The sequence below is a fragment of the Peromyscus leucopus genome, unplaced genomic scaffold (assembly GCF_004664715.2).
Source record: "Peromyscus leucopus breed LL Stock unplaced genomic scaffold, UCI_PerLeu_2.1 scaffold_1057, whole genome shotgun sequence".
Classification (NCBI taxonomy): domain Eukaryota; kingdom Metazoa; phylum Chordata; class Mammalia; order Rodentia; family Cricetidae; genus Peromyscus; species Peromyscus leucopus.
The window spans coordinates 90,638-161,240 of NW_023504179.1; the positions used below are offsets into that span (position 1 = coordinate 90,638).

Consider the following 70,603-nt stretch of genomic DNA (forward strand, 5'->3'; position numbering starts at 1 on the left):
CAGGATGGAGAAACAGCGCCACCCAGGAGGCAGAGGCAGGTGGAGCTCTGTGAGCTCCAGGACAGCCTAGTCTACTAAGTGAATTCCTGGCCACCCAGGGCTACACAGTGAGATCCTTCAAGTGGTCCTGGGAGATGGCGCTACAGGTAAAGGTGAGAGCCAACAAACCCGATGACCTGAGTTTGACCCCAGGTCCAACGTCGTGCAAGGAGAGGATTGACCTCTGGACGTTATCCTCTGACCACCACACATACCCCTTAGGACATGTGCACTCACACAAACACACACAAAATAAATGAATAAAAACATGATTTAAAATATTTAAAGTCGCCGGGTGGTGGTGGCGCACACCTTTAATCCCAGCACTCGGGAGGCAGAGGCAGGTGGATCTCTGTGAGTTTGAGGATGTGTATGGATGTTTTTCCCTGCATGTATGTCTGTGTGCCACTTGCATATCTGGTGCTCAAAAAGCCTAGAAGAGTTATCAGATGTCATAGAACTAGAGTTCAAGATGGCTGTGAGCCACCGTGGGAGTGTCGGGACTCAAAACTAGGTCTGGAAGAGCGGCCAGTGCCATCCTCCACCCCCACCCCATACAGGGCTTCTCTGCATAGCCTTGGCTGTCCTGGAACTCACTCTGTAGACCAGGCTGGCCTCGAACTCACAGAGTGTGCCTGTCTCTCTGCCCCGAGTTCTGGGATTAAAGGCACATGCCACCACAGCCAGGGGCAGCCAGTGTTCTTAACTGCTAAGCCATCTCTCCAGCCTCTGAGATATTCCTTTTTAATATAAAAATTTGTTGTTTGTTTTTGTATTTTGAGACAGGGTCTCATAATCCAGGCTAGCCTTGAACAGACCTGTGTAGCTGTTATGGAGTTCAAGACTCCTGGGAAAAGACCAGAAGCTCAAGCTGGATTATAATTGGTTAAATTTCTTGAAGCTCAAAGCAAAACAGCCATCTCTGAATCAAACTAGAGATTGCCACTCGAAGTAGTGCGAGGGAAGGATTTTTAAGGCAGAAACCACAAGAAGACTTTGAGTATCTGCACAAGCAAGCCAAGAGCTGCTCTGCCAAGATTCAAGGTGACCTCAAAATAGTCCTTGACTGTCTGCCTAGGCAGGTTACAGAAGCCAAACAAACAGTTGTACAAGAAGATGGTCACGGCTGTACACTGCTGGGGGGGGGACTGGGTACCAAGATGGATGCCTAGCATGAATGGAGTATGATTTTTTGGTTTTTGTTGTTGTTGTTGTTGTTGTTTTCCCCTGGGTAGCCCTGGCTGTCCTGGAACTCACTCTGTGGTCCAAGCTGGCCTTGAACTCAGAGATCTACCTGCCTCTGCCTCCCGAGTGCTGGAATTAAAGGCGTGCGCCGCCGCCGCCGCCGCCGCCGCCGCCACCCAGCAAAAAATGAATCTTTTAATAAATTAAACATAATTTTTTTTCCCGAGACAGGGTTTCTCTTGTGTAGCTTTTGCACCTTTCCTGGAACTCACTTGGTAGCCCAGGCTGGCCTCGAACTCACAGAGACCCACCTGCCTCTGCCTCCCGAGTGCTGGGATTAAAGGCGTGCCACCACCACCGCCCGGCCATAAAATTTTGAGATCACTATAATCCTATGCTGTTAAATAATTCTATATTGTTAAAGACAATAAAGGGCAGGGTTTTGTTGAGAAGCCCCTGCCCACGCGTGAGTATGTTTTATCTTTTCTGTGTGCCTCTTTCTCCTAACTCTTGTGCTTAAATTCTGTTATCAGCAGGGCATGGTGGCATGTGACCGGGATTCTGTTCCTGTCATCCACAAAGTGGCTCTCAACCAGGCATAACTCCAGTTCCTGGGGATATGACGCCCTCTCCTGCCCTTCTCTGGCACCAGGCACACACCTGGAGCACACACCTACATCCAGGCAAAACACTCATACACCCCTTTAATCCCAGCATTGGGAGGCAGAGGCAGGGGGATCGATGAGTTCCAGGACAGCCTGGGCTCACAGAGAAAGCCTGTCTGGGGAAAAAAAAAAACACAAAGCAAAACAAACAAACAAAAAACATATATACAAAGTAAAATCAATAAATCTTTCTTAAAATTTGGGGGGGCTGGGCGGTGGTGGCGCACGCCTTTAATCCCAGCACTCGGAGGCAGAGCCAGGTGGATCTCTGTGAGTTCGAGGCCAGCCTGGGCTACCAAGTGAGTTCCAGTAAAGGCGCAAAGCTACACAGAGAAACCCTGTCTCAAAAAAAACAAAAAAAAAAATTGGGGGGGGAATGAACAGTCTTTTAACATTGAGACTCTGGAAAAGGCTGATGTTGTAACCCACAGAGAAAGACAAATTCCAAGCTGAGGAAGGGGTGTTGGAGACTAAGGACGTAAGTTATTACTATGTGGATCACGGTCTCTCTCTCTCTCTCTCTCTCTCTCCCTTGAACACACCTTTTTGTTGTTGTTATTTGAGTTCAGCAAAAGCACATGATTTTTTATTGTCTTCATACCAAAATCAGCTTAGAAACTGGATCACATGGCCCTTTCTCTCCTTATCTCCTCCCAGTTCAAACTGTTTGCATCTCTTAACAGCCAGCATTCTCTTGAATGCCGTGAATTTCAGAGAGGATTTCAAAATATGAAAATAACACCAGCACTAGTTCTCACGTGCTGCATGCTGTCTGTAAAGGGTATCTTGCTCTGTATGTGGTTTCATTTCATTGCTCTGAGTGGTAACAGAGAATCTGTCCTGCTCAGAAACATTATCCCCCCCCCTTTTTTTTCTTTGTAGTCCAGGCTGGCCTCGAACTCAGAGATCTGCCTGCCTCTGCCTCCCCAGTGCTGGGATTAAAGGCGCTTCTGCCACCAGCGCCGCCACCACAACCACCACCAGAAAACCTTATCTAAAAGCTGGGCTTGGGGATGGCCCAGGGTGTGGGAGCATTGGCTGTTCTTCCAGAGAACCACAATTTGAGCCCCAGCTCCTACATGGTGGTTCACAACACCCTGAAATTGCAGCTCTAGGGAATCTGACACCCTCTTCTGGTCTCTACAGGCACCTACACACACACACACACACACACACACACAGACATGCGCACACACACACACACACACACAGACATACACACATACACACACAGACATGCACACATACACATGCATACACATACACACACACAGAGACATGCACACACATACACAGACACACACACACACACACCTAGACACACACACACACAATTAAAAATAAAATAAGATTTAAAACCCGAAACAAAACTGGGAGGTGCCGGCCCAGCTAGTAAGGGTGCTTGTCAACAAGGCTCACGGCCTGAAATTCATCCCTGGGCCTCCCACGGCATCAGGAAGAACTGCACCTGTGACCTCCAAATGTGCCTCTTGGCACATGGGTGCCTCCTGCAGTAAGCAAACAAATGTATACATAAATACATTAAAAACGAGCCTGATTAAGCTGTAGATGCCATTTAAAATAGGAAAATGCATGTATGAGTCTTGCAACTTTTGTTTGACATTATTTTTTAATCTTCAAAATATTTACTTCTTTCATTTTATGCATATGAATGTTTTGCCTGCATGTGTGCCTGTGAGCCACATGCATGCCTTGTGCCTGAGGCAGTCAGAAGAGGATGTTACAGTTACAGTGGTTCTGAGCGACCACATGGGTGCTGGGAAGTGAACCCAGGTCTTCTGGATAAGTGGCCAGTGCTCTTAAATGGCTGATCCATCGCCTAAGTCCCCTTAGTTCAATTTTTTTAAAATAAAATATTGGTGTCAGGGAGCCTGTAGACAATTTTTTAAATCTGACATACATACAGGCATACATGCAAGCAAAACACTTATACACACAAAATAAAAATAGTACAATTAAAAATAACATTAAGGCCAGGAAGTGGTGGTGCACGCCTTTAATCCCAGCACTTGGGAGCCAGGTGGATCTCTGTGAGTTCGAGGCCAGCCTGGTCTACAGAGCGAGCTCCAGGACAGGTACCAAAACTACACAGAGAAACACTGTCTCAAAAACCAAAAAAAAAAAAAAATTAAATAATTGGACATGATAATCATATTTTTATTCCCAGCACTCAGGAGTCAGAGGGAGTAAGATCTGTCTAAGTTTGAGGTCAATGTGGCCTACATAGTAAGTTTCAAGAGAACCAGGATCATGTAGTAAGACCATTGCTCAAAAATAAAAGATTTACTGTTGAAGGTATTGTTAGGATACCTTTTTTTTTTTTTTTTTTTTTGCTTTCATTTTCTTATCTACTATTTGTCCTGGTTTGTTCTGTCTCTCTGTCTGTCTGTGTTTTCTCTATGTCTCTGTATCTCTCTGTCTCTCACCTTCTCCATCTGTGCTGGGGAGAGAATCTAGCACCTTGCCCATACCAGGCAAGCACTCTGCCACACAGCTGCATTCCCAGCCTGATACACTGTTTCTACAGAAAACAGCTAGTGCTCATAACCTCTGAGCTATCTATCTCTCCAGTTTATTTAAAAACAGAAAAATACCGCAGTTCTAAGAACCCGGGGTCAAGTGCCCATGCAGTACCTGGCTCACCTGACTACCATTTGGCTGCTGGATGACTAGTTTTGAGATGCAAGCATTATGGCCGGGCGGTGGTGGCCCACATCTTTTTTGTTGTTGTTGTTGTTTTTTGTTTTTTGTTTTTGTTTTTCGAGACAGGGTTTCTCTGTGTAGCTTTGTGCTTTTCCTGGAACTCACTTGGTAGCCCAGGCTGGCCTCGAACTCACAGAGATCCGCCTGCCTCTGCCTCCCGAGTGCTGGGATTAAAGGCGTGCGCCACCACCGCCCGGCTCGGTGGCCCACATCTTTAAACCCAGCACTTGGGAGGCAGAACCAGGAGTATCTCTGTGAGTTCTTGAAGAAAAAAAAAATAGATGCAAGCATTTTGAACTGGGAGGAGATAAGAAGAGAAAAGCCAAGTGACCCAGTTCTGACTAAGCTGATTTTGTTATGAAGATGATAAAATCATGAGCTTTTGCTTCTGGCCTCTGTGAGTACTGGCATGTATCTAAAGTCGTGTGTCAGCACACCTGCTCAAACTCGGGTCCTGTGGAAGAGCAGGAAGATTCTGGCCAAGCAGAGTGTAGTGGCACATGACTTTAGTCCAAGCACTTGGAGGGCAAAGGTAGGTGGATCTCTGAATTTGAGGCAGCCTGGTCCACAAAGTGAGTTCCAGGACAGCCAGGGCTGCACAGAGAAACGTTGTCTTGAAAAAAAAAAAAAAAAGACCTGAGTTTGATTCTCAGCACCCACATTACATGGTTCAATAATTCATGGAACTCCAGCTCCAGAGAATACATCTCCATCTTCTGGCCTCTGCAGGCGCCCATACACATATATGCATAAATTAAATAAAATAAAAATTGGTGGTGATATTTTATTTGTGCACTCCAATAAAGCTTATCTGAGGATCAGAGGAAAAAGCCAGTCACGATATTAAACATAGAGGTCAGGCAATGGTAGCACAAGCCCTAATCCTAGCATTCAGGAGGCAGAGATCTGATTTCTGTGAGTTCAAGGCCACACTGGGAACAGAGCCAGGTGTGGTAACACGGCTTTAATCTCAGCAGTAGTTAACCATAGAGGTCTGGAGGTCTGTACAGACAGACAGGAAGTGATGTAGCTGGGCAGAGAGAGAAGTGAGACCGCAGGGCACAGAAAGGTATATAGGCATGAGAATACAGGAAGTAGCTCTCTCTGGAGGCTGAGGAGTTGGTAAGGTGAGGTCGGTTGTGGCTTGTCCTATCTCTCTGACCTTTCAGCTTTCACCCCAATACCTGGCTCTGGATTTTTTTTTTTATTAATAAGAACTTTCAAGATGTGTGTTACAAAAATTAAAGATAGTTTTATTTTTAATTATATGTTTTTATGTGTGCCTGCACATATATATGTGCATCATGTGCACGCTAGCACTCATAGAGACCAGAAGATAGCATCAGATACCCTGGAATTGGAATTACAGGCAGTTGTGAGCTAGCTGATGTCGATGCTGGGAATCAAAACCCTGGTCCTGTGCAAGAATAGCCAGTGGTCTGTCCACACCACCTTCCCCCATGACCTGGCTCTTACATTCCTTTCGTCCCCTTGTGGTGGTTTGAATAGGAATGGCCCCGTAGATTAATGTGTTTGAATGATTGGTCCATAGGGAGGGGCACTATTAGGAGGTGTGGCCTTGTTGGAGTGGGTGTGGCCTTGTTGGAGTGGGTGTGGCCTTGGAGGAGGTGTGTCACTGTGGACGCAGGTTTTAGGTCTCAGACACGCTCAGGCTATGCCCAGTGTGGAATATGCCCAGTATGCCCTTCTGCTGCCTGTGGATCGAGGTGTAGGACTCTCAGCTCCTTCTCCAGCACCATGTCTGCCTACATGCCACCATGCTTCTCGACATGACAACAGTGGACTAAACCTTAAACTGTAAGCCAGCCCCAGTTAAATGTTTTCCTTTATAAGAGTTGCCGCGGTCATGGTGTCTCCTCACAGCAACAGAAGCCCTGACTAAGACACCAGCCAGGGGCTTTTGACAGGTTGCTGGTTATTTGTTGGGTTTGGGTGGTGGTGGTGGTCACCTTGACGCAAGCTAGGGTCATCTGGGAAGAGGGAACCTCAACTGGGGTCAGGAAATAGATACAAAGGCTAGAAAATGGTGGCACTCACCTTTAATCCTAGCATTCCAGAGATAGAAATCCCTCTGGATCTCTGTGAGTTCAAGGCCACATTGGAAATAGCCAAGCATGGTGACACACGCTTTAATCCCAGGGAGTGGTGGTAGAAAGCCCAGAAACTAGACTGGTTAAGCATTCAGGCTTTTGAGCACAGCTGACCCATTCTGAGGACTCAGAGGCCTCAGTCTGATGAGGATCAGGTGAGATAGCAGGACCCAGAACTCTTTCAATGTGCTTAGGTTAGACTTGATCCATGAACTGTGATTGGCAATGTGCTTTTGGTAGAACGGTTTACCATTGCATTAATCCCCTAACTGAAAGTGATTTGGCGTCTCCTCACCTAACTAACACAGTTACCGCATGGGTTTAACTAACCTCCTGGGCAGTGGGCTGATCAGAACGTGGTTTCTTACCCGTTACAGAACTACCCCTATTGTCCTGCACATCATGTCTGCACATCAACATCAGCACTGTTGCACACAAGTCCAGAAAGTTTATTTTAAAGGCTACATACATATCCAGGGCTGGAATAATCCGTCTAAGTGCACATACTCAGCATTCTTTTTTTAATTTTTTTTATATTTTATGTATGAGTGCTCTGCATATATACCTGCACACCAGAAGAGGGCATCAGATCCTATAATAGATGGTTGTGAGCCACCATGTGGTTGCTGGGAACTGAACTCAGGACCTCTGGAAGAGCAGCCAGTGCTCTTAACTGCTAAGCCATCTCTCCAGTCCTGATTAGCATTCTTTTAAAAAAATGATTTTTTTTTTTGGTTTGTTTTTTCAAGACAGGGTTTCTCTGTGTAGCTTTGGAGCCTTTCCTGGATCTCACTCTGTAGCCCAGGCTGGCCCTGAACTCACAGAGATCTGCCTGGCTCTGCCTCCCGAGTGCTGGGATTAAAGGCGTGCGCCGCCACCACCCCGCCCATGGCTTAAAAATGGTTTTGAAAGTATACTTTACTTCTCTGTGCCAGATCACATGTGCCAGGACAGGTGCGTGGAGGTCAGAGGACAACTTGCAAGAGTCAGTTCTCTCCTTCTACCACATGGGTCACAGGTACGGAACTCAAGTAGTCGGACTTAACAGCAGGCACCTGGACCCTCTCACCCGCCCCCCCACGAGCAGGAAGCTGGCCTGCTGGAGCAATCACAGAGCTCAGTGGCTAGTACAGCAGATGTTTCCTTGAAATGTGACGTATCCAAGGTTTCAGCACCACGCTTGTGCTGACTACCGTCACTCTGAATTCAGCCGAAGGAAATTTCACTTCCACCAACCATTCCCTACCAAAGAACAGGAGGGAGAGAAGGCTGTGTGGGTGTCTCTGAGGCTTGTCATGTCTGCCAAGTGGGACAAAAGACTATTATTTATATGTCATTACCCAAAGAAATCACACGGCCACATGTAACTTCAAGAAGAAATGCCACCATACCCCCTAGAAGAACAGCAATATTAGCTGTGGTGATAAATGTTCAGGGTCTCCTGCTCTACCCAAGTAAACAGTGTTTCAAAGCTCCTCCCCTCATCTCTGTCTTGTTTTGTTTTGTTGGTTTTTTTTGACACAGGGTTTCTCTGTGTAGCCCTGGCTGTAGCCTAGCTCTCTGGAACTCACAGAGATCTACCTGCCTCTGCCTCCAAGAGGTGGGATGAAAAGGCATGCACCACCGCCGCCGCCACACTTTTCTGGCTGTTTCCACTTCTACAGGTCTGTACAGAAGAGAGAGGGATGGAGTTGGACATGGGGATGAATGCCTGTAATCACAGTACCAGAAAGATCAAGAGTTCAAGGCGAGGGCTGGAGAGGTAACTCAGCAGTTGGAGCATCTGTTGCTCTTGCAGAGGACCCCCAGTTTGGTTTCCAGCACCCACAACAACAACCATCTGTAACTTCCAGAGGCTATGACAACCTCTCTGGCCTCCGTGGGCACTGCAGACATGTGGTGCGCAGACATACATGCAAGCAGATCACCCATACCCATTTAAAAAAAAAAAAGTGAATCCTAAAAAATCAAAATAGAGTTCAAGGCCAGCCTCAACTACATAGTAAGTTTGAGGCTAGCTCTCACGGTATGCGGTCTTGTCAGTAGGAGGGGAACAGGATGAGCGGGAAGAAAAGAAGGAGAAGGAGGAGGAGTTGGCCATAAAAATGTCGTGACTTATCTAAAGTCACAAAGTCAGGCCCCGGACTGAGTGCTGTCCTTGGTGCTGCTGAAAACCATTTGACCTCTTTTCTCCTAAACATCACAGCAACTAGCAGGGATTTGCTTCCTCCTGGAAGCTGCTGCACTGCCTCACCGAGCCTCTTTCTTGACACAGACTTTTGCAAAACCTTCCATTCATAAACTGCGCCGCTCTGTCTCCTGAACCATAAATTGATAGTAACCTCAGAAACGTTTTCTGTAACATACAAACAAGCTTCTTCCGTGCCTTGAGGTTCAGATAAGCAAACTTCGGGCTCGGCCAGTTAGGGTTTTTAAAAAAGGGACTCGTAGGGCCGAGCATAATGGCTCAGAGGCGAGCGGATCTCTGTGAGTTCGAGGCTAGCTTGGTCTACAAAGAGAGTTCGAGGCCAGCTCGGTCTACACAGTGAGACCCTGCCTAAACAATAATTTTTAAAAGGAAAGGGGAACGACGTCGGAATCGGTCTCCAGGACCTGGCCGACCTCCCAGCTAGGAGCTCTGTCTGTCCTGGTGGAGGACTGACAGACTTTCTGCCGCGCCCCGCCGCGGCCCCACCATCTACCCACTACGGCCCCGCCCCCTCGCCGCCCTGCCGCGCGCTTGCGCAGCACGGCCAGCCGGGGCCCCGCCCCTCGCGGAGCGATCCCTGGCCTCAGGGACGGGTTTAGCTACAAGATGGCCGCCGCGCGCCCGGACCCCTGATTCCGAGCTCACCGACCCGGGAGTCGCCATCCCCGGAGCCGTCGGACCTGGTGCGGGCGACGAAGGGGTCTGGGCCGGGTGTTCACGGCGAAGGAGGTCGCAGGACAGGGGGCGGGGCCTAGCGGGACTGGGCGGGGCATGGGCACACTCCGGGGCGGGGCTTAGGGAGGAGCCTATGGGGAGCGAGGGGCGGGGCCTGGCGGGGCGGGGCCTGAGACAGGTTGCGTTGAGGGTAGGGTTAGGTCCCGTGGAGGACCAGGGAGCTGATTTGCATAGAGAGGGGTGGAGTCTTAGGAGGAGCGGCCGTCTGGGAAATTCTAGGGCCAGGGGATGGTGGGGAAGGTGACCCCAAAGGGGAGTTCTAATCCGGTCACCATGTTGGGGTGGCATGTGACAATACAAGGACTGCCTTGTGAATGCCCAAGGGAGGATTCTGGCGGAGAAATGGCTGTGCCAGTGGCTTTGGAACCTCCAACCCGTGACTGGAGAGTAACTCGGAATATTCAACAAACACGTACAGAGTTTCGGGGGACCAAAGCAGACAGAGGTTGCGTCCTCTTGCAGCTTGCTGTCTTGTGAGGAGGAGTGATAAAACATAATTCACTGTAATATCTTCTATAAGGGAAATAAAAAGTAAACGACAGAGCGGGGGTGGGGTGAGCTAAATTTAGACGGCAGAAGTCAGCTGGTGACGGCTTATATTTCCACGGCTGTCAGTGAGATAAGCGGGATCCAGATCGTGGTGGATATTATAGGGACGACACAGGGTTTCAAGTGGAGCGGCAAAATGCATGACCTCGTTTACATTTTGCAAAGTCCATTCGGGGTGCTCTAGAGAGGTGGGTAATGAGGGGGCAGAAGCAGGAACAGGGATTCCCTTGGAGTGGTGGTTTCCAGTTGTAAGGGCAAGAAACGATGAGGCTTTTAACTAGCATAGAGGAGAGGCACGTCTGTGTCTGTGGTATATTTGGGGCAGGAAAAGGAAATGCCAACTGGATACAGCAAGAATTCTGGATTGTGGATAACAGGGTCAAGAAACCAATGCCGGGCCTGGGGAGATGGCTTAGCAGTTAAGAGCACTAGCTGCTCTTTTAGAGGTTCAGTTCCCAGCATCCACATGGAGGCTCACAACCAACTTCACTTCTAGAGGATCTGGCCCTCACTTCGGCACGCCATAGGCATTGTACACGTGTAGTGAACGCAGGCACTCACACATACACATAAAAACTCAGGCCTGATGGTACATGCCTTTAGTCTCAGCACTTGGGAGGCAGAGGCAGGCGATCTCTGTGCGTTCTAGACCAGCCTGGTCTACACAGCAAGTACCAGGCCAGTTAAGGCTAAATAGTGAAAATCTTGTCTCAAATTAAGTAAATAATAAATCATTAAAAAACAAGGATCCAGTGGACTTCAGAGGATCAACTATTTAAAAATTTATTCAGGTATTTGAGGAGTGTGCATGTGTGCCATAGCGCAGACATGTGGAGGTCAGAGGGCAACTTGGGGGAGTCAGTTCTGTCTTTCTACCCTTCAGGTCGCAGGGATCCTACTCAGTTAGCTTTGGCAAGTGTCTACCCAGTGAGCCGTCTCCCCAGCCGGGCAAGTGTTTTAGCAAGTGGAGGCATTTTGAAGAATGCTCTCCCAGCAGGACCTCCACACAGCCTCCTGTTTCCTCTGCTCTCCAGGTCCTGGTGCCTGATGGTGGCTACTCTGCCACTCCCCCAAGTGACCTCATCGAGATCCAGGTGGTAAAAGTTACAGATACTACATCGGTACCTGAGCCCCCAGAGCCGGGATCTTTCCACTGTGCCCTGTGTCCCGCGGCCTTCCACCTGGTCTCAGAGCTGCTGTTTCACGAACATGGCCACCTGGCAGCCGTGGAGGGGCTTGGGCAGGGAGGGGACCCAAGCCGTTGTCACGTGTGTGGCCACAGCTGTCCGGGTCCTGCTAGCTTGCGTGCCCACTACAGCTTGCACACGGGAGAGCGGCCTTACCGCTGCCCACTGTGCCCACGGGCGTTTAAGGCCTTGGCACCCCTGCTCCGGCACCAGCACCGACACGGGGTGGAGCCGGGCAACTCTCAGAGGCTTCCACCCACAGCATCAACTGGACAGCCAAACCCAAGGGTGGCCCAGGAGAGGTCGGAGGTGGTGACGGCCGCGGCAGCTGCGGGGGCCGCGGTAGGCAAGCCTTTCGCCTGCAGGTTCTGTACCAAGCCCTTCCGGCGCTCCTCGGACATGCGAGACCACGAGCGTGTGCACACGGGGGAGCGGCCCTACCACTGCGGCATCTGCGGCAAGGGCTTCACACAGTCGTCTGTGCTGAGCGGTCACGCCCGTATCCACACTGGCGAGCGCCCCTTCCGCTGCACGCTCTGCGACCGCACTTTCAATAACTCCTCGAACTTTCGCAAACACCAGCGCACCCACTTCCACGGGCCAGGGCCTGGGGTGGGAGAGTCTGGAGGCCAACTGAGACCAACTTCGGTGGCCCAGGAATCGGGGCGCAAGCGTGGGACAGAGAACACTACTCAAAGAAGGGCTTGGAGAGACTGTGAAGGTGAATGTGGAGGTTGACCAGTAGGCTGGGGAGTAGGAAGCATGCCATAGGGGATGGACTAATAGAGGCAAAAGCCAAGGAGAAATAATGAGCAGCTGGGATTGGAGAGCTGAGAAGCCAGCAGGTTCTGGTCTCCAAGAAGCCCGCACTACACTTGAGACTCAGGAAAGAGGTACCTGCAATTCTATAGATGTCCAGCTACATGTGAAAATACAGAGACAGCTGAGCATGGCCCATTCCTGTAAGACCAGTATTCTGGATGCTGAGGCAGGAGGATTGTGAGGTCCAGACAACCCAGGCTGCAAAGCAAGACTTTATCCACCACCACCTCTGGACTACCTCTGGACCATGTAGGGGCTGCCCTAAGGTGAACTAATATGAAATTTTTGCCTACCTCAACAGGATTGCACTGGTCCTGGGATGTCTACCCTCCTGGGCCGAAGATGCCCACCAGGCCATCTCTAAAGAAATACTGGGATGCCTTCTCCCTCAAAACCAGAGTACCTAAACCACAGTTGGGAATCCATGAATCTCTAGGATGTGAGCCTGCCCATGGAGATTAATGCTAAGCTCTGTTCACCTCTCCATCCTACCCATAGTGGTCTCTCCTTAGCCTACCAGACCCTTCTGGAAGCAACTGAGAGCACACACTGCAGGCAAGCAATCACCTGGTACACCTTTAAGCTTTAGGCACAGAGCCTGTGGTTTCCCATGGCTACAAAGAAGTTTCGATTTCTCTGTTTTCCTCCACGGTGAGGTAGATAGCTTCCTGCTTAGTCCTGGGCAATTCAGAGGAAGGGCTGGCTGATGATAACCTTGGTGTAGAGTAAGAGAAGACACTGATGTAAGGGCTAAAAGGACTCCGGAGCTGGAGTTTGGGGTGGGATGGGGGCTTCCAGTCTGTTCCTATTAAAAGACTTTCTGAAGTGCTTCTCTGTCCGTCTTGTATTCCAGTTCTCTGGGTACCTCCTCTGCCTCGGTTTTCCTCTATCTGGAATGGGGAGGGACTAGGCTTTGGCTGTGCGGCTGTGTTGTAAGAAGTTTTGTGCCATGAAGGAATGTTGGAGGTTGGTGCACTTACTCAGATGAGTCCTTGATTTTCTCATGGAGAAAATGTGTTGCTAGTTCAGTCCTTGTTCATCCAGCATCCCCAAGAGATGACCCTGAGATGATGCATAATAAACTCACCACCATTTCCTCTAAAGAAAGGAACCTGCTTCCTGTCTCCCTGGCCCCTAGCTGAAGCTAGAAACATACACGGGTTTCTTAAGCCCCCTTCTTCCCTAGCCTTATTTCTGATCAGTCTCCCATCATGAGCAGTTAAGCACTTCTTTTCATCGTCTGTTCTTGTAGACCCTGCCAACAAAGGCCTCATGTCTGGATGCCCACAGCAGCGCGTGTCAGGTCCTGTCTTCTTCCTGTCTCACATGGAGTCTTGCCACTGACAGAAACTCCCTGTTGCTTTCACAAGGGACCACCGGGCTGGAGAGATGGCTCAGTGTTAAGAGCACTGAATGCCTTACAGTAGGACCCGAGTTCAATCCCAGCACCCACATGGCAGCTCATGACGTCTGTAACCCAGTTCTATGGCAAAACACCAACGCACATAAAGAATTTTAAAAAAAATTAAAATTAAAAAACAACAGAAGGGACCACAACACATGGGCAGTGTGGATAAGTGGCCAGTCAGGAAAAGGGGAAATACAGCAACTGATACTCAGGCTCGGTGTTCTGATTCAACAAGATGGGGGTGGGGGGCCTGGGCGCTAATGAAGTCTGTATGCTCCATCAAAAGAGGGGCAGTGGAGCTGGGGTGCAGTTCAGCTGCTAAAGTGCTGGCCTAGCATGCAGGATAACCTGGGTTCAATCTCCAGCACCACAGAAACCAGGCCTAACAGCACATGCCCATCTTCCCAGCACTCCGGAAGTGGAAGCAGGCAGATCAGAAGTTTGTGGTCACAGGGAAGAGTGTCATGAGGCCCTATTCTTCGCTGAGGAGCTATAGACAGCTAATGGTTGCCTAGGGAAGGGGGGTCATATTCCTCAATGGTGTAGCTATTGGCAAGCTGCCCTTGCTTGGGTAAATAAGCCATCCAACCCATGTTTATGCAAGCAACCGTGACTAAACACAATGGGTCACCAAGAGAATAAAAGGCAAGTAGAGGAGCCTATTGAAAGAAAGGGTTCATCGGGAGGTTGAGGGGGTAAGAGCATAGTGGCAACTTTAGGTACAACCAAAGTTGTGTGTGTGTGTGTGTGTGTGTGTGTGTGTGTGTGTACACACACACATAGATGTATAAAATTGAGAATAAAAAAAATTATAAAGTTTGGGCCAAAGGGATGGTTCAGCAGTTAAGCGGACTAACTGCTCTTCCAGAGGATCAGGGTTTGAATCCCAGGACCCACATGGCTGCTCACAACCACCTGTGACTCTAGGGCCAGAGGATCCCAAGGCCTCTGTTGGCCTCCATGGGCGCCAGACGCCAAGCGGTGCACAAACATACTTTCGGGCAGAATCACCATACACATACTTTTTAAAATAAAAATAAAAGGCTAAATGCAGAAAGTTCAAGATTAGCCAGCTGTAGTGGTATACACTTTTAATGTCAGTCCCAGGGAGGTAGAGGCAGGGAGATTTCTGTGAGTTCAAGGCCAGCCTGGTCTACGCAAAAGAGTCTCAGCCAAACAAGAGAGAGAGAGAAAAAAAAATCAAGGCTAGTCTTACCTCAGCAGCAAAGTCCATAGCCAGCCTAGACTACATGAGATCCTGTCTCCAGAAAGTCTGCAGACTGTGCTAAGTTCCACAGGTGTGCTCTCTCAGCCTACTGGAGTGTGAATGTCATGTCCAATCAATTCGTGTTTCCCTAGTACCCAGGTCAGGACCTAGCAGACAGAAGGCTTCAGGTCACAGTGGTTGAGAGCATGGTGAGGGGAGTCTTGAAATCTCAAGTCCGTTCCTGAGAGATCGACTTACCTGTCTCACGGCTCTCCACTTGCCCAGTTCAGAGGCCAATGCCGGGGACATGGCAAATCCTCACTCAACCCAGGTGAAGAGACTGTGAGGTGCTGTGTGTCCATCCAGTCATCAGAATCCCCCAGGAACAGCAAGGACAGACCCCAGCGGCCCTGTTGATACGATTTATTGTTCTCTGCTCTGTACAAGCCGCGTCTTCCCCCCCATCCCACCCCAATCCAAGAGCACCCAGACCCCCACCTGTGCCCTCCCAACTCTGTTCATAGTCCACTGTCCAGCAGATCCCAAAGGAAGTGGAGGCGGTGAGTAGTTCAGACCCGTCTCCACCACAGAGTTCACTGGAGCCAAAATGCTGCTAGGTAGCCGATGAGGTTTACAAAAGAAGGCTGGACGGAGGATCAAGTTCAGTGTGTGACGGACGAGGAAGGAAGGGCCAGAATGGCCTGGGATTGGAGCAATTTAATCTTCAGTTTATAGGGCACGGGATGGGGAGGAAGCTAGACCGTCTGTCGTTTTTTAGAATGGGTAACAGTGAGGAGGGTGGGGAGAGTCTGACCAGCAGTCCCAGAAGGGGAGAGTCCAGAAGGTTCGGAACGTCTGATTGTAGTGGCCCACTGAAACCTCCGGGTCAGGGATCCTTCCCGGCCAAGGCGTTTCCCCCTGTTCCGGGTCCCCCAAGACCCTCAGCCTTGTGCACCAGGCGGTGTTTTTTCAGACCGTAGGTGTTGGCGAAGCCCTCACCGCAGGAGGAGCAGCGGAAGGGCCTGCCGCCCTGATGGGCGGCCAAGTGCTTCCGGAAGTAGCCAGGATCCTTGAAGGCCTTGAGACAGGCGGGGCAGCGCAGCTCGGGCCGGGGGGGCTCGTGGGCGCGCTGGTGGCGCAGTACGGAGCTCAGGTAGAAGAAGCCCTTGCCGCAGTGCTCGCAACGGTAGGCGCGCTCGCCCAGGTGCAGCCGCTGATGCTCCAGCAGGTTGGAGCGGTAGCGGAAGGTCTTGCCGCAGGCGCCGCAGCGCTGCGGCCGGGCCACGGCGTGCAGACGCCGGTGCTCGGCCAGGCTGGAGGACTGCGCAAAGCGCTTGGCGCACACCCCGCACTTGAAAGCGCGCTCGCCGGTGTGCACCACCCGGTGCTGCCGCAGGTACCAGGAACGCAGGAAGCCTCTGCCGCACACGCCGCACCGGTAGGGCCGCTGCTCCGTGTGACAGCGCTGGTGGCGCATCAGCAGGGCCGCCTCCCAGAAGCGCTTCCCGCACACCGGGCAGCGGAAGCCCCGCTTCTGCCGGTGGCTTCGGCGGTGCAGGAGCAGGTCGTACGCGCCCGCAAAGCTCTGGCCGCAGAGGCCGCAACCCAGGGTCCGGCGCACCAGGTGCACATACTTGTGAGTCACCAGGCCCAGGAAATGCTTGAAGCTTTGGCCGCACGTGGCACAGCTGAAGCGCTCGGCGCCTGAAGTGGTCCCGCCACCCCCTCCGGTCACCGTCGTCCCACCCGAATCCTCGCTGCCCCCAGACACGCCGGCCAGCGCTGCCACAGCCGCCCCCACCCCCGGCCAGGCCGTTGTCCAGCACGCTGGACGCGTCGGTGCCGCCGCCGCTGGAGCCGTCGGCGGCCTGGGGGCCACTGGGCGTTGGCGGGAGAAGACGCTCCGGGGCGGCCTGGTGGACCAGCTTGTGCCACATGAGGTTCTCGATGAAGCCGAAGGTCTTGCCGCAGGCGTCACAGCCGTATGGCTTCTCGGACATGTGGGCTTCCTTGTGGCTCATGACATGAAAGAGATCCGGGAAGTGCTCCCCACAGTCCGAGCAGGCGTAGCTCAGGCCGTCGGCGGGCCCACCCGAAGTGCCCGCAGCCCCGGGACCACAGGCCCCCGGGCCCCCCTGGCCCGTGGCGAGGCCCGTGGCTCCGGCCAGGGCGCAGGGCAGCTGGAGCCGGTGCACTTGGCGATGGCGCGTGAGGCTCTGCGGGTAGCCGAAGACCTTGCCGCACAGCTCGCACTTGTAGGGCCGCTCCCGGGTGTGCACCACGTGGTGCTTGCTCAAGTGGAAGGATTCACGGAAGCGCTTCCCGCACACTGGGCACTGGTGGGGCTTCTCCCCGGTGTGGATGCGCTCGTGGCTTCAGGGTCTCCCGGCGCCCGAAGGCCCGCCCACAGATGCCGCAGCAGAACGTCTTGCCTGGGACGCCGGTGCCCGCGCCGCCGGGGCCGCCGTTCCCGGCCCACCGAGCAGCAGCGGATGCGCGCTGAGAAGGGGGACAGGCACCGCACCGTACACCACAGCCGCTGCGGCAGCCGTGGCCTTCTCGTCGGGGTGGTCGGGTCCGCGGGCAGAAGGTAGGGGCCCGGGGGGAAGGTGGGAGGCGGCTGCGGGACCGAGGCCGCCCCGTCCTTGGCCGGCTCGGCGGCCACGGGTGGCGCGTGGGCAGCCTTGTGCCGCAGCAGGCTCTGCGGGGCCGAGTAGGTCTTCCCGCACAGGTCGCACGGGTACACCGGGCGCGGGGCCCCCGCCCCTGCGTGGGCCGCCTGGTGCTTGAGGAGGTAGGAGGCGTCGCGGAAGGCCTTGCCGCAGATGCCGCAGGGCAGGCGCAGCAGGTCGGCCGAGTGCGTTTTCACGTGCCGCTTGAGGCTCTCCCTGCGGTTGAAGCTTTTGCTGCACACGGAGCAGGAGAAGGGCTTCTCACCCGTGTGGATGATCTGGTGCTGGTGGAGGTGGCTGGGCTTCTTGAAGACCTTCCAGCAGAGGGGGCAGGCAAACGGGCCCTCCCCGCCAGCAGTGGTCGGGGGAGGCATGGCCACCCCGGGTGGGGCGGCCGGGGTGGCATTCCCATCCGCGGAGGCGGCAGGCGCTGCAGGTGTGGCTGGGGGGCCCGAGGACACCGCGGCAGGGGCGGAGGTGGCTGTGGCACTGGCTGTGGGTCCGGGAGGCCCAGGAAGGAAGCGGGGGCCCAGGCTGTGGCGGCCCCCCAGCAGTTGGTGGCACGTCCTTGTGGCAGCGTCGGTGGCGTATGAGACTGGAGACGTGGTTGTAGGTGCGGCCACAGACACCGCACTCGTACGGCCGCTCCCCGGAGTGCACCAGCATGTGCTGGACCAGATGCGAGGACTGTTTGAAGGACTTCTGGCACACGCCGCACGGGAAGCGGCGCTCCATCAGGTACTTGAGCCTTCGGAAGTAACCCTTGTCGTCCTTGGTTGGGTCGCAGGCCGCCCCCACGGTGGGCCCAGGTGGGGTCTGCGTGGGCGTGGGCAGTGGCCCAGGGGTCCCGGTGGGAGTGCCCAGACCCGATGCCACCCCCGGCCCAGGCGTGGGCCCTCCTCGTTTCAGGTTTCCGAACAGGTGCTGGTGCCCAGAGAGGTCGACAATTCCCCATTGCGGGGCAGGGAAGGCAGCATCAAAGAGCGGAGGGGGTGGCGCCCCGAAGGTGGGCGGCAATGGCGGATCCAGCTTCTTGGCTTGGGAAGAGGATGAAGAAGATGAAGATGAGGAAGATGAGGAGGAAGATGATGACGAGGATGAGGAAGGAGCCTCCGCCTTGGGTTTGAAACTGGACTGGGGTGGGTAGTCATACTGGGCGGAGGAGGCTGGGGCGGGGGCTGGGGCGGGGGCCCCGGGGTGCAGGGCAGGGCCGCCACTGCTTTGGCATGCTCCCCGTACAGCTCCATGGGCTCAAAGCGCTGGTGGTTGAGGAATTCCAGGAAGTCAAAGGGGTAACTCTGGAAGTGGACCCCGTCCTCGCCCCCGATGCCGCTGCTCCCGCCACCCCGGCACCGCTGCCTGCCTGGTTTGCCTCCATCTCTGGCCGGTGGAGAGAAGGGAGACCCTGTGAAGAAGAGGATGGGGACTGAGCAAGGGGAGCCGGCGAGGAGCAGGCCAAGGGAACTACATCCATGCTCCTGCACCAGCGCCCTTCTCTTGGCTCACCTGACATTCGGTCCGTACATGAGTTTCCCTCTTACCTGTGTGGACCCGGGGTCATTCCTAGCCTCCTCCAACCATATCTCCATCTTTTCCTGGATCTTCACACACCTCCCTCTCCACCCTCAGACTGTCTTCTCCACGCGCCTGTAGGCACCTGCTTTCTCCCGGAACCTTGGTGGTGGCGGCGTGGGGGGGAAGGGGGGTTCAAACCCTCTCCTGCTCTAGCCTGAGCCTCCCTGCACCCCATCTGCATACGTTCCTCTGGTCTCGGTCCTCTCAGGTTTTGCCACTATAACGTGAGGATAAGAACAGCACCCAGCTGAGTGGTTAAAGCAGTGCCTTTGGGAACCAAAATGGCAGCTTCAGACCTAAGCCCTTTCCTTCTTTTTCTTTTTGGCTTTTTTGAGACAGGGTTTCTCTGTGTAGCCCTGGCTGTCCTGGAACTCACTCTGTAGACCAGGCTGGCCTTAAACTCAGAGATCCGCCCGCCTCTGCCTCCGTAGTGCTGGGATTAAAGGTGTGTGCCACCACTGCCTTTCCCCCTTTCTAGCTGTGTGACCATGGCAAATGACTGGCCCTCTGCCTCCACGACCACCGTGACTAAGGGCAATCCAAGCTCTCAGGAGGCTGAGTGCTCCAAGTTTGAGGTAACCTTGTGGTGAGGAAGGAAGGGAAGGGGGAGGGTAGGCGAGGCTAGGGCAAGCAGGATTTGTCAAGCACAGGGCTGTTGTCAAGATTCAACATTTTAATATTAACATGGGGAAGGCTCCTCCAGGCACCTGGTAAGCCCTCAGTATATGGGACTGCCTTCTGTGAATCGATAGCATCTAGTCCAGTAGCGGAAATGGGAAGTCAAGAAACTGGGGGAACTCACCACTGGGAGAGAGGGGATAGTCTTTGACTGCAACGTAGGAAGGAAAACCCACTAGCCTAGGACAAGTCAGTTACGACAGAGTGCCTGCATTCCTGGAGGCAGATAGCTCAAAGCCGTGGGACACACGCACAGACCTGGGTTCTGATCGGATCTCTGCTAGGATCCATGCTTTCTCCACATTAAAATGGGCCGGACCTCTACACGGGAATCTGAGAGTGAAATGCAACATCCATCAGCAGTGTGCGTTCCAGCCCAGGGTTGTGTGCGCCAACGATGATGACATCACACACCTGGGCAGACCTAGACGCCTGTCCTTGACTAGGGTTTCTCTTAGCCCCTCTGGCCGCCAGGCAGGCCGGCCGGCAGGCACTTTCTTGCACCACCTTTGCAGTGTTTCCCATTCCTGCTGTTGATCTGCCCTCTCTGCTCACTGGAACCTCAACCTCCCGAGTTCACTTCTGTGTTCAGACACGGCAGCCCCACTGAGCTTTTGAAGAGAGGTGGGAGAAAGGCAGGTTTCTGCCCACCATCCCGCGCCCCTATAGTTCTGGCTCTGCGCCCGTCCTCACCTTCCTCACCATACTATAGTAAAAAGCTAAGGAGCCGTGGAGGAGAGGACGTCCACCCAAGGCCCAGGACCTTTATTCAGTCTGCCTGGTTGGCTCTCGGCACCCACAGGTGAAAGGTGAGTATCTCCACCCCTCCCCACGCTACACAGAATTAGATATTTTTAGTATCCGGCTCTGAGTGTTCTTGGACATGATTCAACATCCCATGCCCTTTACACCCCCTCCATTTCATCTAAGCTCCAGAAGGACCAAAGGCATAGCAACCAGAAGAGCGCATGCAGAACCCAAGTGAGGGACTCGGCCACCAAGGAGGAGGGCACGGAGCAGAAGGATGCAGGAAGGAGATTGAGAGGGAGGGGGCAGGGACATGTGCTGGGAAAACACCCCGGCTTTGCTTGCCTCCATGAGGATCTTAGTGACAGCCGCTGTGGCGTCTCACATAGGCTGGTCTAGCCTAGGCACTTCCACCTCTTAGCTCATCAGGCCCTTGTTACAGCCTTAGGTGGAGACACCTTTTCTCTCCACTGGACAGATGAGAACACTGAAGCACAGAGATCTAGAAACCCCTCAAGAACAAGTCTGCAGGAGAGCAATTGGTGTGACAGCCAGGAGAAAATTCCAACCCCCGTGAGAGAGGTCTTCCCAGGAGTTGTACCCTGAACATGGAGGAAGAAGCAGGGTAGAATCATGGAGACAGGAGTCTTCTTTAGGGATGCTCTCTGGGACCTAGCAGGTGGTGGAGGGGTTACTAGTCAATAGATTCTGCCAGGCATGGTGGTGCACCTCTATACGCCCAGCACTTGGGAAACTGAAGCAGGAGTCAAGGCTAGCCTCGCCTACATAGTGAGTTTGAGGCCAGCCTGAGATACAGGAGACTCTGTCTCAAAGAGCAACAACCCGCATGGATTCTTCGTCTGTCTTGGGACATCCTTCCCCAGAAGTCAATGATACACCCCCGGCCCCCATCCCATTCAGGTTTCTATACTCATACTGTCACCACCCCTGCCCATTCCCCCGGCTGTATTCTCCTCACCACAGGTAGTGCCACCATATGCCATGCAGTTTTACTGTCTGACCTCTCACCTAAGGGACAGGGACCAAACAGCCTGTTCCCTTTCCACTGTGCCCTAGCACCTAGCGCAGTGTATATGTGGACAAGCTGTGGGTACTTAACAAATACTTGCTGAGGATGAGATGAAGCAACACCTAGAGCTCTCTCCTCCTCCTCTGGGAGATCCATGAAGAGACCACGAGGGAAACTAGAGAATGTGTTGCAATGAATGAAAATGAAAACACAGCCAGGTGCCGTGGCACATGCTTGCAATCTCAGCACTTAGGAGGTAAGAGGTAGGGAGACCAGGGGTTCAAGACTAGCCTCGGCTATATAGCACTCTGTCTCAGAAAATGAAAATAAAAAGAGAATGAAAATACAACATACCAACGCTAGAGAGGGGCAGGTGAGGCAGTGCTCAAAGGGAAATGCAGTGCGGTAGGTGTCTACATTGATAACCACTGGCCTGATAGTAAATGAGGGCAAGAAAGAGGCTTCAGCGGGTGTCTGCAGAGGAAGCCGGACTGGTCTTCAACCACTCCCTCTTTTAGAAATATTTTAGTTTGTGTGTGCGTGCTCCCTGCCGTCTGTCTGTGCACAGCCTACACACCTGAGTGGAAGCCAGAAAAGGGTGTCAGATCCCCTAGATTTGGGTTACAGGTGTTCTGAGCCACCATGTGGGGGTTGGGTTCTCTGCAAGAGCAGCAAGGACTCCTCCTAATTGCAGGCCATCTCTCCGGCCCCAAACTGCCTCTTTTCTGAGGTGGCACATGTCAAGTTTATGAGATTATAATGGGAGAGCCCACACACACACACACACACACACACACACACCAAACAGAGTTCTACATAAACACAGCCAGTTTTAACAGGGGTGAGGAGATGGTCCAGTGGACAGAGCACTTGCCATGTAAGACTCAAGACCAGAGTTCGGATCCCCATAACCCATGTAAAAGTAAAAGTTAGGTGGGCAAAACAACTCCCTGCAATCCAGCACTCAAGAAGGCAGAGAGGGGGATCCCCATGGCAAGATGCTTAGTTACACTAGCCCAACTTGTGTGCTTCAGATCCAGTGAGAGCCCTTGCTGCGATAGAGAAAGTGGAGCGGAACCAGGGAAGACACTCACCATCAACCTCTGGCCCCTACACAAGTATGGACATGTGCACATGCCACACATACATGGGAACAGCTTTTAACAAGTCACATCTAGTATTTTGACTCTTCTAAGTCCTCCTCCAAACAACGAGAAAGGATGGGTAGAATTACTGAGTCAGAAACACTGAGGCCCAGCCAGGCGTGGTAGCGCACGCCTTTAATCCCAGCACTCTGGAGGCAGGCGCAGGCTGACCTGAGTTCGAGGCCAGCCTGATTTACAGAGTGAGTTTCAGGACAGCCAGGGATACACAGAGAACCCTGTCTCAGAAACAGACTCCACACACTCTTCCCTTTCAGTATTTCACTTTCCAAAATGGAAGTAGGGCCCCTCCACCACTGTACACTGACGACAGGACCTGTCCCATCCTCTCCCTTCCTCCTGCCTCCTAGTCACATCTCTGGTTGGCCAGCCACTGGTATTCACTGTATTCTAGAGTATGGCGATTGGTGCTTTATACAGTACGTCCCATTCACTATTCCCAACACTCAGAAGGATTGCTCTCCCACTTAGCCGGGAGGATGAAGGCCAAACCATGACCCTCCTGTTGAAAACTAGTGACCCCGTCTCACTCAGGAAAACCCAAAGTCCTTCCAGTGACCCACACAGGCCCCCACAAGCTTGCAGCTGTTCCTCCAACATGCTGGCTCCATTTCTGCTCCAGGGTCTGTGTTTCAGGACTGTTGCTTTCGCAGGCAAAGTTAACTCCCCCACACTCTCCTTCCCTCGTCTCCTTCCTGTCTCTGTCCAATTCCTGTCTTCTCAGTGGGGCTCTGCGTGGCCAGTGCCACCTGTCCCCAACACCTACACTCCCCAGCTAGCTCCATTTCCTCTAGATCATTCACCAGCACTGAATGCACCGTATGGTCTGCTTTCCGTGTTTTCCCTGGTCTCCCTCTCTGATGCCATGTGCATGGAGAGAGTTGATGCTAGGAATCATCCTCCATCTCTCTTCCACATTATTCACTGAGCAGGGTGTCTCAATCGAATGCAGAGCTCACAGATATGGCTCGTCTCATTAGCCAGGCTGCTCTGGGGCTCCTATGTCTGCCTTCAGAGACTGAAATGACAGGTGGACCTCCCAGCACACTGGCATTCAGATGGGTTCCTGGGAATCTGAACTCTGATCCTCATGCTTTTATGGCCAGTCCTTTAACCACTAAGCTGTCTCCACAGCCCCAGAAACAAGCCTTTAAACGTTTCGTTCTTAACTCTGTCCTCAGGACCTAGGACAGTACCTAGCTTGCTAGTCAACTTTAAACAAACTTTTGGTTCCATTGATTGATTGTTTGTGTACCCATGTAGAGTCAGCAACTTAGGGGAGTCAGTTCTCTCCTTCCACCACACGGATCTTGGAGACTACACTCAGGTCATCAGGCTTGGGAGCAAGAGATGTGACCTGCTGAGCCATCTCACTGGCCACTCAATATTCCTGAATAAGCGAAGGGACGAGGGCAGGCAAATAGGGTGAGGGGAAAAAATACACCACAAGTCTAGCAAAACCCACAGCTCACACTCTTATCACTCCACCTGCAGGGTGAGGAAGCTGTCAGAGCAGCCCCATGGTGGGTCACGGCAGTCTAGGACCAACCTTTCTGTTCCTTGGCTTAGCTGAGGAGCAAGATGGCATGGGATAGCCCGTATGTGGTTTTAGGAATATCCCAGCCCCTGCAACTCTGTCCTCTTCTGTATTTTTATTTTGTGTGTGCTGTACGTTTGCATGTGAGGGTGTGGAGGCGGGGGCCAATGTGTGTGGCCTCCTCAACTGCTCCCTTTCTTTCTTTCTTTGAGAGTCTTGCGTTAAATCTGGAGCTAGCCATTAAGCTCCAGGAATCCTCCTGTTCCATCTCCCAGTGCCAGGATTACAGGCATAGTGCCACTATGCCAGCCTTTTTTTTTTAGTGCTGGGATTCTGAATTCAGGACCAACACTTTACCGGTTGAACTATGTCCCCGACCCCCCCAACCCCATGTAGCTTGATTTCTAATGTTCCCCTTCTCAACTAGCATAGCTACTCTATGTGGACAGGAAGTTTTGCTCATTTTATTCTGTGTGAAGTAGATGCTCATTAAACAGGTGTTCAAAGTGTTTATGAGTGAATAAGGAATGAGTGGATGCAGAAAGACTCTTAGGAGCTTGGTAGGGCTGACAAAAGCCAGGCAACTTATCCCAAGGCTCTTTGGGATCAAGCCTTCTCTTTCGATTCTGCTCCAAACTCACGGCTGCTCTTCCACACACCACTGTTACCTCTGGAATTTTGCACCAGCTATTCCCCAGATCTTTGAATGGCACGATTAAATCTTGTGTTTCAGCATTCACCTCTGGGAATAGCTCACCAGACTCTCTCAGAAAACTCACAGAGCAGCACTGTTTTCTGGTCTGCCTCTCAACTAGGCTGCAAACCCCTGTAAAATGAGGGTTAGTGGGGGTCTCTCCCCTTCACCTCCTATGGGAAAGGATGTAAGCAGCGCCAGGGTCTTTCCTAAGAAATTTGGACAATGTCATGAGACCTGGCTAAAGATGGGGGGGGGGGGGACAAGAGCTACTGATGTTCATAAAGAAACATTCTCTGCTAACTTGCATTGTTCTGGACAGCAGAGGCCGGGATGAGGGGAGGGGGGAAGTGGGGCGGGAGTGTTTCATGATAACCTGATGCTAAGAGGCAGATGTTTTCTCCCGAATGGGGGAAAAGGGAGCTGTTCCACGGCGGGGTGGATCTGGAGAGGTCTTTTTGAGGGGGCTGCTGGAAGGAGTTTTAAGAAGCGCTCTTGGCATAGGCGAGAACAGAAAATATTTTTTGCCACCCGCAAGGAAGGCACCGGGGATGGCTGTGTGTGGTCCGGCATGGTGGGGGGGCAACTCTTGTCACAAAGTACGAATGCAACACCCCCTGGAGGCGATCCTACAGGAGATCGGGGCGGAGGGCTCGTGAGCAGCTGCCCCGTGAGCAGCGCGATGCTGCTGGCAGGGGCAGGCTCTCCTGGAGGAAGCCGCCGAGGCGGTGGGGAAGGGATCCGTGGGGGGCCCTGGCACTGGAGAGGGCCGTTCGAATGAAAACGCGTTGGCAGCCCCCCCCCGGTGCCGGGGGCGTCCACGGGGGAGCTCTGGAGTGATCTTGTAGGGGACTAGTGATCGGGGATCCCCTGCCTCGGGCCGGCAGTGAAGCACTGACGTTCTGGGGGGGAGGGGGGTGCGTCCTGGGGACTGCGGCAGCCAGGGCGAGACCCCCCGCCCCTGAGGAACCCGGGGCCCCGGGCCGCACCCCCAGTCACTCACCGGCGCTGGGGTCTCCGCCGGGAGGAGGCTGAGGAGGCGAGGAGGTACCGCCGCTCCGGGGAGACCCGAGGGCCCAACCGGAAGTGCCGCCCCTTTGCCGCCCCCCCCCACGCTCCCCACCAGCCCGCGCCTCCTGCCCGGAAGCGGAAGTCGCGCCCCGTTCCCCCCGAAGCGCCGGCGTGGAGGATGGCGGCGAGGGAACGGGGAAGGGAAATTACGCCGGCACAGTGTCTCTACGACACGGGAGGGGGGCCGGCCCAGGCCGCTTCCGGTGGGCGAGCGGAGCCTGTGCCCTGCGCCCCCGCGCCCGCTTCTTCTCAGGGCACCACCCACAGCGCGGACATCCGGTTCGGACACACCCTGGGGGCGCGGGTCCACGCTTGAGCCCCGCCCCGGGCTGGCCCGCCCCGGCCGGGCCCCGCCCATCCCCGAACGTCCCGTTAGAGGCTGGTTCGATTCCTGTGGCTGCTCCTCCACTTGGGTTGTTCTTCCTTCCCTCCAAACCCTACTTTTGGAATTCCACCCTCCCGCCCAGGCCACACCACAGACCACGCCCCTCTTAAATCCTGTCTCTCGCACAAAAAGCTGTACACCGCCTTGCCTTTCAGAGACATCACTTTTTTTTTTTTTTAACTTTTTAATTTCTTCTTTTGAGACTTGGTCTCACACGGTGGCTCAGCGTGGCCTTGAACTCCAGTGTAGGCCATACTGGCCTCAGCTTTGCAGCAATCCTCCTGTCAGCTTTCGGGAACTAACTCTGGGATTATGGGGATAGCTCTCTAATAATTTGTAGGTCCTTTGCACCTTGAAAGCACGCCTTTAAGTCAGTCATTACCAACCATTGGCATCAGTCAGCATGATGCTCCTTAACCCAGACTGACTGAACAGAAAGCTTTGGGTGGATTTTAGAAACCCGAGTTGAACCGTTTTTGATGCACGCCTCTCTTAACTCAGCCCCATTACGGACAGCCAAGCCTAATTCTATTCAGCCAGCCTCTCCCTTTCTGGTAACCTTGTCTTCCTCCATGGCCTGAATGGCAATCATGTCCATCCCTAAGCATCTTCTCCTAACGGTTAAGTCCTAATGCCCCACTTTGGAAAGTACTTCCACGTAGCTGTTTTTGAGATTCCCCTACCAATGCTGGCGGTGTCCTTATCTTCTCGTAAGCCTATCTTAGAAGATCTTTAACAACAGCAATCTTGAACTCTGCTTCACTCTAAAAAGTACTTCTTTTAGCCCCACCTTCAGTTAAATGCCGTCCATTCTGCCAGTCAATCCTAAAGTTCTTTGATCCTCAGCCCAGCTTTTTAGCCTCCTTTCCTAAGATGCGACCTAGTTTGTACTGCCCAAGTACTGCGCCTCATCTTAGTCCCGCCCTCCCCTGGAGCTCACATTCTTCTAAATCCTACCGAATGGGTCAGTTCTGCTCACCCCCTCACCCCACTCCCTGGAGCTGGCCATCACTCAACCCAGGCCCTTGTGCATTCAAGGTACATTACCGTTGAGTTATAGTTCAAGCCCTCAACTTAGTTTTCTCTTCCTAACAGCAAGTCCTCTGGAAAAGAAATCGGAGCCAGAAAGTGTCCTATGCAGAATCCCTGGGGATCCAGTGGGGGCGGGGCCAGAGTCATGTTTGCATGGCCCAGTAAATGCTTCACAGCACTTGTCTGCTGGCGACCAGACCGGGCAAGGCTTCTGCACGCCATTGGTTCTTTGGCACCATGCTAAGGAGATGTGTTGCCATGGGCTTCTCTCTAACCACACACACCACAGTCAGGCAAGGTAGTCGAGGAACCCTGAAAGGGACAGGCACCATGACTGAACACACCGGAAGTCAGTAGGCAGGGATTTATTTCCACAGCCCATACCTCCAGGGCCTGTCAGTCCGAAGGAGGGTGCTCGTGGTATCAGGACCCAGAGGTTTAGGTCCCTGCTTTTGACCCCCTTCCGTAACGGGAGTACCACCGGAAACAAGGGTGTCTTGACCTCCTTGCCCCTGCCCAGCCCCGTCTGGACTCCCCTCTGTAAACCCAGACAGGGGAGAAGCGGTGGAGGATGGGGGCCAAGCAGGCTCCTTGCCTTCAGGACTCTCCTCCTGCACCCTTTCTGGAACAGGGACACCCTCGTCGGCATCCCACAGCGGTTGGGGTCTCGGGTTTGGGGGGCACAGGCGCACGGGCATGCCCACGAGCTCTGGGTGCTTGCGTTTGTAATGGCGCCGGAGAGTGTTGGCCTCGGTGAAGCGCACCCTGCAGGAGGGGCACTGGTAGGGGCGCTCGCCGGAGTGGATGCGGTGGTGATGGGCCAGCTCCCCCGCCTCGCGGAAGCGGCGAGGGCAGAGCACACAGCGGAAGGGCCGGTGGCCAGCATGGATGTTGCAGTGCCGCCGCAAGTGGCTGGACCGTTTGAAGGTCTTGCCGCAATCCTTGCACACGTGTGGCTTTAACTCCGAGTGGGAGATGCTGTGGCGTTCCAGGTCGGAGAGGTAGGGGAAGGCTCTCAGGCACACGGGACAGAAGTGTGGAGCCCTCTTGGGGCCAGAGCCCTGGGGCCCATCTGCTGCTGATCCTTCGGGGACTGTGTAAGGGACGCCCTGATCATCGATCAGCAGAAGATCGTGGCTGCCTCCACTGTCCACTGGTGCTGTCAACGGGGCTTCCTGCAGCGATTTGGGGGGCGGCCCCGCTTTCGAGGGAGGGAGGACTTGAGAGTCCGATGGGAGGTGGCGGCTCCCCCTGGTGGCCGGCCTCGGCGGCCCCGGGGAACAGGAGGAAGTAAGGCCAGAGGTTTTTCTTCCTCCCCAGACAAAGCTGAAGGCAACGGGTCTGAGCTGGGGTTGTCCATTGAGCGGTGGGGAGCTTGAGTCTGGGTGCCCGAGCCGGCTGAGAGAAGAGAGGGGGGTGGCGTCAGTGCGGTGAGGGCCTAAGCCCCAAGTGCCCCAATAATTCATCTATCTATCCCTTCTAAGTCTTCTGAGACCCATATAACAAGAAGGTGATAAGACATACTTACTGCCCTCCTCCGAAGTGTATCCTGTGACCCCCTAACCCACCCTTTGAATCTAGGCTTTCTGTCATGACAGTTTGAATGAGAATGACCACACTCACACTCCCCAGTCAGCACCACCCCCACAGGCGCCGATGTTTGAATGTCTGGTTCCATTAGTGGAATTGTTTGGGAAGGATTAGGAGGTGTGGTGTTGCAGGAGATTTGTACACAGTGTGAAGATGCGTCATTGTGATTGGCTTAATAGAACGCTGAACAGCCAATAGCTAGGCAGGAGAGGTTAAGGCGGGACTTCTGGGCAGAGAGGAACTCGGGGTTAGAAGCTGCTGGGCAGGAGACCCAGTGAGATGCTAAAGAAGTTGGGAAGGAGCAGGCGGGTGGCGGCGCACTTTAATCCCAGCACTCGGGAGGCAGAGGCAGGCAGATCTCTGTGAGTTCGAGGGCAGCCTGGTCTACAAAGCGAGTTCCACAGCGCAAAGCTACACAGAGAAACAAAACAAAACAAAAAAGGAGTTGGGAATGCAGTACAGAGGAGAGGTAACAGAGCCACATAGCAGAATGTAGATTAATAGAAACAGTTTAAGTTATAAGAGCTAGTTGGGGCGGGCAGTGGTGGCGCACACCTTTAATCCCAGCACTGGGAGGCAGAGGCAGGCGGATCTCTGTGAGTTTGAGGCCAACCTGGGCTACCAAGTGAGTTCCAGGAAAGGCGCAAAGCTACACAGAGAAACCCTGTCTCGAACCCCCCCCGCCCCCCCCAAAAAAAAGAGCTAGTTGGGAAAAAGCCTATGCCAAGCTTTCCTAATTAATAGTAAGTCTCTGTGTCGTTATTTGTGAGCTGGCAGCCCAAAGTAAAGTCGGAATACAGTGTGGCCTTGATGGAGTAGGTGTGGCCTTGTTAGAGGAGGTGTTTTGAGATTTGAGATTTCAAAATCCTACGCCAGGCCAGTCTCCCTCTACCTGAAACTTATGGATCAGATGTGAGCTCTTGGCTACTGTTTGGCACCATATCAGCCTGTTGGCCACCATGCTCCTGACCAAGATAATCATGGACTCGCCCTCTGAAAATGTAGGCAAGCCCCCAATTAAATGCTTTCTTCATAAGTTGCTGTGGTTATGGTTTTTCATCATATCAGTAACTACTATAGCCTTTAAGGTCAAAACGAGCCAGAAAGGAAAAAAAAAAAATCCAGCTAAGAGTGTGGGCCTTGAAACAGTCCAGAGTGGGCCACAAAGGCCTCAAAAAGCCCTCACCCCTGCAGAGATGGGAAGGTCTGATAAGGGGCAGGTCCTACGCAAAACCCATTGAAATGTGAAGGACATATATCCAAGTTGCTGAGAGTCTGGGCTTTGGAGTCAGATAAACCAGAAATCAAATGCAGAATCTGTCCCTTCCTCTCTGTGTGGCATTAGCCAAGGTCCTTACTTCTCTGGGCTCATTTATGTCCTTTGCAAGATGGCACTCGGGGTTTGTCTGTTTGCTTTTCTTCCTTATTTATTTTGTTGTTGTTAACCTATTAACCCAGACAGGCTGTGAACGTAATGTACAAAAGCCAGCAGAGCAGCATGGGTAGCTAAGCTTCACGCCAGCCCTTTGAGGCAACACATTCTCTGTTTTGCAAACAGGGAAACCAAGCACGGGAAAACCAAGTGAGTTCCTTAAGTTCTCTCTGCCAGTCTAACTGATCTCAGTGGCCCGGGAAATGAGAAAGACTAGGAAGACTAGTGTGTGTGTGTGTGTGTGTGTGTGTGTGTGTGTGTGTGGTGTGTGTGTGGCGCGCGCGGCCTGCGCGCAGGGGACATCTCGCGGTCTCCCAGTCCTGGGTTTGGATCCCATTCTGCACGTGACTGCAAGTGTCTTTGCCTCTGAGTCAGTTTTCCTTCTCTGTAAAATCAATATACCGAGGTAGTGGGGAGAATCGCCAGGAATAAGGAAGTTTCAGAAATGTCCTCAGTACACTACCTGAAATACAGAAAGCCTCCAAAACAATATGGCCCTCACTTGTCAGTGCCCAGAAGGTCTCGGGACTGTGGGGAGAGACTGCACTTGGGGGACAAGGGAGCTACAGGTGCGGCTGTAAGCCAGGGGACCCCTCTTTCGACTGTTTTGTGGCTTGGTTGGTGTCTAGGTTTTCTTTGTGTGTGCTGCCGGTTCACCGACTCAGGGGCCTCACTCACACTAGGCCTGTGCTACAACCCCACGCCTTGCACCCCCTTCTAATAGGCACACCGCATGAGGTCCACGCGGGAGTAACTTTTTTTCCAGGATCACGTGGTTTTTGCACCTGCAGTAGCCTGGGCAAAGCAGCTGAATTTCTCGAACATACCTAGGAAGTGAGAGAGGGATCCCTCCCCCCTCGACCCTCTCCCACCCACGGTCGGGGGGGGGGGGGGACGACGACGACATGTCTGCCTGTCGCCCGAGTGGCCCAGCCCGCAAGCGGGGCGGGCCCTCAGGGTGCGGTGGCCAATAAGCGGCGCGGGACACTGGCGGCCGGGGGGCTGCCAGGAGGGGGGTCTGCGCGCACACGCGCACACGCGCGCGCGAGCCCGGAGCGCTCGGCGGGGCGCGGGGTCGGCAGGCGCGCGCGCGCGTGCGTGCAGACAGGGAACAGGTGCCGGGGAGGGGTGGGCGCGCGCGCTCGGCGGGCGCGCGCACCGGGACCACCCCCTCCCCCCCCCCCGGCCTTCCCCCCCTACCCCACTCCGGGGGACTCCCGGGGGACACCCCCCCTCCCCGCCTCTGGGTACCTCATTTGCATGCTGCCCGGGCTCGCGTTTGCGCGTGTGTGCGCGCGCGCGCGCGCGCCGGGGGGCGACGGGCCGAAGGCGTGGGAAGGGGCGGGGGAGAGGGGGGCCCTGCCCCTGGGCGGCGGCGGCGGCGGCGGCGGCGGTGGGGCGGGGGCGCCGAGCGCGGGCCCCGCCCCTGGCCCGGACGCCGGTGGCCCCTCCTCCTCCTCCTCCCTCCCGCCGCCGCCCGCCCGCGGGAACAAAGGGGACGCGCGCTCTGGGTCCCCAGGCCCCGGCGCGCCTGCAGCCCGGGGCGCCCCCGTTTGTCCCCGGGAGAAGTAGAGCACAAGCTAATCCCCCGGCCTCCTCAAATGCCTTTCCTCCCGCAAAGCACTCCGACCCGGTGACCCAATCACACACAGGTACCGGGTAGATGAGACGCGGGACATGGCCGCTAAGTGCCCCTAATTAACATGGCGCCCGGGAGCTTCAAAGAAAGCCCCATGGAGTTAAAAAAAAAGCAGGAACAATGGTGCTTGGTGTTTCCCAACTCCGGATGAGTGGGACCACTTGGGTCGCTTTCTCCTCCTTCCGGGTGCAGCTCGACAACCTCCCCGGCAGGCGCCCGAGTTTGGGGGAAAGGCGCCCTAGCTGCGCCCATCGGTGCCAACTTCTAAGTAAAAACCACCGCGGGCTTCGGGGAGCCGCGCGCAGGGCGCCGGGGCAGCCCAAGCCCCGCCCCTCCCGCTGCCCTCAACCAAGATGGCGCCATCCTGGCTTCTTTAACCTCCTGGGCCGGGAAAAGGAAGGGAATGTGGAAAGGCCGGGTGGGGGAGGGAAAGGGGAGCCAAGGGGGAAGGAGAAAGGGGGGCTGCGGGACGGGGGGGGGGCCGCTGGCTGGGGAGAAAGGGAGCCGGGCGGAAGTCGAGGGGCCCCTCAGGTGGAAGTGACGCTGACCCCGCTGCCCAAAATGTCGGCGCCCAGAGGGAGGTGTAAGTAATTAGAGAGGGGAGCCGGCCGACTCCCCGGCCCCCCGGGTCCCGCCGGGTCTCGGGGACCCCCGCCACCAAGAGCAAGGCGGCCCCGCCTGGCCCCCGGGCCGCCGGGCCCCGCCCCCGCCCCGCCGCGCCTCCCGGGGCCGGGAGAGGGTTACAAAGGGCCGGCTTCCCGGGCCTGGCTTAAAATGGAGCAGGGTCGGGGGCCCCCCCCCCCCGCAGCCCCGCGCGCAGCGGGGTGCAGGAGGAGGCGGGCTTGCGGCGGTTGGGGCGGGGCCGCACGGGGGGGAGCCTGCTGGGGCGGGGCCTCCAGCGGAGGGGCGGGGTCTTCGTGGAAGGGCGGAGACTGGTTAGGAAATGGGAGAGAGAGGTCTAGGCAGAGGGTGGGGCCTGGGAAAGAGGCGCGGGTCCTCAGCAAGGGTGAGGGGGCCTAGGTTGGAAAATATGGAAGGAGCTTGTTGGCCGGGCGGTGGTGGTGGTGGCGCACGCCTTAATCCCAGCACTCGGGAGGCAGAGGCAGGCGGATCTCTGTGAGTTGGAGGCCAGCCTGGTCTCCAAAGCGAGTTCCGGGAAATGCGCAAAGCTACACAGAAAAACCCTGTCTCAAAAAAACAAAACAAAAAAAAAACAAAATGGAAGGAACTTGTTATGGTTAGTGGAAAAGTGGGGTCCAGAGAGACAAGAGAGGCTCAGAGTGCGGTGTGGAGTTTGACTAAGTGTGGCTTAGAGAAAAGGCCGCCATGGCAACCCCCCCACACACACACACACCTTGTAGGTATGCAGTTTGGGGAGTTTTAGTGGAACTATCAGGTCTTTAACATGAGAAAATGATAGGGAAAGGAAATGATAGGAAAAAAAATGGGACTTCTTTGGAGGAGAAGTTGGGTGGGATCTGGAGGCAGGTCTCAGTGAAGATCTAACTTAGAAAAGTCAAATTAGCTTGGAAGTGCATGGGAATAAAGGAACTGAGAGGAACTTACATATCCAAGCTGCTCGGTTAATTCTTTGCAGTGCCTCGGCCCTCCCTAAGTACATTGACCGTGTTGCTGCAATTTTACGTAACTGCAGCCCTCGCTGTGTGAGGTGGGCGCTAGTGTACCCATTTCATAGGTGAAGAGCAGAACCAGTGTGCGCTCCCTACAAGCATGAGGCGAACGTGCGCAGCCCCAAATCAATGACCTGTCTTTGAAGAAGAGTTAGGAGAAGTCTGTCGAGGAATACTGAATGCTCAGGGAGCAGAGGGAGGGGCTCGGGAGGAGGCAGCCCAGACCCGAGCAAGAGTAGGAAGGCCTTAACTTGTAGTGGGCAGGGCTTGGAGAGGATTGAGAGAGAGCCTTCAAAAGCCTTGCGAGGAAGAAGCGAATGGAAGTGGCCGGGAAGATGGAGGAGGAGGGGGTTAGAGAGCGGGAGGGATGTAAAGCGCAGTGCTCTGGCTTGGTGGTTAGGTGTGTCTTAGCATCGGGAGGGTCTCCGGAGGACAAGCGTGTTTCTGAGCCCAGAGAGCTAAGGGAGAGAACGGCCAGTGCGGAGGTGACCCTGACCTGCTTCTGTGCCTCCTCTATACTCCAGAGAAAGCCCCCAGCCACCCCTGGACCCGCCGCCATGGACGAGTCCGCGCTGCTGGGGTTCCTGCCCCTCTTTGCTGCCCCAGGGCCAGCCCCGTCGGCCACGGCTCCCCGGGTGCCCTTTCACTGCAGCGAATGTGGCAAGAGCTTCCGGTACCGCTCGGACCTGAGGCGCCACTTCGCTCGGCACACCGCGCTCAAGCCCCACGCGTGCCCTCGCTGTGGCAAGGGCTTCAAGCACAGCTTCAACCTGGCTAACCACCTGCGCTCCCACACCGGGCGAGCGGCCCTACCGATGCTCCGCCTGCCCCAAGGGATTCCGAGACTCCACTGGCCTGCTGCACCACCAGGTGAGTCCTGGGAGCCGCCCGGGGCGGGGCCGAGACGGTGGGGCTCCGATCCACTGGGGCAAGGCAGCAGGAGATGGGAGCAACTCCTTCTCCAGCTTCCCTCCTACCAAAGCCTGAGCTCCAGGGAAGGCCTGCGGAGTACATCTGCCCACATAATTGTTCTCCACCCCTGCAGCCTTGTGCTGACCATTCCTGACCATCTTGAAAATAGGTTTATCCATGCACACCCAACTCCTTTATTCTAAAGTGACCACAGGACTTTCCCCCACAGGACACGGGCCTTCAGGGAACTCAACAGGCCCTTCAGGAAACTTACTGTTCCTTCCAATGATCAGGAACTAGGTAGCGGGTAAAGAAAGCAGTTTCTGAGAAAAGAGTTCTCTAAGGGAGAAGTTGGGAAGCAAATTTAAAAAGAAAAAAAATCAGGGTACGGTCATGCATTCTTACAATCCCAGCGAATGGGAGGTGGAGGCAGGAGGATCAGGAGTTCAAGAGCCTCGCTGCACAGGGTTTGGAGCCAGCTCAGGCTATATGGGACCCTGTCACAAACAACAAAGCCAAAGTAATGTGTAGGAGTAAATCGGGGGAGCCGCGGGTCACTGTAGACAAGAGGGCGCAGTGACGTCTGATTGAGACTTGAAGCAGGAGAAGTCCCCGTGGGAAAAGCATTTGCAGATGGGAACGGCAGCAAGTGCAAAGGCCCGAGGTGGGAAGGGCCTTGGTGAGTTCACGGGTGTTGCTTTAACTTCTCCTGGGGAGAAACGACTAACACATTCACCCAGGCAGGACACCAGAGGAAGACCAAAGTCCAGTTTGGCAAGTCGGAGTTTAATTGGGGTTACTCAGAGAGCACATGGGCTGGAGAGATGGCCGGTTAAGAGCACTGGCTGTTCTTCCAGAGGTCCTGAGTTCAATTCCCAGCAACCACATGGGCTCACAACCATCTGTAATGAGATCTGGCGCCCTCTTCTGACCTGCAGGGATACACACAGACAGAACACTGTACACATGATAAATAATTAAATCTTAAACAAACAAACAGCATCTCAGAGAGCACAGGCGAGGTTTTGCAGTGTGTGACCCACGCAGGTCATTACCACAAGGCCCGTGCCACCAGGGGTGATGGTCTGGTGGGAGGCTGCACAATGGGGACCCACGTTCAGTTACCTTCTACTTCCTAAAACCTCACAAGGCCCCTGGCAGCCGGGGAGAGATAGCCAGAGTCCCAGGAGCAGCCTTGGCTTCCTGGCTCAGGTGTTCTCCAAGATAGACAACAAACGAAAACAACCAGCATCTTAACACATGTGCTGTTGGGGAAGCACCTGGTTGGGACACTGTTCAGCGCACTGTGGTCCATTTGGCAAAGGGAAAAAGCGGAGTGTTCACAGAGAAGAGAGAGAGGTGGGATTTGAACTCAGGCCTGTGGATGCCTGGAGCCCTGGCCATAGCTATGTTCTGTGGGAATCAGTTCCTAGATGAGCGGGTTGGAAGGGAACAGTGACAGGTGGCCGGTGTAAGGGACTAGGTCCTCACAGAGAGAATGCCAGCTGGCCTGCAGCTGGGCTGGACTGGGACTTTGGGGTCCCCTTGTGAGGCTCCCACTGTCTTGGACAAAAGAATTTAAAAGCAGTTAGAAGCTTAAGAATCATTTTATTAGAATTTATTAGAATTTGAAAGAAAAATAGGAAAGGGCAGCTGTAAATCTGGCAGCTCTGGGGCTGGCTGGGGGCTGGAGAGGCAGAAGGGGGGCGAGAAAGACATCCCTTCCTAGTTAGTCCAGGAGAGAAGGCAGCAGGTTCATCACTGAAGGTCTGCAAGCAGCCACGTGGGGATGCCTCTTCAGACAGTGGAGTAGTCCAGAGTGTCAGGACAGGCGTGCTGAGGATCTGGGCTGGTATCCAGAGAAGAGACAGAAAGTCGAAAAGGAGCTGGCGGTGGTGGCACAGCCCTTAATCCCAGCACTCGGGAGGCAGAGGCAGGCAGATCTCTGAGTTCAAGGCCAGCCTGGTCTACAGAGCAATCCAGGATAGCCAGGGCTACCCAGAGAAACCTGTCTCAAAAAGCCAAGAAAAGCACACAGCCCAGGGAGGGCTTCTGAAGAGGGTGAGTATGTTACCTCATTAAGGAGATAATTATTCCTCCCATCTCCTTAGCTGTTTCTTGGCCGGGTATTTGACAGGCCCAGTTGGATGAACTCTTAGAGAGAAGACAGTAGTACGTAGTGTAGAGGGAATTAGAATGTAGTGTCTCCACCCAGGCCCAAAGTAGAATTTAGAAATTTAGATCCTATCATTTTTTTTTTTTTTTTTTAGATTTATGTATTTATTGTGCATATGGGTGTTTTTGCTGGCATGTATGTCTGTGGGCTACATTCACTCCTGGTACTCCAGTGGGTCAGAAGAGAGCATCAGATCCCCAGAGCTGGAGCTACAGACAGCTGTGAGCTGCCATGTGGGTGCTGGGGATCGAACCCAGGTCCTCTGCAGGAGCAGCAAGTGCTCTTAACTGCTAAACCATCTCTCTAGCATCTCTGTTCTTTCTTTAAAATATTTTTATTTCATTATTTGTTGTTTGATTGATTGTTTTATGACTGGGTTTCATGATGTAGCCCCGACGGGCTTCCAACTCACAGGATTGGCTTGCCTCTGCCTCCTGCCTCTCAAGTGCGGGAAGGAAAGGCTTGTACCAACGTGCCCCGCTCCGTTATTTTTATACAGGGTAGGATGTGCCACATCTCACCTTACAGGAGTTGGTCCTCTCTCTTTCCACCACATGGATCCCAGGGACCAAACTCAGGTCACCAGGCTCCATGCAAGTATCTTTACCCGCTGGACCGTGTTGCTAACCCAGATTCAATCCTTTTGGCTAGGAGGAGGTAGCTTTCATGTAAACGACCTCGGTGAAGCCCTCCTACTTCTTCTTCATGGTATTTTAACTTTTCATGAGGGGCACTTTGAAGCTTTCCTTAACAAGGAAGTGGGGTCCCTTCCCGGTGGCCTCCACGCCTGCTGAGCCTGTCTGGTGACCTAACGGAGGACAGCGGGTGAAGCCAGCCCATCCTGGGAACCTGCTGCCGGGCCTGGACGCTCAGCCCTGCCTCTCTGCTCTTGCTCCCAGGTCGTCCACCGGTGAGAAGCCCTACTGCTGTTTGGTCTGCGAGCTCCGCTTCTCCTCCCGCTCCAGCCTGGGCCGCCACCTCAAGCGGCAGCACCGGGGCGTGCTTCCCTCCCCGCTGCAGCCGAGCCCCGGCCTGCCTCCCCTGAACTCCCCCTGCTCAGTGTGTTGCAACGTGGGTCCCTGTTCGGTGTGTGGAGGCGGAGGGGCCGGCGGAGGAGAGGGCCTGGAGGGAGCAGGAGCGACCAGCTGGGGACTGGCCGAGGCGGCAGCCGCCGCGGCGGCCTCGCTGCCCCCGTTTGCATGCGGCGCCTGTGCCCGGCGCTTCGACCACGGCCGGGAGCTGGCTGCCACTGGGCCGCGCACACCGACGTGAAGCCCTTCAAGTGCCCGCGCTGCGAGCGCGACTTCAACGCGCCGGCGCTGCTGGAACGCCACAAGCTGACGCACGACCTGCAGGGGAGCAGTGCACCCCCAGCGCAGGTCTGGGCCTCGGGTGGGGGTCCGGAGGAGGTGGCAGGAGATGTCGAGGCAGTGGAGGTGGGGGATGCCCCGCCGACCTGGGACGCCGGGCTGCTCCTGAGCCCACTGGCGCAAGCATGCCTAAGCTGGAGGCACTGCTCCCCGAGGGCGAGGGCGAGGGCGCGGAGAATGCCCGGGCTCCGGCCTCAGCAGCCGAGGCGTCCTCGGAAGACACGCTGTACCAGTGCGACTGCGGGACCTTCTTCGCGTCTGCCCCGGCCTTGGCCAGCCACCTCGAAGCGCACTCGGGCCCAGCCACCTACGGCTGCGGCCACTGCGGGGCGCTGTACGCCGCGCTGGCCGCCCTGGAGGAGCATCGGCGCGCCAGCCACGGGGAGGGCAGTGGGGAGGCGGCCCCTGATGGCGAGGGCGAGCAGGCGGCTGGAGGGCCGGGGCCCGGCTCCTCCAGCCGTGGCAAGAAAATCTTTGGCTGTTCGGAGTGCGAGAAGCTGTTCCGTTCCCCTCGCGACCTGGAACGGCATGTGCTGGTGCACACAGGGGAGAAGCCCTTCCCGTGCCTGGAGTGTGGCAAGTTCTTCCGCCACGAGTGCTACCTCAAGCGCCACCGGCTGCTGCATGGCACAGAGCGGCCCTTCCCCTGCCACATCTGCGGCAAGGGCTTCATCACGCTCAGCAATCTCTCCAGGCACCTGAAGCTGCACAGGGGCATGGACTGAATAGCCAGGCCACTCCGGCCCTCCAAGTCCAGAGCTAGACCATAAGGTGAGGCCCTTGCCTGGAAAAATGGTGCCACCCAGAACCCACACAGGACCACAGTGAAGCATCCTTCGGCAAAGGGGTCCAAAGGACATAATTGTTGGGGACTGAAATCTACAGAGAGACTCTTGACTTTGAGACCCCTGGAATGGGGGCAGCTCAGATCAACTGGCCTCCGAGACTGGGAACCTAGGAATAAAAAACGGGTCTCCACTAACACCTCCCAGCAGATAATGTGTGGGCACCCCCACGGTCCTACCACCCACTCCCCGAGAGCCATCATTCCCAACGACGTTCATCTGGGGGATGTCGGGGACAATATCTTGGAATCCTCAGGATCCCCTCCAGATGCCACCTGTCAGCCACTGGTGGCCCCAGAAATGAGTATAACCAGAATCTGCCTTTCCCCCATTTTACTTCCTATGCTGAAAGAGGACCAGGGTAGATGCCCCCCACCTTCCATTAACTACTCTCAGATTAGGTCTCCCTTACCGCAGAATGGTCTGACCCTACTGATCTCCCCTCATCTTGAACACTAGTTTAGACTGGCCCTGCCCTGTAGGTTGGATTGACCCAGATACACGTATTCCCGTGCACTTGGAATGGGCTGGTGCAGGCTGTGGCCTGGCTCCACTCTCCTTAGAGTATTAGGGCAGACATTCCCTTAGGCTGTAGAGCGCAGTCCTCTGTCCACGGTTGTCCCAATCCTGTGACCTGGTGGAGGTGGTAGACATTGGGGTCTCCCTCCCCTCATCTGTAGTACCTGTTGGTCTTTCCATCACCACCAACTGTCTCTGTGTTCCAACCCCAAGAGGAAAGGGGGACTTGGCTAGGGGTTTCTCTCCCGTGAGCCTCCACCTCACCCCCTGGTCTCTCCAATGTCTCTGGGACTCCAATAAACCTCATTCTGTCCGTCTCTACTGTCTTGTTTGCTGATCCGGGGTTTGAGGGAGGTGGGACTCTCTCCCTCTTGGACTTAGAATATGTCCCTAGGACATAAAAGACGGCTCAACAGTTAAAAATGCATACTGTAGAGGATCAGAGTCCAGTTCCTGGCACCCCCACATCAGGCTGCTCATAACCACCTGTAACCAAGCTCCAGCAGATCCAATATTCTCTTGTGGCCGCCATGAGCATTGCGCTCACATGCACAAACCCACACACATATACACATCATCCTCCATGAGCATTGCTCACACGCACAAACCTGCATACAATCATTTCTTTCTTTTTTTTTTTTTTTTTTGGTTTTCGATTTCTCTGTGTAGCTTTGCACCTTTCCTGGAGCTCACTTGGTAGCTCCTTGGCTCTGCCTCCCGAGTGCTGGATCGTTTCATTTCTTTTTAATCTTTAATAGGTTCACTAGATATCGGTCTTGAGGGAGAGTCAAGAATTCCTGCCCCTTTCTGTGGATTTATAAGCAGTTAATAGTTGGTAGGGGGGTGAGAGGTGGGGTGATGACTCACAAGGTCCCGCCACTCCCTGAGCATAGGCAGTTAATGACTGGTGGGGAAGGGAGACACTCTCCTCAGTGTAGTTACTGCTAAGTTGCCCACACTCCTGTAAGTCCCCAGATCCTCACACCCTCTGAGTCCTTCGGATCAGAGACAGTTTACATCTCACCTAAGTGGCACCATCTAGAAGTCAAGAGACACCCCCACAGGACATGTCCCTTGGAAACCAAGCAGTCCCTGGAAGCGGCTCCAGGCCTTAGGGTCTGTTTTCTGACGATGAATGTGTACCGCCTGGGACAGGACCAGCCCATCAGAGAGAGGGCCGCTCACGCATGCTCCTGGTACTCCTGTGCTGTGCTCCCATACTGAGCCTTCTGAACTCCGGATCGTAGAGCCCTCACTGACCCAAAGCAGAGAATACTATCCATCGTGCGGGCAGGGCTCGGGGAGAGGGAGGGAGGGAGAAGTCGGGCGAAGATGCTAATGGTGACGAACATGAACATCTTCGCAGCAATGAGGGAGAGCCTTGAGAAAGCGGCCGCAGCTGCTTCAGGTGCAGGCCTGTTACTCAAGACATTGAGGCAGGAAGCGCAGAAGTCCAACGCCAGCCCGGATGGCTTAGAACCCGACTCAGTAGTAAAAGGTTGTGCTGGGGAGAGAGCGCAGTCGGGAAAGGCTTAACTGAAAAGCATGAGGGCCTGAGTACAATCTCCAGAGCTCACACAAAAATCCCAGGTGTGGGAAGCTGGAGAAACAGAAACAGGATCCCTGGGGTTCACCATTCAGTCAGTCTAGCCTTATTCGTGAGGTCCAGGCCAGAAAGAAAGCCTGTTTCAAAGGACATGAACACATTGTCATCAATGGCACCTGAGGTTTCTTCTGGCTGCTTTCCACACACACGTGACACTCCTATACATAACTGTACACACACACACACACACACACACACACACCACACACACACTGATAAGCCAGGCACACCACTTGGATAGGATGGCCCAGAGGCTTCTCCATTAGCCTGGTCCTTGAAGGGGACTCGTTGGAGATACCTAGATAGGTACAGGGGAGAATGAGTTCCAGAAAGGAGGGAAGGAGGAGTCGGCATCCACATTCTGCATCACATCTCCGTGCTAAGCGACCCTTCTGTGCTAGACATAAAACCTGTGAGAACTCTTCAGTGAACAAAAACAGACAATCCCAGTCGTCCTATACTTTATTCATTCACTTTGTTTATTTTTGAGACAGGGTCTAAGCCTTGGTTGGCCTGGAACTCACCGTGTAGACCAGGTTGGTTTGAATTCATAGGGACACACCTGCCGCTGCCATCCTAATGCTGGGACTGAACATACATAGCACACGGAGAAGCCACCAGCGTGCAGAACCCGTGTAAGCTCTCCTTACTCCGTCCCTTCACCACTCAACAGGCAGAGGGCAGGAAAACGCGTACGTCGTCCGAACCCTTGCTTTGCACCTCCGAATTGTCTACGATCACAGCCAAACGCCCCACTTGAACTACCTAGCGCTGTAGTACTTGTTTCCACTTCCCGACTCCCTCCTGTTGCCCCACACTAGATTATAAAGCCTACGATGGCTGGGCATAATGGCACACGCCATCTGTCTAGTCAGGGTTTCTATTGCTGTGAAGAGACACCATGACCACGGCAACTCTTACAAAGGAAAACGTTTAACTGGGTGGCTTACGTTTTCACAGGGTTAGCCCATTCTCGTCATGGTGTGCAGGCAGACAGGGTGCTGGAGAAGGCGCTGAGAGTCCTACATTTTGACCCATGGCAACAGGAAGTGGTCTGACTCCCTGTGTGTGGCTTGAGCATAGATGAGACCTCAAAGCCCGCCTCCACAGGGACACACTTCCTCCAACAAGGCCACACCTCCTAATAGTGGCGCTCCCCCTGGGGGCCATCTTTTTTTAAACCACCACACCAACTCACAGGCCCCCAAACATTTTAGAAGCCTTTTGTGTATGTGTGGTGCTGGAGCGATGGATCAAAGGTTAAGAATACATAAGGACCCAAGTTCAGTTCCCAGCACCCACATCAGGCAGCTCAAAATCTCCTGTAATTCCAGCTCCAGGGATCCTACCCCTCTGACCACTGAGGGCACCAGCACTCTAGGGCACATACAAAATTAAAAAGGAATTTTTGTGCGACAGGGTACGTGGACCCCATGCCAGCCTCAAACTGGCTACACAGTAGAGGACAATCCGAGCTTTCTAGTCTCCTGCTTCCACATCCAAAATGTCGAGCTAACAGGCATAAGCCACAGGCTGGTGGAGAACAATTTTCTACAAAACTACTACTTTGGAAGGTTAAGTGTGGGAGGAGCCATCGAGGAAGTTTCTGTGACTGCTGGTAGCTAGCAACGACCTATATCTTAATCTGGGGGTCATCCACCCTTCATTCACTAATGTGGGGTGTGGTGAGTGTACTTGTTTGTGTATGCATATATTCATGGGAATGTGTGAACCCCTGTGTGTATCTGCCTGTGGAGACCAGAGGTTAAACTTCAGGTGTCTTCCTCAATCACTCTTCACCTTACTTCATTTTTTTTTATTACAAGTGTGTGTGTGTGTGTGGTGCTTTTGTTGCTTTGTGTTGTTATGTGCTTGTATGTGCATGTTTGTGCTCTCGTGTGTCTTGCGTGCTTGTTGTGTGTGAAATTATGTGGTGTATGTGCATAGCTTTGCTCGTGTGTGTCTGTGTGTTTGCTTGTGTGTGTGTTAGTGTGCTTGTATATGCATGTTTGTGCTCTTGGTGTGTCTGTGTGTGTGCATCTGTGCACATGCCATGGCCTGAGTGTGGAGGGCAGAGGCAACTTTCAGAAGTCTTTTTCTCCTACCATGTGGGTCCCAGGGACCAACTCGGGCCCACGGCCAGCAGCTGGCCCTCTACCACGGAGGCGTCTCACCAGCACCCCACCTCATTATTGGAGGCAGTCTCTCCTGAATCCGAAGCTTCCGTTTGGCTAGGCTAGCTGGCTGACTAACGGGCTTCAGGTATCTGCCTGTCTCCACTCCTACAGAATCTTGCTGCACCATCCTGCTTTCATGGGTGTGAGGATCTGAACTCAGATGCTTATTCTTGCAAAGCAGGGGCTTTACCTAATGAACCATTTCCCAAGCATTTCCCTGGTTTTGTTTGTTGTTTGTTGCTTTTGTTGTTTTGTTTCTATTTTACAGGCTGAGATGGAGCCAGGGCCCTACGAAAGGCAAGGGTTCTGCCATCCTGTTGGGAGTCCTTTTAAAACAATTCCTCTCAATCATTCATTCACATCCTGGGCTTTTTTATCTGAGTCTTAGGCACCACAAGGAAGAAAAGTTGAGAGAGATATTCAGGGGGAAAAAATAAGACTTTTTCGGCCAACACCCACAATTGCCAATTTGGAAAAGTTTCACCCTTGGGAAGAAAGTCATTCCCCAGAGATGCTAACCCTTAGAGGTATTCTCAGTGTTGGGGCCAGAGAGGTGGCTCAGTGGGTGAAGGCACTTGCTGCCCAGGCTGACAACCCGAGTTCAATCCCTGGGACCCACACGGTGAAAAGAAAGAGAGGGGTCTTGCAAGTTGTCCTCTGATCTCCACGGGTGCACCGTGGTATGTGCATGCCACCCAAAATAAGTGAAAATGCAAAGTCAAGAGGCATGTCTAGGGGCTGGAGAGACAGCTTGTGGTTAGGAACACTTGCTGCTTTTGCAGAGGGCCAGCACCCACATGGAAGCTCACAACCATCTGTGACTTCAGTTCCAGAGGATCTGATGCCCTCTTCTGGCCTCCATGGGAAACAGGCACACATGTAGTGCACAGACATCTATGCAGGCAAAATACCTATATGCATAAAATAAATCAGTTATATATTTTTATTAATATTATAACACATATTTACACATACATACATACAATATTCTCCACTCAGCAATGAAGGTACAGAAGCAAGACTTACTCTTTCTGAGTAAAATAAATTTGGGGGTACATGCCATCCCAGTCTATAGTACCAGTACTTGGGAGGCGGAGGCAAGAGTATCCAGAGTTCAAGGATGGCCCGGGCTAAATGAGGCTCTGTGTCAAAATACAAAAAAAAGAACCAAAACTCTGAGTTGGAGAAACAGGGCCTGTCCTCTGGATCCAAACACTGCCCCCTGAAGACAAGACAGGTCTTGAGAGAGGAGGCTGAGCACAGTGAGCCCATGAAAAGGCACCAGGGTTGTCACAGAGACAGAAACCACCTGTGGCTGGTTTGAAGGGGTGGGCAGAGTCACTAAGGAAACCATGGCTTCCACCCACCTCACCTCCACCACGGCCTTTGCAGTCCAGGGAAGCAGTGATGAAAGAGATTGATCCATTTCCTGAGTGGCAGCAGAGGCTCGTAATCCAGCCAGCACTGGAGAAGCTGAGGCAGGAGGATCCTTGTGAGTTCCAGGCAAGCCTGGGATACATAGCAAGACTCTATTTCAAAGCAAAACAAAGCTTGGCGGTGGTGGCGCACGCCTTTAATCCCAGCACTAGGGAGGCTGAGTCAGGTGGATCTCTCTGAGTTCGAGGCCAGCCTGGTCTACAGAGCGAGTTCCAGGACAGCCAGGGCTACACAGAGAAATCCTATCTTGAAAAAAAAAAATCATGCTGTTCCCAAGCACACCCATGCCCGGAGCTGGCCACCAAACCTGCCTCACCGAGTCCCAAGTTTTACCATTGTGGTAGAGGAGGGAACCATGGGTCCTCTGCCTCTCCGAAGCCTTCCTTTCCCCATCTGACTCCTTCCAGCGTCCTACACCTCACCATTCTGGGGCCCAAGCCCAGCCCTCATTCTTCTGAAAGGGTCTCAGGTTGGACTATTTCTGATGCACCTGCCTCCACCTCCCAAGTGCTGGGTTTGGGACACCAAGGCTGGTTTGTGCTGGGACACCCTGCAAGCTAGGCTGGCACTCTATCAACGGAGCTCCATCACCAACGCCCTTCATCCCTTCTGATTTACCCACAAGTGGATGGTACTAAGAGAGGTGCAGTATCCGGAAGGAGCTGGCCATCCTGAGTGATTCACAAATAGTCTAAGGTTTGTTGTGGTAAGTACAATATTGAAAAACAAGGGCAGGTTGGCCAGATGGCTCTTGCTGCCGTGACTGATGACCTGAGTTCAATCCTGGGACCAACACGGTGGAAAGGAACTGATTCCTGCAAACAGTCCATATTAGCACACAATCAATACATAAATGTAACAAAATTATCATCATCATAATCATCATAAACATCATCATTGGTTTTTAGAGACAGGGTTTCTCTGTGTAGCCCTGGCTGTCCTGGAACTCACTTTGTAGACCAGGCTGACCTCTAACAGAGATCCACTGCCTCTGCCTCCTGAGTGCTGGATTAAAAGCACGCACCACTACAACCAGCCCAATAATTTTTTTTTTTTGAGATGGGGTTTCTCTGTGTAGTTTTGGAGCGGGTCCTGGAACTCTCTCTGTAGACCAGGCTGGCTTTGAGCTCACAGAGATCCGCCTGCCTTTGCCCCCAGTGCTGGGATTAAAGGCGTGCGCCACCACCCCACCTGGCCCAACAAAATTATTTTTAAAGAAAATTGGGCTGGAGAGATGGCTTGGAGGTCAAGAGCTTTTACTGATCTTCCAGAAGCCTCAAGTTCAATTTCCAAGCACCAACATTTCCAGGAAGATCTGACGCCCTCTTCTGGCCTCCGTGTGCACTGCACAAATGTCCACGCACTCCAACTCACACATAAATAAAAATAAAATATACTTAAATAGTAATAATAATAATTCTTTTTTTTAAAGAAAGAAAATAGAGCATCATTTTAGATAGCATACACCAGTCATACATCTCAGGCAATGTCTGGGGCAAGGAAAACCTCACAGAAACAAGTCCAAAGGAAGGGCATCCACAGGCCAAGAGTAAAGAGGGTGGGTGGTGTGGCAAAGAAGCAGGAAGCCGGAAATTAAGTGAGGGAATGTTGGGCTGGTGTGCTTGCCTTTGCAACCCTAGCATTCTGGACACTGAGGCAGGAGGATCACAAGTTTTGAGGCCAACCTGAGCTGCGTAGCTAGACTCTGCTCCTCACCCGATCCCTCCCATCACCAGAAATTAGGCTAGGGGCCAACAGAACCTTACAGGGCACATGGGGTTTGAGGGCTAAAGGGGGGCGGCTGGTTTTTATTTCTGAGCATGAAGAGAAACTCAGGAGGTGTTCGGCTCAAAAAATGAAGCGTGGCTGAGCCAGCGAGACCTCTCAGCATGTGAAGGCGCTTGCTTCCAAGCAGATCGACCCGGCTCCGTCCCTGGAGCCCACAGGGGTGGAAGAAGAGAACGGACCCCTGCAGGTTGTTCCTCTGATCTTGCCAGCACGCACGCACTTGTTTTTTGTTTGTTTCTTTGTTTAAGTGAGGAGTTGTAATCTGTGGGGCTGGAGTCGAGGCTGTGAGCCGAGGAGCCAGTGAGAAAGCTATTGCGGTAGGAATGGAGTGTGTCCCTCCATCAGCACCTCCCGAGTAGGGGGTACCTTCCCAGGCAGGGTCCCAGTGGCCCAGCCACCCCTGGCCTTCGTCTCCTCCCGCATCTGGCCCGCCTGCGCCGATCCCCCAGGAATGTCTCTAAAACGCTAATCTGATCATCTGACTCTCCTGCTTCAAACTTTCTCAATGGCTCCTCAGTGCTCCCAGCCCAGCCCCGACTAGGAGCCGGCCACAGTCCTGGCACCGGGTTCAGGTTTCTCTCTGACAGCTCTGGCCACCGCGGAAGGCCACTCCAGATCCCACCCCCAAGTAGCAAGCCCCCTTGCTCTCTTCTGTTTGAAATTCTTCCTGTTTGCCCGTTTCTAAACATTGTTACTTGTCTGTCTTTCCCCACCACCCACCCTGTTGTTGTGTGTCATTTGTTTGAGAGGAGGGCTCGGGCAGTCAAATCCGACCTCCAACTCCTTTTATCATTCGCTAAGTGTTGGGACTGCAGGTATGAACAACCATGCCTGCCCCCCTCCCTCCTCCTCTTCCTCCCCCCCTCCCCCTAAAAAAAGATTTTTTTTTGTTTTATGTGTTTTGCCTGCCTGTGTGTCTGTGCCCCCCACCCACCCCATGCAGGCTTGGGGCTCTGGAAGCCAGAAGAGGGTGCTAGGACCCCTTGGAACTGGAGTGTTTTAGAGGAATTGTGAGCTGCTATGTGGGTGCTGAGAACCCAGTCCAGGTCCTCAGCGAGAGCAGTCGGTGGTTTGGACCACTGAGCCATCTTGCCAGTCCCCAAGCCTCTGAGACGAGCACACACAGGACTTAGTACAGGCAGCTCTTTGAGTTGTTCGTTGCTCTCCTCATGCTTCTCCCACCCCTTTTTTTTCCAGAACATACAAATTCCACTGGGCCATGGTTTTGTTCCTCGAATATCTCGCTGAGCTCTTCAGTCATTCACAGTGATGTTCGTGACTGTGGTAGCGGTCTAGGGAGTGGTTCAGTCAGTACAGGCGCTTGTACCCGAGCCTGATGACCTGAGTCCAACCCCAGGACCCGCATCATAGGAGAGAACTGACCCCTGAAAGTCCCTCTGACCTCCACACATACACCACGGTATGTGTGCACCCCACACATAAATAATAAATGTAATAAAAACAGCTACATTTTATTGTATTTATTTGTAAGTGTATGTGTACCTGTGCATGTTCTGAGAAGACAGAAGGGGGTGTTGAAGATGAAATTACAGGGACTGTACAGCCCAGCCCTTGACTTGGGTGCTGGGAGGCCAAACTCTGGTCCTCTGGAGCAGCGGCAAACACTCTTAACCACTGAGCCATCTCTTCAGCCCCACACATTTGTGTGTGTGTGTGTGTGTGTGTGTGTGTGTGTGTGTGTACAGGTGCATAAGTGTGGAAGTCAGAGGCCAACCCACAGGAATCAGCTCTCTTTCACTTAGAGGGTCCTCGGCATCCAACTCAGGTCGACAGCCGCAAGGCAGATGCCTTTACACTGAGCCATCTTGCCAGCCTCAAATGCCTCCATAGCAAAAACAAAGCCAGAAAATGTAGCAAGGAACCTGGCACCAAATAATATTGCATGTTTCTGGTCTCTGAAGGGTAAATTCCTGGAATTGCTAGGTTGCTAAAGCTCTCCAAACTTCTACTCACCTCAGACATGTACAGAAGGAACTGTTTGCCCACACCCTTGCCAACAATGTTTGGCATGAATTTAACACACACACACACACCCCCAAAAAGCAATGTAACGAGTCCTTTTCTCTATCACATAAACTTTGAGAGATGTAGCTACGTTGGTCCCACCTACCAGGCTGAAGCATTGAACCTTCAGGTTCAATGAAACATGATTGCCAAGAAAGACTAAAGGAATGACATTCACTCCCATGGAGGAACAGCTCACGGTCTCCTCCGTCCCCTGCATACCCTCAGCACTCTCCCGAATCAGAGCGCTTCCCTCATGACACCCTCGCTGACTGATTCCGACCTGTCCCCTTGCATCAGACTATGAATTTTGACTCCATCGATCCAGCACCAAGGACAGAGCCAGCCCACAGTAGGTGTTCTGATGAAACTGGCCCGGTTGCGCTCCAGGGGCTTACCATAAAGGGGGAAACTGAGGCTCCGAGCAGAGAGAATTGGTTGCCCAGGCAACCAAGGGAAAGCGGGAGTCAGGCTCTATCAGGGAGAGCGGGAACACTCTCAAGCTTGTATCACTCGCTGTTCCGTTCATCTCCATCTTTGCCTCCTCCAACCCTCCTTCAGACCTGGCAGCCCAGCACAGTGCCTGGCACCGGCAGGGCTTGATAAATGCCTGTTTGTTGAAAGGATGAATGAATACGTGTTATCTTGTTGGGAAATGGAGGAGGGGTGATGAGCTGGACCCAGAGTCCCAGGCTTGCAGCCCCCTCTTCCCTCCGAGGGTCCAAAAGACAGGCCATCAACCCTTCCCCTCCCAGGATTCAGAAGCCGAACTGCCCTCCTTCTCGGCCCCCCAAGGTCCCTGGCCCTCCGCTTCCGGCTTCTCAGCCAGTCTTTCCTCTTCTAGCCTCCGACCAAACACCGGGTTTCCGGGGGGAAGGCTTAGGCTGTAACACCGAGCCCAGCCTCCTCCTCACCCCCCACCACGCTCAGCCCCCTCCCTCCCCGCCACCACACTGTCCGCGATCGCCCGGCAGCAGGGAAGGAAGAAAGGAGCGCAGGAGGCGGAGGTAAGACCGGCGCCCCGAGACTGGGGCGAGCCCCGGGCCCTGCGCGGAGCAATCCGCGAGGCCTCGACCCGCCGGCCCAGTTCTGCAGATCATACCTACCCGGAACAGCTAGCCCCTCTTGGACCTAGGGCCCCGACAGCCTGCAGGCTCCACGCCCTCCCCGCGACACCACCCCGGCCAGGGGTCTGGCCACAGCCATCTCCTCCCTGGGGATTTTCTGCAGCCCAGCTCCCAGCCCCTCCTCCCTTGTCTTGTGAGTCAGGGCCCCTACCAGCTTCTGCCTTCACCCAGACTCGCCTACCTGCAAGAGTCTAGTTCGTCTATCCTGTTCTGTCTGAGACCCAGGAGTCCTAGCCTTCAGTCTTCCTGCCTGAGACCCAGGGATCCAGGACTCAGCGCTCCTTCAAGCCCACGAGTCCAGACCCCCAGTCTCCTCCTCAGACCCAGGAGTCAGCCTCAGCCTCCTCCCTCAGACCAGGAGTCCAGCCTCCAACCTTCCCCCGCGCAGACCCAGGAGCTTAAGCTCTGCTGCGCCTTGGTCCCTGCCAGCCCCTGACTTTTGGGTACCTACGTTCCTATTTCCGGCCTCTTGACTGAATCCCACCCCACTTAGGCCTCCAGGGTGGACTGGTTCCCAACCCCCACTGAGAATGTTCAATCCCCTTGGGCCCTAGAGCAAAATCAGTTGGCTGACTTTGTCTCCCTGTGTCTCCTGTGTATTGTTCTGTCTTCCTCTCCGTCCACCTCTCATCTCTATGTTTCTCTCTCCATCTCTCTCCTTCCGTTTCTGCGGACCTTGTCGCCCTTTCCCACTTCTCCACAACTCTCTCCTCTCCTTTACCGTCTCTGCCCTTCTGCCTCTGCTCTGTCTCTGCCTCCTCACCCCCTGCCTCCCCTGCCTCTCCCCTGTCTCCTCTTCTGGACTGAGGATCTACCCTCCTCTCTCTCTCCTCTTCTCTCCACCACACCCACATCCTTCATCTCTTCTCCCCACCCCTGCCTCCCCCCTTTTTCCCCACAGGCATGGATCCACAGCCCCCTCCACCTGCCCAGGGCAGCCCACCTCACCGTGGCCGAGGCCGAGGCCGGGCCGTGGCGTGGCCGAGGCGTGGTCGTGGCAGAGGGGGTGCTGGAGCCCCTAGGGCACCCTGCCTGCCCTACCTGTGGTCGCCTCTTCCGCTTCCCTTACTACTGTCTCGACACCGGCTGAGCCACTCGGGCCTCGGCCCCACGCCTGCCCCTGTGCCCCAAAGCTTCCGGAGGCCTGCCCACCTCTCCCGCCACCTCCGTGGCCACGGGCCCCAGCCCCGCTGCGCTGCGCTGCCTGTCCACGCACCTTCCCGGAGCCGGCCCAGCTCAGGCGCCACCTGGCCCAGGAGCACGCAGGTGGCGAGGTGGATCTGTCCACGCAGAGGGCCGTGAAGGAGGAGCCACAGGACGAGGGCGTGGAGCAGCCCTCCACGGCGGTGGCGGCCGGGGTCGCAGAGGAGGCGGCAGCAGTGTGGCCTGAGACGTGGCCCGTCGGGACCCGGCCCCTGTGGCTAACCCACGAGTACCGATCCTCGGGAATTGGAGGCCGAGGAGGCCGAGGCCGGGCAGCGGAGCTAAGGGCAGAGTTGGGCCCTGGCCGCGGGGCGACAGGAGGAGAAACAGGTCCTCCTCCAGGCCGACTGGACGCTGCTGTGTCTCCGCTGTCGCGAAGCCTTCGCCACCAAGGGGGAGCTCAAAGCGCACCCGTGTCTGCGCCCCGAGGGCGAACAGGAGGGCGAAGGGGGACCCCCACCCGCCCCAAGCGACACAGTGTTCCATTTGCCTCAAGGCTTTCGCCAGGCCCTGGTCCCTGTCGCGTCACCGGCTAGTCCACTCCACGATCGGCCTTTTGTGTGTCCAGACTGCGGCCTGGCCTTCCGCCTGGCCTCCTACCTCCGCCAGCATCGCCGCGTCCACGGCCCTCTCAGCCTGTTGGCCCCCCTGCCCGGGGCCGGCAAGAAGGACGACAGGTCCTCAGGGGGACGGAACTCAGGAAAGGGCCTGAGGGGGGCGAAGGGGCAGAATGTGGGGGCGCCTCGGAAGGGCTGAAGGCGGGCAGAATGGAGAGATGCCACCCCAGCCCGGCCCCCGGCGGGAGCCACGCTTTTTGGTGTCCCGAGTGTGGCAAAGGTTTCCGACGCCGGGCACACCTGCGCCAACACGGGGTCACCCACTCTGGGGCACGCCCTTTCCAGTGCGTGCGCTGCCAGCGGGAGTTCAAGCGGCTGGCGGACCTGGCCGCCCACGCGCAAGTCCACGCGGGGGGTCCCGCGCCGCACCCGTGCCCTCGATGCCCACGCCGCTTCTCCCGCGCCTACAGCCTCCTTCGCCACCAGCGCTGCCACCGCGCCGAGCTGGAACGGGCGGAGCTGGAGAGGGCCGCACGCTGCAGGCTCTCCAGTCCCAGGCCGCACAGTCGCCCCAAACTCCGCCGCTTAAGCAGGAGGCGAAGGGCTCCCTCTGTCCATCGCACACATCAAGGAAGAGCCGCCCTCCCTGGCACCCCACCTCAGTCCCCGCGGCCCCCCCCTGTCTTTCTCAGCGCCTCCTGTTTTGACAGCCAAGACCACTCAGCCTTCGAGATGGAGGATGAGGATGTGGACAACAAGGCCCACCTACGCGGGTTGGGGGGCTTGGCCTCCTGACCCCCACATCCACCCTCCACCCCTCCAGTTGAGCTCCCGGTTTGCAGTAAGGAAGAGGGAAGCTGAAAGAGAGATACCTCCTCTGCCTACCCCTGAGCCCCGGGTCACTCACCTTCCTTTTACCTACCCTAGACCCCCTGATGCTGGTTAGGAAACACTCACCCCAACACGTGTCTTAAGTAAAGGCAGGACAAGGCGGAGGGCGCTTGCCAGAGGGATAGGAACTGGTGGGTTGGCCCCAGCCTGCCCGTCCCCCATGACAAACACTGGACGCCATCACCTCTTTGGAACTGCCAGACCCTGGGAGTTCCCGGTGAGAAAGGTCTGCCCCCCGTTCCTGTGTCTCTGTGAATAAATGTGAGTTCGTGCAACCCATGAGTGAGGCTGTCTGTGGAGGTGGGGTTTGGGTGAGTCAGGATTTGCCCCGCTTGGGTTCAGAACAGGATGCTCATACACCAGATCCCAGGAGGATATTCTATCGAAGAAGCAAGAAGGCCGTGAACCCTGGATTGAGAAGAAAAGTGTGCTGAAACAGAATGCCTTGATGACCGCCCTCAGGGACCGCTGCATGCAGTTTAGCAGACCAGCACGGTATGCACTGTTTTCATTTCTCTAGGGCAGATTTCTAGGCACAGAATTACTGCTCCACGTGGGAAGTCTACAACTCCCTTTCTGAGAAAGCACTAGGTGTTTCCCCCAAATTCCTGTTAACAGTTGTGAAGGTGCCAGTCATCTCCCATTTTCCTGAGGAACCGGAGAACCAGATATGATCTGAGGTGGGTGTGGTGGTACATAGCTGCAATCCCAGCATTTAGGGGGGTGGAGGTGGTCGAAGCACGCGTGTGACCTAGCCAAGGCCACATGGCAACAAGTGGCAAAGCCAGATATGGCCCCAGGCACGGTGACTCCATAACCCATGTTCTTAGCCCTTCTTCGGGATTCATTCTAACCTTCTTCCTTCATGCTGGACTATCTCATGGAGCCCTACACTGTGCAGCCTGGTCCTGGCTGCTCTTCATTCTTCGGTTGATAAAACACAATCCTTTCTCAATGTGTGGCTTCCATTCTAGTGGGAGGACACGGACAGGAAGATGAAACAGTTGAGTGATCGGAAAGCATCTTAGGGGCCAGGGAGGTGGCTCAGTAAAGGCATTTGCAGCTGAGCCTGAGGACCTGAGTTCAACCCCTGAGACCCAAAATGATGGGAGGAGGAAACTGATTCTGCAAGTTGTCCTCCTACAAGTTGTCCTCTGACCTCTACACACTAACCATGATGTGCGAGCATGCAGCACATACACACACACACACACACACACACACACACACACACACACACACACGCAATAAATGAATGTAAAAACCATCTTATTAAAAGACGATATACAGGACATGGAGAGTATGAAGCACAGACCCATAGAAGCAGGCTTGAAGGACGGAGTCACAGCAATCACTGGCATGTGTCCCAGAGGGAAAGCACAGCTGTACAAAGGTTCAGAGGTACAGATGTGGATGGCATGGTCAAGGAGCAAAGAGACCAACTTGGCTACAGAGGAACCCGTGCGGAAGAACAGGGTGAGGGATGAAGAGATGGATCAGTGGTTAAGAGCACTTGTTGATTTTGCAACAGACCCGAGTTGGGTTCCCAGTACCCACATGGCAACTCACAACCACCTATCACTGCAGTTCCAGGGGATTCAAATTCCTTCTTCTGACCTCCACAGGCACCAGGCACACATGTAGTGTACATACGTACATGCAAACAAAACACTCATACATATGAATAAATCTAAAAAAAAAAGGAGTGGAAGGAAGGAAAGGTAGAAGGCGAGCTCTGGGAGGTGATGGAAGGATTAATATGGACACTCTTAAGTGTTCTAGTCTAAGAGAAACAGGGAATGGTGGAATGCCTCGTGCAGAAGCCAGGATTCGGCTTTCTCTTTTCTGTTTTCCACGGTTCTGTGAAAATCTTTAAACAAACAGAAAACTGAAAGGATGGATGCTGGTATCCTAGAGCCCAAAATCAAATATTTTTTCCATGATTTTCATCTGTCCATCATCATCTATGCATAACCTATCCATCTACCATCATCCAGTTATTCTTCTACCCAATGTTCATTATCCATCTATCACCATCTATCATTCACATATCTCTTTGTCACCCACTGACACCTATACATCACCCATCCATCAATCCATCCATCATGTGTCATCCATTCATCCATCTGTCTGTCATCTATCTGTTACCTATCCATTTGTGATGGCTATTCTTGCATTCATCATCCATCCGTCATCTTCTTCATTCATCCCTCTGTCAACTACTGACATCATCCATTCATCATTCATTTATCCATTCACCATCCTCTTATCATCTATTGACATCCATCCATTATCCATTCATTCATTATCCACCCATCCATCTGTTATCCATCGATCCATCATTCATATGTCTATTTGTGATGGCTATTCTTGCATTCATCATTCATCCATTCCTCCATCAGCCTTCATCCCTCTATCATCTATTGACATCCATCTATTATCCATCCGTCCACCCTAAACCCATCATCTAGTCATTATTTACCCATCTGTTATCCATTTATTCATCCATCCCATTATCATCCATTTATATCTATCCATCATCCATTCATCTATTTACCATCCACCATATTTTTTTTTTTTTACTTAAAACCTTATTTTAGACCAATTTGAAATTGTGGTGGTCTGAATCAGAATGGACTCCATACTCTTATATATTTGAATACTTGGTCCTCAGTTGGTGGAACTGTTTGGGAAGGATCGGGAGATGTGACCTTGTTGAAGGAGGTATGTCACTGGGAGTGGGCTTCAAAGTCTCAAAGCCTGCGCCATTCCCAGTATGAATCAGGATGTAATCTCTCAGCTACTGCTCCAGCACCATGCCTGCCTGCTGCCATGCTCCCCTCTGTGATGGCCATGGACTCCAACTCTCTGAAACTGTAAGCCCCAAGTAAATGCTTTCTTCCATAAGTTGCTTTGATTATGGTGTCTTATTAGAGCAATAGAAAAGTGACTAAGTCAGCAATTCACAGAGAAATTACATTAAAAGTATAGCTTTCTCGTGCATCTTTTTTAAAAGGCTTCATTTCAAAGTGACTTACAAATATCATTTCACTACAAACCTTAGGCATGTACATCACAGCAAGTGCCTAAGCTTCTTGTCCTCAGCAAAATTTAAGCACATGTTTGACATACATATATGCTTGACAAATTTTGACAAAGACACATAACTAAACAGAGCAAAGCCCTCTCTGATGTAGAGATTCTCCCTGGCTTTTATGAGAATATTGGTGAGGAGTGAAGCAAAAGTGTGTGTAAGTCCAACTGGTGCTCCCCTTCCTAAGTAGACCAGGTATTCCAACAGTGATCCTCCTGCCTCACTCTCCTCAGTCTCCAAGTGCTAGGACTACAGGTGTGTACCACTATTTTCTTTACTTACTTTTCTTTCATTCTTTTTCATTTTTTTTACATTTATGTATGTATGTATAGTGTGTGTGTGTGTGTCTGTGTGTCTGTGTCTGTGTGTGTATGCAAGTGTGCTCAACTATATGGGCAGTGTGCCCCAGCATGGTGTGGAGGTAAGAGGACAACTTACACTAGTCAGTTTTCTCTTTCATCCATGGGAGTCTCTGAGGTTGACCTCGGATCATCAGGCTTGGCTGCAAGTGCCTATCTGTTGATCCATCTCACTGCCCCAAACTCCTCTCTTTTAAACCTCGAGCCCAGACCAGAACCCCACTGCTGAGGCACATCTCCAGTCCTTTGCTGGTGGATTCTGAGCTAAAACTCCACCATTGAGTCGTATCTCTCTTTAAAACAGTATTTACTTTTTTGTGTATACATGGCTCTCCGTGTATGAGCATGTGGGTGTGGTTGCCCAAGGGGGCCAGGAGAGGGCGCTGGATCCCCTGAGATTGGAGTGACAGGTGATTGTGCTCTATTCTTTCTCTGTCTCTTTGTCTCTGGTTCCAGTTTGTCTCTCTATCTATGTTTCTCTCCTTACCACCCATTTTTTTGTCTCTGTTTCCCCTTCCCTTCCTCTTCTCTGTCTCTCTCTTTCTTGTCTTTTTATCTCTATTTAAGCCCCATCTTCTGCAAGAGCAGCAAGGGTTCTTAACCACTAAGCCATCTCTGCAGACTCTTTTCATTTTGAGACAGAATCTCTAATTTGCCCAGACTGACCTTGAATTTTGAACCACACCTTCCCCATGAGGCCCAGCCTGTACTCTTTGTTTGGTTTTGTTTGATGGCAAAGTCTCATGGAATCGAGGCTCGCCTTGAATTCCTCATCCTCAGCATCTACCTCCTGAACTGAGATTACAGGCACATGCCATCTCGCCTGAATTTTGTTTTGGTTTTGTTCTGTTTTGCGTTTCAGACAAGGTTTTCCCCAGGTAGCCCAGGTTGGTCTCCAATTCCATCCTCCTACTTCAACCTCTGAACACTGGGTTCATACACAGCCTCAACCATGGCGGCCTAACTTCTATTCTTCTTAAACAAGTCACTAAATAAGTACACGGGGAGGGAAGGAGTGAATCAAGCTCCTTGCAGAGATGGAAGTTTTCTAGAGCAATCCTTGGTCCCTTGGTAGAAGGAAGTGTTGTCCCTCCTTCCCATGTCCTGGATTAGTTACTCATTAGATCATTTCTATGCATCAAGTTGCCTCGAGGGCATTGTTGTATAGGTTGGGTGACATGTGTTATAGGTAAGGTGATGTGTTATAGGTTGAGTGATGTCAGTCTGGCTCCATGTTACTTATTTCGTTGGAGCTTACCTGTTGTGATGCGGGTGCAAACAGGAAAACAGAGACCATGATGATCCAGACCTGGGCACACTCCTACTCCTCTCTGGTGAAGCAAAGGCTGCAAGAAGAGTAACTTGCCAAGCCCCCAATGAGAGAGCTGTGCCTCTTCCCGGCTGGCTCTGGAATGCGACTGGGCAGCGCCCCCAGCCTCCCGAGCCTTATCTGCTACCGCCCACACGGTGCCAGGCAGGGAACTGGCTGGGCAAATACTCAGCAGCCACCCTGGGCTCCCACCCCTCACTGTGTGGAAGAGAAGCAAAATCAGGGAGAAAAAGAGGAGGGGATGTGGGGAGGAGAAGTGGGCAGAGATGAGGAGAGAGAGGGGAGAGGTGAGGGGATGCAGAGACACAAAGATTCAAAGACAAGGAGAGAGACAGATATGGAAAGAGAGAGAGGCAGATAGAGACACAGAGAGATGGAGAGATAAAGAGAAAGCTGGGAAGAAACAGGTGGAGAGGGGAGAGAGAGAGAAGGAGAGACAGACAGACAGACAGACAGACAGACAGACCCAGGAAGATGGGGAAATAAGGAAAGAGACAGATCAGGAGGAGATAGAAGAGACAGAGAGAGGGAGAGAGACCGACTCTCTGTCCAGATTGCTAGCTCCAGTCCCACAGCCCCAGCTGCTCTCCTGGGTCACTGTCATGTAAGCTTCCAGGGACAGGCACCTCACATTGGCTGTCTCCCCTGACTCTATCCATTCCTGTACAGCCCAGCTCTCCCTCCCGTCGGTTTGATGGGCAGTTCTCTGCCTGGAGCAGCCCTACCTTCCTCCAGGCCTCCCTGTGAATGCTAAATGCTCTCACCCCCACCTACAACCCACCCCTGTCCTCTGCTGCTTCCCCTGCAGGACGTAAACGTAAGCTGAGCGAGACACACACACACACACACACACACACACACACACACACACAACACACACGGATCTTTCTTTAAATTCATTTATTCCATCTGATGATTTCCCAGGTGCAGTGGTAGGGGGACCTGGCAGGTGACACTAACCAGCTTCCCTGAAGCCCAGGGAGACAGGTGGCTGTCAGTAGGCCTGGCCCCATCAGATGAAGTCCCAAAAGGACCTAGGCTCCTCCTGAGGCCGGAGGGTGATGCCACCCATGGGAGCCTCTTTGCTGTTGACCTTGGAGGTGCACATACCGTACCACATAGCAAGGAATACAGATGGTCTCTAAAACTGAGAGCAGTCCCATCCCATAGCCAGCAAGGTACCAGGAAACAAAACCTCAGGCCTAGGGCCACACGGAATTGGGTACACCCAATCTGAATGAGCTTGGAGCAGGACCCAAGGCAGCCCACATCCGAGCGAACTCTGGGAAGCTCGCATCTGTCCGCCCGGATTCTTGACCCACAGAAAGAGGAAGCTCCCTTGTGGGTGCCGCTTCGGGGTACGATGCAGAAAATGAACAGTCTCCCGGGCAAACACGTCGGCCCCTCCTTTCTGTGCATCTCGGCTCCCTGTTGCAGTCTCTCCTGACACTGTTTTGTTTCTTTGTCTCTCTCTCTCTCTCTCTCTCTCTCTCTCTCTCTCTCTTCTCTCTCTCTCTCTTCTCTCTCTCTGTGTGTGTGTGTCTGTCTGTCTGTCCTGTCTGTCTCTGTCCTGTCTGTCTGTCTGTCTGTCTCTCTCTCTCTCTCTCTCTCTCTCTCTTCTCTCTCTCTCCGTTCTCTCTTTTGTCTGTCTGTCTCTCTCTCTCCCATGTCTCTCTTTGCATCTTTCTGTCTCTACGTCTCTGTTTCTCCTGTGTCTCTCCGCTCCCTCTCTTTCTGTCTCTCACTGACTTTGTCTATCACTATCTCTGTCTCTGCGCTGATCTTTTTCTCTCCCTCTCCATGCCTCTGTCTCCGTCTCTGTTTTTCCCCCTGTCTCTCTGTTTCTACATCACTTACCGTCATGCCCTCCTGAGGGGGTTAGATGTGTCACCCAGGTAACTTATTGCCAGCAATATTAACTGTGTCCCTGGCCGAGGTGTAGGCAGGAACTCTTTCCCTTCGATTCGGGTCTACCCACTGTTCCTTTTCTAAAGCCGTTGTGACAAGGCACAAGCAGGACCCTAAAACGACAGAGATGAAACGTTGTGCTGTCCTGGAGGGCACAGAGGTCTGAGCTCACAACTCAGACAGCTGAACCACACAAGGTCTCTTCGTTGCCTTTGCCTGGAAGCCTTTGGGGTCCCCTGGCTTACAGCCACATCCCCTCAGCTCTGCCTTCATGGACACACAGCATCTCCCTATACCTTTGTCTACACACGACCGTCTTCCTATAAGGACAGCTGTCATTTTGATGAAGTTTTAGCTCTGTTTCCTGTTGCTGTGGGAAATTACCCTGACAAAGGCAACTTCATGGAGAAAGGTGTATTTGGCTCACAATGCCTGGCTATAGTCCATCATTGCAGGGAGGTCTAAGGCGCATAAGCTTGAAGCAGCTAATCACAGCATTTCCACGGTCAAGAGCTGAGAGCGGTGAATTGTGGGAGCCCGCAGAGGTTTCCTAGTGAGAACTTACTCAGGGTCAGAGGATCTGAGCTTGCTTTACCCAGCAGGGCTGTGTCACCAGATGATTTGATCATGTGCATGGTTACCAGGTGTTTGGAAGGGTCTGGGCACTTGGCTGTGCGGTGTGCTTTGATCTAGCAAGGGTGAGGTCTTTACTTCTCCCTTTGGCATATTATAAAAAGCCCTTTTCAATAAAGGACAAGGCTGTTGGGTATGGATCCAAGCCTCCCAAAGATACCCTATGTTTCTTTCTTCACTCTCCATCTCTCTTTCTATCTGTCATTTCTTAATTCCTCTCTCCTCCACCTAAGAATCCTTCAAAAAGTGGGAGCTGGACTCCGACAGTGAATTAATGCTTGTATTCACTTCACTCTCTCTGTTCTTAAACAGTCTGGTATCCCCTGCCCAGGGGATGGTACCACCCACAATGGGCAGGTCTTCCCACCTCAATGAACACAATCAAGATAATCTTTCACAGAAATGCCCATAGGTCCAACCTAATTTTCCCAGAAGATTCTAGACTGTGTCAAATTGACAGAATGAAACAGGATTCCACCCTGCTGGCACAGGTGTACACTGTGCTGGTAAAAGTGAAGGATACTGCAGTGATCCTATGTAAATAACGTCACTTTCTGAGATGCCGAGAATTAGGACTTTGATACTTATTTTTCTTCTTTTCTCTTGGTGTGTGCATGTTTGCACATGTGCATGCATGTATGTGTGTTTGTGTTGCACATGCATATGTGTTCATGTGTGTTTGGAAACTGGAGGACAACCTCCAGTGTTATTTCTCAGGTGTCAACCACCTTTTTTTTTTGAGACAAGGTCTCTTGCTGGCTGGCCTTGAGCTCATCTGTAGAATTTCCTGCCTCCACTTCCAAGAGCTGGGATTACAGTCATGCATATCACCATGCTACAATATGCCGTGGAGATCCAGGCTGGCCTTCAGCTCCTGGTTCTCCTGGGATGTCATGTGGGTGTCACCATACCCAGCTGCACATGTGTCTTTCCAGGAAACGATCCGTGCCACTGTGTCCCTCCATCCACGTGGACTGCCTGCTAGCATGCCAGCCTCAGCCAGCTTTAATCATTGACCCCCACCCTTGTCTGGAAGGCCATGAGAGGGCTCTGAGGGTAAAGGCACTTGTCCCCAATCCTGATGCTGACCCCCAGGACCCAGATGGTGGAAGGAGAGAACAAACTCCTGCAAGCTGTCCTCCGATCTCTACTGTAATTTTAAAATAATGTATCTGGAATAGAGTGGGTACAGAATGACCTAAACAACCAATTCTCTGGGCTTCGTTCCTCCTTCTGTTGGATGGAATTACATCCACTCTCCCTCCTGGATGCTCCTCATTGGCTCATTGATCATCCACCTTCTCACTGGGACCTAGGGACCATGGTGTGGTTCACCATGTCCTCAGCATCAGAGGCACAGAAAACACACAAACAAGCAAGGTGAGGATTGTATACCAGCCGACTCCCACTTTGTAGAGGAGGTAAGTGAGGCTCAAAGAGACAGGGGACAGCTGGACATGGTGCAAACAAAACCTGTAAGCCTCAGTATTGGGGAGACAGAAGCAAGAGGATTGTGAGTTCAAGGACGTTGATGGCTGTATAGTGAGAACCTGTCTCAAAAGAGCAAAACCAAGAATAGAGCTTGGGGTGTGGCTCAGTGGTAGAGCCCCTGCCTAGAATCCCCAGGGAGGGGCTGGGGTGTGGCTCAGTGGTAGAGCCCCTGCCTAGAACCCCCCAGGGAGGGGCTGCGGTGTGGCTCAGTGGTAGAGCCCCTGCCTAGAATCCCCAGTGAGGGGCTGGGGTGTGGCTCAGTGAGAGTGCTAGAATCCCCCCAGTGGTAGAGCCCTGCTAGAATCCCAGTGAGGGGCTGGGGTGTGGCTCAGTGGTAGAGCCCCTGCCTAGATCCCCCAGTAAGGGGCTGGGGTGTGGCTCAGTGGTAGAACCTGCCTAGAATCCCCAGTGAGGGCTGGAGGTGTGTCAGTAGTAGAGCCCCTGCCTAGAATCTCCCAGTGAGGGACTGGGAGTGTGGCTCAGTGGTAGAACCCCTTCGTAGAATCCCCCAGTGAGGGTCTAGGGGTGTTGCTTAGTGGTTAGAGTACTTACCTAGTGTGTGGAAGTCCCTGGGTTCTATCTTCAATATTGCAAAAATACATACATACATATGGATGCACACACAGTCATCAATTTTTTTTAAAAAAAGAAAACCACAGGTCAAAAAAAGATGAAATTGCTCATCACTGAAAATAGTTTTCATCAACATTTTTATTTATTGTATGTAGGCGGCGTATGTCATGGTACATGTAGAGATCAGAGGACAACTTGAAGAGTCGTTTCTCTTCTTCTCACCTGGGACCTGGGGGTTGAACTTAGGTCATTAGGACTTGATGGAAGTACCTTTACCACTGACCATGTTGTCAGTCCTGAAGATAATACCTTTACATACAGAACGGGGGTTAAAACTTTGAAATGAGGCTGGAAAGTGTAGCTCAGTTGGTAGAGTACTAGTGTGCCATACATGAAGCCCTGTGTTGAATTGCCTACCCTGAGAAAACTAGATTCAATCCCAGCACTCAGGAGGTGGGGTGGGGGGAATCCAAAGTTCAAGCTTGTCTTTGACTACATAGTGTTTTAGAGACCAGTCTGGCCTACAAGAGACTGTGTTTCAAAAATAAATAAGGCTGGCTGGGTGGCTGTCCTGGTTAGATTTTTGCCAACTTGATACAAGCTGGAGTCCATAAGGCGTTTTCTTGATTAATGGTGGATGCAGGAGAACCCAACTCACTGTGGGGGGTGCCACCCCTGGGCAAGTGGTCCTGGGCTGTATAAGAAAGCAGGCTGAGCTGGGCGGTGATGGCACACGCCTTTATTCCCATCACTCAGGAAGCAGAGCCAGGCAGATCTCTGTGAGTTAGAGGCCAGCCTGGGCTACCAAGAGAGTTCCAGGGCAGCTGGAACTGTTACACAGAGAAACCTTGTCTTGAAAAGACAAACAAAAGAAGGACAAGGAGACGGAGAAGGAGGAGATGAAAGAAGAAGGAGGAGGAGGAGGAGAAGGAGGAGGAGGAGGAGAAAGAGAAGACAAGAACAAGAAAACAAGAAGGCTGAGCAAGCTGGTAGGCAGCATTCTTCCATGGCCTCTGCTTCAGGTCCTTCCTGAAGCTCCTGCCCTGAGTTCCTATCCTGGCTTCCTTCAGCAAACTGTGACTCAGCATACATAAACCAAATAAATGCTTTCCTCCCCAAGCTGGTTTTGGCCATAGTCTTTATCACAGAACTAGAAAATAAACCAAGAAAATGGTTGAGCTGGTAAAGGTGCTCGCTGAGCAGGCCTGGAGATCGGAGTTCAAGTTCTGGGACTCACATGGTGGAAGGCGAGAACTGACTCCCTCAGACTTACACATATTGCCCACCTCATGCATGCACACCATAAATAAAATGTATCAAAATCAACTAATTAAAGAATAAACGTTTAATATGATCTGTCACTACAGTGTGAGCTCAACCAATAACCATTGCTACAGTCACTTTTAGAATATTTTCATTACCCACAAAAGAAACACTAAACCTCTTAGCTATCACACACACACACACACACACACACACACACCACACACACAGCAACCAGGGATTTGCTTCCTGTCTATTTTTTATTATTGTTGGCTGGCTTTGAACTTGCTGTGTGGCTGAGGATGACCTTGAACTCCTGATTCTCCTCCTTCACCTCCCAAGTGCTAGGATTACAAGTGAGCATCACTGTGCCTAGTTGGGTTAATTTCTTTTATTTTATGTGCGTGACTGCTTTGCCTGCATGTATGGCATGTATGTGGCCCCACAGACACGCTTGGTGTCTACAGAGGTCAGAAGAGGGCGTCAGCTTCCTTGGAACTAGAGTTATGAATGAATGGTAGTGAGTCACCATGTGGAGACCAAACCCAGGTCCTCTGCAAGAGCAGCGCATATTCTGAATTCCTGGGCCATCTCTCCAGCCCCTACCCCATGCTCATCTTTTCTATGCTGGGATTGAACCCACGGCTTCACACACGCTAGGCAAGCGCTCTGCCAACTGAGCTCCATTCCCAGCCCTGTCTCTGGAGTCCTGTTACTGTTTATGGTTTGTTTGTTTTCAGGTATGGTCTTGCCCGGTAGCCCAGGTTGGCCTTAGCGTACTGTATACCCCAGGCTGCCCTTGAGCTGCGGCTCTTCCTGTCCAACCTCCTGAATGCTGAGTTAACAGATGAGCAGCAGCACTCGGTCTGTTTCTAATCTCTGTAGAGCTCTGTGAGAGCTGCTTGCCGCGTTTGTCTCTGCCGGACCCCAGAATTCCCCGCACCACTTGGTACATAGCGGCAGGGTGGGTGCTCCACAGCTGCTTAATCTCCTTGTTCTGATAAGAACCCAGTCCCCGCCGCAACGACCTCACTTCCCCCCTTGTTTGTCGTCACACGGGCTCTGCTCAGACACCTCTTCCTCCCTCACTCCCGGCCCCTCGGACGTTGAGAGCTACTCTGGGGCTTGACTTTGCCACCTCCCTTAGATCAGGTGCGCCCGCTTTCGCAATCCCTGGCAAGCCCGTCTGCATACTTTGCAAACACCCATAGGGCAAAGATGGAAGCCATCTGCTCTCGCCTGAGGCCGGCCCCTCCTCCTGGCTCAGCTGAGGCAAAGTCCAAGGAAGTTTGTATTGAGGTGGAATGGAAGTGAGAGACAGAGAGAAAACGGTAACCTTGATCGACATTTATCTGCCCAGAGCCCTTGGGTCACAAACTCATGCCGAGGGTGTGAGATGCGGCGGGTTTTTGCATGGGAGATCCCAACTCTGCCACTGACCCCCAGCAGGACGAGGAGCAGGAGACTTAATCTCTGCAAGTCTGTCTTTCCTCAACTATGAAACCCAGCTAAGAATAGGACCAACCTCCCTGGAGCTCCTGTGAGGATTAACACGGGGGCTGGTAATACGCAGAGTTCAGTAAATACCAGCTAGAATTATTGCTAATCGCACAGGATTTATGCAACCATTAGACCCACTGTATTTGGCCACCAGACTGTCTTTTCATTCCACACACATTTCCCGAGACAGGGAGAGAGAACCCAGCGTGCCTTGGGCACTCTGAGACCTTCCGTGTGACCGGGGTGTTGGGTGAGATGGGGTGAGACTTGAGATAAGACCCAGCAGGTGCCAGCCCCGAGAGATCTGGGGCCAGGATGGGGAGCTTTGGACTTTTCCAAGAGCAATGGGGAGCCCGGGGTGGGGTGGGGGTATGGAGAAGAGGAGAGGCCCGAGTCAGAGCTGAACATCATCAGAAAAATAACCAGCCCCTTCGGGGTTACGGTGGGCCATTCCAGGAAACAGGCTGGGGATGGGAAAGGCTGAGGTGACCGTCCATTTAGGAGAGGATGGGTTCTGGGGAGAAGGCCCCTGGGGTTTGAAGACAGCACCAGTTCTTAGCCTGTGGCTTCCAGAGTTCTAGAAAGATCCTGAGTAGATACAGTGGGGTCTCTGGTCCCTGGATATTCCCTGCCAAGATGTAGATGTTATATATAAACTAAAAATAGCATGACGACGTAGCCCAGCTGGTAGAACACTTGCCTAGCATACACAAAGCCTTGGATTCGATCCCTAGCACCACATCAAAACAAAGTATACAGGGCTAGAGAGACGGCTCGGTGCTTAAGAGCACTTACTGCTCTGATGGGGATCAGGGTTTTGTTCCCATCACCCACAGGGCAACTCACAACTGTCCCTAACTCCTGTGGGATCCAACGCCCTCTTCTGGCCTTCAAGGGCACCAGGCACTCACGTGTGTACAGACATACATTCAGGCAAAATGGCCATACAGATATAATAAAATGAATAAATCTTTTAAAAAAGAAACCAAGTAGGTGCAGTGGCAAACATCTATCATCCCAGCACTCAGCAGGAGAATCAGAAGCTCAGGATCATTCTTGGAGGCCAACCTGGGCTACATGAGATCTTGTCTCAAAAAAACAAAACAAAACAAAAAAAAAAACAAAAAACGTGTGTGTGTTGGGGAATCTCTTCCAATACTAAGTATTAAAGGTAGGGCCTTACACATGCTGGAGCAGTTGCTCTTCCACTGAGCTACATCCCTAGCACATCCTCCTGTGTGTGTGTGTGTGTGTGTTGTGTGTGTGTGTGTGTGTGTGTGCGCGTACGTGCCCGCGCGCTTGGGGGGGGGGCGATCTTGGGGCCTTGCTCAGATGCTCTGTCATTGAGGTACATTCTGAACCCTGCGTCTATTACTACTGTTTGTTTTTACATTGCACTTTGAGACACTCTCACCAAGCGGCCTTGAGCTTTGTGATCCTCCTGCCTCCCCCTCCCGAGGGCTTGGATTACAGACCTGCACCATCACCCCTGTGGCAGGTGTGGTCTATAAAGTTGCCCAGAATACAGAATGAGCCATTACTGAACCGTTGCCCTGAGGAAGGCGAGAGTCAGGTTCCCAAAAGAGTGGCCGGCCACATCTTCATCAGCCAGTCAATACACAGCTTTGTTTATTTGTGGGGCTTTGTTCAAATGTCTATGGTTAGAAGAAGCCAGCAAGACCGCACATCCAGTAACACTGCTTGCCACCAGGGTGACAACCTCCATTTGATCCCCAGGACCCACATAGTAGGAAAGAACCGACTCTCCATATTCTTGCTGAGGCATGTCCAGGCTTGTGTACACACACACACATACACACACACACACACACACACACAACACACACACACATAAAACGTAAATATGCATTTGTTCTTTCTTCAGTGTTATTACATTTACTTGTTTATTTATTGTGTGTGCATGTATAAGCATGTGGGCACTGGTGTGTCGCGGTGCATTGGGGGAGGTCAGAGGACACCTCCTGGGAGTCAGGTCTCTTCTCTAAACATGTGTGTCCCAGATATTGAACCAGGCCATGAGATTTGCTGGCCAGTAAACAGGTTGAGCCGTCTCACTGGCCCCGTAAATACAGACTGTTGCTTCATCGACATTGAACTCAAGACCAACAGCAACATCCCGCTCATGTCTGACTGGAGCTTGCCTAGCATAGATTTGTGTGTGTGTGTGTGTGTGTGTGTGTGTGTGTGTGTGTGTGTGTGTGTTATACAGGTGGATCACCTGAGGTTAGCCTAGGTTACAGAGTAACACTCTGTCTCAAATAAACAAACTGTAATAGGTTATTTTTGTTATCTTTTCTTTCTTTTTTTGTCTTATTATTGGTGCTGGGAATGCAACACTTGCCAAACAAATGCTCTCCTGTTGAGCTGTTTCCTTTGTTTCGAGACAAGGTTTCTCTGTGTAACAATCCCTGGCGATCTGTCCTAGAACTTGCTTTGTAGACCAGTAATGCACAGAGATCTGGCCTCTAACTCACAGAGATCCGCCTGCCTGTGCCTCCCACATGCTGGGATTAGAAACGTGCACCACACCATTCGGCCCTCAGCCCACTTTTATTAGTCAATTATTATCATTATGATTTTGTAAAGATGTGTGTGTGTGTATGTGAGAGAGAGAGAGAGGGAGAGAGAGAGAGAGAGAGAGAGAGGAGAGAGAGAGGAGAGAGAGTTCAGTCCCTGCAGAGGCCAGAAGAGGGCGTTGGAGCCCCAGAGCTGGAGTTACAGGCAGAAGTGAGTTACCCAATACAGGTGCTGAGAACCAAACATAGATCCTCTACAAGAACAGCAGGAGTCCTTAACCACTGAACCACCTTTCCAACTCCTCCAAGTTGGATCTTCGGTCTTGGAAAATAGATCAAACGTCTATTTTCCAGGGTCCTCAAGTTGGATCAGTCATGCGCCAAGTCCTGACAGACTTATCAGGCCCTTGTCAGAGATTGCAACAACATTTAGTTTTCCTCGGATTGTCAAGCCGGCCTGTGACCTCAAAAAGTAATAATACGAAGCCGAAAGTCAGACGAGAGGGCTGTGTGCCCAAGAAAGTCTTTCTCCTCTGACTGGGGAATTCTCCTTCAAGGCCAAGGCTAGTGAAAATGTGTCACTTCTTGCAGATGGGGGAAGATATTAGCAAGCAGCAACATGTTCAGGCAGCCCTTGCCACCCCTGCTGATGAGAGCACAGAGTTTGACTGGAAGCTTCGTGTCCCATCCTCAGCATCAGAGTGCATCAGAGACCGTGTGTCACATGCCAGACTCTGAGACTCTCTTGGAAGGGAAGAAACTCAACTCATGAATGTTTTGTTGAGCTGCTGAGGGTCAAAGCCAGTCACGGAAGGTCAAAACAGGATGCTATTTATACAAAATTGAAAAACAGGCAACATGACACCCTATGGCAGTGACAGATTTATTCACATGGAGCAAAATGGAGCAAAATCGTTTCCATTTTAAAAGCAAACAGTTGCCAACACCTCCTTGAAGCTAGTGGCTGCTCCTGGGGAGAAAGGGTAAGATTCGAAGAGGAAAAGGTACCCGAAGGGCCTCCGTTATTTGAGAAATTGGGTTGCTCATCACATTTTTTATTTAGTGGGAGGTGTGCCTGTGTGACATGGCAGACAAGAGGAAAACTTGCTGGAGTTGGTGCCCTCTTTCCACCGTGGTGCGGGTCCTCTGGATCGAACTCCGGCTGTCAGGCCTGGAAGCAAACACCTTCACTGACTGAACCATCTTGGCGACCCTTAAAGCGTCTCTTTAACAATGCTCTGAATAGCAGCTGCAGGTACCTCTACATCACACAGAAGGAAACTGAGGCACGGAGGCACATTCATCAGAGACCCCAAGACCAGCCAGGAAACAGCAAGGTCAGGAAAGGGTCACGGGAGGAGCCCTGGGGGCTGGCAGTGAGCAGGACCGGAGGAGGAAGGCTTGGTTCCCAGGGTTCAGCTTTAAAGAGGGGAGTGGTGTGTGTATGTGTGTACACCCTAGCGCCAGGCCTGGACTGTCCCCTGCCACACTGTGTGTTGAGGTCACTCTGGTGACCCCGTGAAGCAGTCGTTGCTAAATGGAGAGGTGCAAAGCTCCCCGGATCATCAGTGAGCTTGGGGGAGGGCTGTGACAGGCTGGAGGCCTGAGGGGCCCCTCTCCGGCTCCTCCCAGCAGGCCCAGGTGGCCACCTCTCCAGCCTGACCTTTCTGTTCTAACAGGCTGCTCTAACTACCATCCCTGCCGCCCAGAGAGCATGGGTAAGCCTGGAGATATGCCACGGAAGGCCTCTGGATGGGAGACAAAGAGTGGGCTGGCATCGGCAGACCAGATGGGAATACTGGTACTTCGTGTCCGTGACCAATGACTGATTCTCCATGCCTCAGTTTTCCCTGCCAGTAATCTGAGAAGTATCATTCTGATCACTAGTACGTGTTGGACTTCACGAACTCTTGGATAAATAAATTAAGAAAAAGAGAGTACAGTGCCCAGGACCTGTCATCAAGTGCATAATATTATCATCATATCATCTCCTGTTATTTTGGATTTTTTTTTTTTTTTGCATACTCACAAGGGGAAAAAATCAGTGCAAAAGACACAGCTATTTAGAAGACATGTATGGACATTTTTCTATTTATGAAGAAGGTGTGTGTGTGTGTGTGTGTGTGTGTGTGTGTGTGTGTGTGTGTGTTTGCTACATGCTTCAGAATGCCTTCAGAAGGCAGAAGAGGTTGTTGGGTCCCCTGTAACTGGAGGATGTGGATGTGGATGCTGGGAACTGAACCCAGGTCCTTTGCAATAGCAGCAAATGCTCTTAACTGCTGAGCCATCTCTCCAGCACTAAATGGATTTAAATTTTCTTTAAAAAAAATTTTTCCATTCTTTTTTTTGGAGACGGAGTCTCACTGTGTACCCCTGGCTGGCCTTAAATTCGTAGAGATCTGCCCAACTCTGCCTCCTGAATTCTGGGTATGAAAACGTGAGCCACCTGCACACATCTGGAGGTCAGAGGATAGGTATGGGAGTCAGTTCCCTCTTTCCACGGGTGGGATGAAACTCAAGTTGTGAGGCTGGGCAGCGAGTATCGTTATCTGCTGAGCCATCTCTCCAGCCCCACCATGTATGGGTTTCTGCCTTAACCAGAGTATTTTAAAAGACTTGTTGGGCAGGGGATTGAACCACATAGGTTCTTGGTGGGTTTTAAAAGGATAACAATGTGGTTAAATGATGATAGTGGACCTACCTAGATGGTGCAGAGAGGCACCCATGCAGGCAAAACACCAATCGTATTTAAAAATTAATACGTAAATGGTATAGTAAAATTGTAGTTGACATGTACTTTGTTTTATTATTATCCTATGAAGAAAAGCATGAATGAGTTCCTATTAGGGACATTTGTCTTTCAGGGAGTCCAAAACCCCTTTAACATGCATATAGACTTTCATTTGAATTTTTCAAGGGTTTTATTTTGTTTGCTTTTGCTTTTTTGGAGGGGTTTTTTTTTGTTTTGTTTTTTTTATTTCTGGGGGTTTTGTTTTGTTGTTTGCTTTGGTCTTGTTTTGTTTGTTTTTGTGTGTGTGTGTGTGTGTGTGTTTGTGTTTTGTTTTGTTTTGTTTTGTTTTGAGACAGGATTTCTCTGTGTAGCTCTGGTTGTCCTGGAACTCACTCTGTAGCCCAGGCTGGCCTCAAACTCACAGAGATCCACCTGCCTCTGCCCGAGTGCTGGGATTAAAGGTATGTGCCACCACCAGGCTGTTTTTTTGCTTTTCTTTTGAGATGGTCTTGATAAATTGTCCGGGCTGCCCTCAAACTCTCTGTGTCAACCACGCTACCTCAAACTCATTGTCCTCCTGCCTCAGCTCTTAAGTGCTGTGGGTACAGGCATGCACCACTCTACTGGCTTTCTGGAATATTTAATTTAATTAGTTACTCAAGTAAATTCTAAGACAGTGTTTCAGTTTGTGCAGGCTGGCTTTCAACTCTCCATGTAGCTCAGGCATGTCTTAAACATATGACCCTCTGATTCAACCTCCAAGTGACTGAGATGAAAGGTCTACACCACCATACCTGGCCAGATTTGTCTATTTGATTGTGTTGGGTCTTACTA

At 52.9% G+C, this 70,603-nt stretch overlaps 2 protein-coding genes and 4 pseudogenes across 2 annotated transcripts; 4 read left to right on the plus strand and 2 right to left on the minus strand.

Annotated features, from left to right (window-relative positions):
- The first annotated feature begins 9,539 nt into the window (after positions 1-9,539).
- Positions 9,540-12,410, plus strand: LOC114684800 (zinc finger protein 784-like). Its single transcript, XM_028859370.2, is given in 4 exon segments — positions 9,540-9,561; positions 9,564-9,616; positions 11,252-12,094; positions 12,096-12,410. Coding segments are annotated over 4 exon segments (972 nt in total). The 3' UTR covers positions 12,150-12,410.
- A 2,973-nt stretch (positions 12,411-15,383) lies between these two features.
- On the minus strand, positions 15,384-19,082 carry LOC114684782 (annotated as a pseudogene).
- Positions 19,083-27,790: 8,708 nt separating this feature from the next.
- Positions 27,791-31,258, minus strand: LOC114684830 (zinc finger protein 524-like). The gene is given in 3 exon segments (XM_028859383.2): positions 27,791-28,620; positions 28,623-28,823; positions 31,178-31,258. Coding segments are annotated over 2 exon segments (993 nt in total). The 5' UTR covers positions 28,786-28,823; positions 31,178-31,258.
- Positions 31,259-34,307: 3,049 nt separating this feature from the next.
- LOC114684831 lies at positions 34,308-39,024 on the plus strand (annotated as a pseudogene).
- An 11,495-nt stretch (positions 39,025-50,519) lies between these two features.
- LOC114684792 lies at positions 50,520-52,625 on the plus strand (annotated as a pseudogene).
- Positions 52,626-67,611: 14,986 nt separating this feature from the next.
- The window catches only part of LOC114684832, an 8,938-nt pseudogene continuing 5,946 nt past the window's right edge, over positions 67,612-70,603 (plus strand).